At 37.9% G+C, this 63,672-nt stretch overlaps 5 protein-coding genes across 7 annotated transcripts in view; 2 read left to right on the top strand and 3 right to left on the bottom strand.

Moving 5' to 3' along the window:
• LOC121423731 (receptor-type tyrosine-protein phosphatase kappa-like) overlaps window positions 1-762 on the top strand; it is a 79,810-nt gene extending 79,048 nt beyond the window's left edge. Inside the window, exon 37 of one of the 2 annotated variants that reach the window (XM_041619189.1) lies at window positions 1-762. This exon is cut by the window's left edge and continues 2,304 nt beyond it. The gene's annotated coding sequence lies outside the window, so the exon portion shown is untranslated. The other variant, XM_041619188.1, reaches the window with a different exon arrangement.
• A 3,919-nt stretch (window positions 763-4,681) lies between these two features.
• On the top strand, window positions 4,682-19,373 carry LOC121424475 (monocarboxylate transporter 9-like). 2 transcript variants are annotated; one of them, XM_041620170.1, is made up of 6 exons: window positions 4,682-5,440; window positions 14,035-14,331; window positions 14,768-15,435; window positions 16,771-16,996; window positions 18,353-18,496; window positions 19,133-19,373. In XM_041620170.1, exons 1-6 carry the CDS (start codon window positions 5,284-5,286, stop codon window positions 19,339-19,341), a joined length of 1,701 nt encoding a protein of 566 aa, XP_041476104.1. In that variant the 5' UTR covers window positions 4,682-5,283; the 3' UTR covers window positions 19,342-19,373. The 2 variants fall into 2 exon arrangements, with proteins under 2 accessions (XP_041476104.1, XP_041476105.1); XM_041620171.1 differs by having other exon boundaries at window positions 4,682-5,434.
• A 6,504-nt stretch (window positions 19,374-25,877) lies between these two features.
• Window positions 25,878-26,801, bottom strand: LOC121423508. Its single transcript, XM_041618858.1, has one exon. The coding sequence runs from the start codon at window positions 26,799-26,801 to the stop codon at window positions 25,878-25,880; it is 924 nt and encodes a 307-aa protein (XP_041474792.1).
• Window positions 26,802-26,821: 20 nt separating this feature from the next.
• LOC121423509 lies at window positions 26,822-31,522 on the bottom strand. The gene has a single exon (XM_041618859.1). The coding sequence runs from the start codon at window positions 31,520-31,522 to the stop codon at window positions 26,822-26,824; it is 4,701 nt and encodes a 1,566-aa protein (XP_041474793.1).
• A 4,175-nt stretch (window positions 31,523-35,697) lies between these two features.
• On the bottom strand, window positions 35,698-47,214 carry LOC121423510 (angiopoietin-1 receptor-like). The gene is made up of 11 exons (XM_041618860.1): window positions 47,103-47,214; window positions 45,996-46,130; window positions 45,302-45,457; window positions 44,105-44,233; window positions 43,537-43,827; window positions 42,639-42,944; window positions 40,570-40,637; window positions 37,847-38,078; window positions 36,842-37,080; window positions 36,189-36,364; window positions 35,698-36,056 (listed from the first exon to the last, which is right to left on the bottom strand). The coding sequence occupies exons 1-11, from the start codon at window positions 47,212-47,214 to the stop codon at window positions 35,801-35,803; spliced, it is 2,100 nt and encodes a 699-aa protein (XP_041474794.1). The 3' UTR covers window positions 35,698-35,800.
• Window positions 47,215-63,672: the final 16,458 nt, after the last annotated feature.

A 63,672-nucleotide genomic window follows, 5' to 3' on the forward strand; every position in this document is an offset into this window, starting at 1 on the left:
AAATTGAAAGCCCCATATAAAGATATAAATCTACATATTTATATCTTTCAATAAAAACGAAATGATTTGGTGGAAAAACAGAAAACTAGGCATGATGAGTTTATAGAAATGCGTCCCTAATGCATCTATTGAGAAATCCATAACTTTGATAGATGAAACACCTTTATGTTGTATAACCTCCAAATCACAACTATTTCACGGACACCGGCATTCATAATGGACCTACTGCATCATAGCCAGGCAGCATATGTAATTTACTTCCACAAATGTCACTTTACAAAATGCAAAAGGGTCCCAATGGTAAGCTCAGAACAGCACATGCACCAGAAATGTGTAGTCCTTCTTGGCTCCAGAGATCGAGCATCTTATTCGCAAGATAATCCAAATGACATGTTAGGCAACTTTCTTAGGAGCTGGGAGCACTGATCAATCGATGTGTTTATTCTGCTAACATAGTATTATACTTATATCCCAATATATTACAATAATTTCTGTTAATTTGAATATTCTGTAAACTTCTAATCGCTTTTAGACGTGTATTTTGGCTTCCATTGAAAGTTTGTTGACCTTTGGACATTTCCCTGACCTTGTCTTGACCCTTTATATCTTCTGGATAAAGACCTATGACGATGGACTTATCAAAATCGAAAATAAAGGAGTACGCACATGCATAAAAACACGGAAAAAATGAGGTGTAATTTGCAATTTAACGAAAGTTCGTTGACCTTTGACATTTCCGGTCATAACTTTTAAAGATAAATTCCAGTTTTGGTAACGATCTCAAAATGACTTTTTACAGAATCTAATATAATCACCACCCAAGTGTCTGCTTGTATGAATAAAAAATATGTGCCAAAGGATTCTGGAAGAAATTGTGTAATTGCTGAGAAATAAGCAAAATATGCGTGGATTCGGTCATTTCCGTCGGGTCTTTATTCCAGCAATAAAAATACACTCCCACGTGTGCCTATCTGTGTTGGTGATCTTCAGTGTGAACATTTTTCAGCGTAGATTTCAAGATTTCACAAAGTTCAGTTTATGTAACTATACCAGATCTAGATCCTCGATGATATACTGACAATTAAGCCTGATTTTACAGTCTTTCTCATGAAATCAGTGTTTACTGATTACTGGCATTTGTCTTTAAACGAAAGGTCATAAGTATATGATTGTGCACACTTTTTTGTTCAGTATAACAAGACAAAGACAAACAATTTGATGTGTCACTTGACAGAATTGGGGCAATTTAAAAAAAATGACCCCTATTGACCTTATTTTGACCCCTAACATGGTCAAGATGACCATTAGAAATTTGTCACCAAGTTGAAATTTGGTCCTTGTGATGTCAGCAATCACAAAAAGTGAAAAAATCAGACTTAGCCAATCTGTCGAAGTAGCCGGTAAATCATATGAAATATGCTGCCTGACTAATAGGTCCATGATAATCTGTAACTGTACAGAGAAATGCACTTTTTACCGGAACAACAGATAAGCCTTACCTTATCAATAATCATTGTAATGTTGAGCAGATAATACACGTACACATAGATTCAAATTATCATTAGGCTTCAATGTCGATCTGCGCAACATAAGCAAGTTCAACGACCTAGATGGCAGTAGTCTAGTTCGAAACAATTTTGACTTTAAGTAAATAAAAATACATATCTGCATAACGCAATGGTTATTTGCATGTACAGTATATTCTCTCCGCTGCGAAATCTCCATAGATGCTGTACATTCTACCGGGATAGGTTTTTGTGTTTACAGTGTATTTTGAAATTACTTCAAGTTGTTCAATTCCTAATGTCAAGGGAAAATTTGTTCTATGGTTGTGGGGCTGAAATAAGAACTGACCTCCTATAATGTTGCTTTTGAATGCCGTGAGCGTGTCATGGGTGTCATAAGTGTGATGGTAATGAGGTATTTCAATTTCAAAAATTCTGAGATATAACTTTGGGCCAGCGGTCCGGTAACACCTTTAAAGACAACCATGAGGACCTTAGGTCAAACAGTTTTTTTTGCCCAACTGGTATATTTTGTCATTTTCTCGACAATGGGGAACATATTAAATGTTGAGGATAGGGTAATGCGTAGAGAACACAAGCTTTTAAAATAATATAATTTACTTACTATACACGCATAAACAATAAGTTTTAATGCTAAAAAAAACGTATACATCTCAACTTACAATAAGCAGATCTGCCTCCCATGAATCAAAGTGCGTATGTACTTATTCCAGGCCCCCCACCAAAACAAATATTGTTGTTGGTTTTGAGATATTGAAGAAAACACATATACTTTCGTAACATGTTCTATAGTAACATGTTCTTCATCTGTAGATGCGTTTTTGCATGGGGTAACTGAGCATAATGCTTCAAATCTACATTTACGTCAATATATCACAATTCAACATCAATATATGACTGGAGTTTTTTTTTGCCTGAAATAGGCACATATATGATCTACAATTTTGTGATAAAGGATTACTTGAGAAATAAAATAGTTTCGAGCGGCAATGAAATGATAAAATAACATGCTTTTTACCTCGACTTTATGCAAAATGTAGACACTGCGTTTCTCCCATTGGGAAACCCTAAGGTTAGTGTAAATACTGCATTTTGCAGTTACTGAAAAGTGGCTTTCCCAAAAGTATTTAAGAAAACTGTCATCTGGAAAAGAATGATTTACTGACTACTTATCTGAAAAAAAAAAAAAAATTGAAAGAAAATGTCAGATACTGTTTTTTCCCTACGGGGGCAGGGATCTACAAACATTGTTGATTGCGATACCATGCTGAAAGGAGTATCGGAGAAATGGAAGTGTGGCCGAATGGTCTAAGGCGCTGGATTGGAGATCCGACGGGTCAGGGTTCAATGCCCGACTCGGCACCTATGCCCTTGAGCAAGGCATTTTATCCACATTGCTAAAAATGCTATATTCATTATGAATACAAATGTGTGGTCTTGTTAAAAAAAAGATTATTGGAATGAGAAATGACCGAATCGCCAACAATAAACTATACCCCCCAAATTTCGAAACCTGACGTAGGGATTTCAATGACCAATATTTTATCATTAAAAATGCGTATTTTGGAGCATCCATGTTCTGATATATGCCGCACATTGTTCTAATAAGCTTTTATTTCGAAGCATACACATTTGGGGAGAATGATAAATACAATTGTGTGTCATCTGAATTGCTTATTGTCCGACGTACTGTATGTCAAACCGAATGCAAGTAATCGTTCGGGCAATCGCATTTAGAGATGAATATCTCTGATAAGCCTCAATTTCTAAAGATCTAAGACGAACATCTAAGAGTTTTTGCTACCTATTTTCACGTAATAACACAAAGGTTTCACTTCTCTAGACCAAGTAGACTGATGTTGTTAGCGGCACTTTAAGAATGGGGGGGGGGGGGGGGGAGCCTGGGATTGACGAGATCCCTTCATTTTTTATGCTTATTCTCCCCTTTTATCAATTGGTTATATGTGATTTTCCGGCAACGAACTTTTGGCTCCCTCTTTTTGGTGAAAATAATCAACCCTTCCCGTTAATAATGTTGTATAATTATATAAATGTCCCTTCTGAGGACATGTGGAGTACAAGATCTTGTATAATTATATAAATGTCCCTTCTGAGGACATGTGGAGTACAAGATCTTGTACTCCACATGTCCTCAGAAGGGACATAGAGTACCTACTTGGACATGTGGGCTACGATACATAGGCCTATAATAACATATCAGTATTTGTTATTATTTTTTACCTTTTCACTCTAATACTAGCACGGCGTTAAATAAAGGACCACATTTTCAATGGAACACCTTTATCATGTTTATGTTTGTTATAGTGATCTATATATTTGAAAATAAATATATTCGGATGTTTTGCTACTGTTTTGCTTATCATGATCCGACGACTCGTAACGCCTTCCCTGTCAAGGGGTGAAGGAGGCCTGCGGGGAGAAGATAATGGCCCCTTAGCACAAAGTTTAGCGATCAATTGCTACTTAAAAAATAATAATATCTGGGCTCCGTAACACAAAGATTAGCGATCAATCGCTAAATGAAATGACCAATCAAGATACTCGTTGCATGCGCATTTTGCTTAGTAGACTTACTATGAGCCAATCAGAATTGTTCTTTGAAATTAGCGATCAATCGCTAACCTTTGTGTTACGGAACCCTGATTGGTTCCCAGTCAGACTACTGAGCAAAATGGGCATGCAACGATGATCTTGATAGGCCATTTCATTTAGCAGTTTTGTGTTACGGGACCCTTGTTCATTTTGCAGTCAGTCAATAACAATAAGGCAGGCCGAGTCGACCTCTGATCTGGTGTTCTTCAACCCCCCCCTCCCCCAGTCGACTCTTTATTTTCATCTTATTTTTTTGTAAATGTAATATATATATATATATATGTGTGTGTGTGTGTGAAGCTATACATGTACAACAGCTTTGGCAACTCTTTTTTATTTTAAATATTGTGTAAAGAAATATATTTATATACCTAAGCAAGTACTGGCGTAAATACTCGCGTCATAACCATTATTCAGGGAGTTGGGAATGGAACAACAGATCACCCCTCTCCCCTGAACAATAAGTGTGACGCAATGATTTACGCCAGTGTCAATAAGTCCCCACCAGATAACCCCCTCCATATTCAACCCTGGACAATCATCGTTTGTTTGCCATACCGTCCAGTTTGCCAGTCGATGCCTTCTGCCTATTCCTTATCACTGTTAGTGTAAATTTGACAATCGATACCCTGAACTCATGTCCAGTACTTACAACACATTTTTAATTTTTCGCAGAGGAGAGGGGACTTGGTGCATATAAACATTTAAAAGAAACTTGAAAGCGAGGGAACGAAGCAACCGACTTTGTCGTGGAGGCTTTTCGATTTTCTTAAGTGATTTTTTCTTAATTTTATATATTTCGTGCACCCATTTGCTGAATTTGCGACAATTCGTGGGGAGGTGGGCAGCTGCCCCATCATGTCCCACCCCGATGCGTACGGCCATGGATTCATAATGGCTCTAGCTAGAATATCTTCCAAACTTTATTTGCTGGTACATTGGCTACGTATTCATTTCCCTGATGCATCCACAACGGTTCTGCACTCACGTGAAAGGCACACGCGCGCATATAGCCTACAGGTGCAATGTCCTATAGTGTACTCCGTTCCGCTATAAGTAAGTTTAGCTCTGACTGGTGGGGACTGCATGGTGCTGGCTCGAAGTGAAATTGAGGCACGGGCTTGTGGCGGCTTCCTTTAAAGCGATGGCGTCTTCAAGGTTGCACCACCACTGGGGTTGGGTGGTCACCGGGGCTACATGTATCGCCTTCTACTTCAGTTATGGCTTCATCCTCTCCTTCAGCGTTCTTTTCGTTACTTTCCAACGGGAGTTCGGCAGCAGTGCAACCTCAACGGGTAAATGTAATAACGTTTAATTTTCACTGTCCTATACCAATAATTATAAATCTAATTCATTTGAGAGAGAGGGAGAGAGAGAGAAGGAGATAGACGGGGGGGGGGGAACTGGGTGAGACTTGATAATAAAAATAATAGGCAAATCGATACACATTGAGATAATCTGTTATTGTGCAGACCTGGTATTGTTTAGGGATCGAGAAATAATGATTTCTGTGTCTAGGTGTCCCGCTACAAGACAACATTATCCCACCGATCTATGATAAAAAGTATACTTCTGTAATGTACCCTGCTTGTCACCTCTAGCTTTGTTTTGCGTATAGTATGTTTTTCATATTAAATACCCCTACAACTGAATGTACCGAAGTTTGAGCATGGACCTAAAAATGCTAAAGGTGGACCATGGTCCATGTCTTGGTCGATCCGTGGTGTTTTTCTTGTTTGTTTTTTTTTTTTTGGGGGGGGGGACGGAATTGGAGCCATGTACGTTTGCCCAAAGTTGTGCAAGTTGCACACTTATATTTTTTTAAAATCACCCTCTTTAAAGTTTGTAAATTATGCTGTTAGATAATGAAACATAATAGCAAATCTGGTTTGCGACGAAGCCATACGTGAGCTTTATAATGAAAGCCGTCGGGCTATAAACATAATACACAACGCGTAAAAACCGCGGGATGTAAACAACTGTGTTAAATTTTGTCCAAATTAACGGACATTTACCTACATGGTCTTAGATTAAGTCGTTTAAGCAACGGGAAACACGCAGCTCGTGAATCCCGCCCCGGGATCCCGCCACGACCATCATCATTATCTTATCATTACATTGATGATTGAATAGCTTTTTGAATAGCTTTTTTCGGAATTCGTAATTCATAATTTTTAAATCTTTTTTTCCTAGGCTACAAATATATGCCTAAACCATTTAAATGATTAATAAAAAAAAACATTAGAGGTTCTTGCGAGAACAGTGTAATAATTTCTTTAAATCGATACCATAGAACCAGATAACCCGCAATTCTTTTTATTGGTCAATGTATGCATACAAAGGAATTTGGTTTCCAATGGCTTTAACGATAAGGTTACAATATGAAAAATACAGACAATATTTAAAACTGCAAATTATTCAAAAAAGAACTCTCTTCATGTATGTCTTTATGTATCAATTTGAACCTCTAATATACAAGCACACCTTTTGTATTAATTTAGGATATATTTTCTGTTATTTAACGGATGTATCTGATTTATCAATACAGACCTCTTCAAAACAAACTGACAAATAAAACAGAAACGAGTACAATTTAGTAGCAGTGATAGTTCGACTACACTCCGTCGGAGTAAGAGTGTATAATAAAACAACATTTGTCTTTAATTTGTAAACAAATTTTTGGCATGACTCCATGTGTTTAAGATGGCATGCTCGATCTACAGAGCGTATCAAAAAAAGGGACAGATTTGAAGTCTATGACATTTTTGTTTCAAATTATGATGTCTATATTTTGGTGCTCATATGTGCTCTAAGTTCTTATCTTTCATATACCATTTAAATAATAGTTTCGTTCATGCTTGAGCAAACATGGAATGTTTATGCCTGAGGTTGAAAAGAAGGCTTGAGCCTCTTAACCTTTTCGTTATATTTGCCATAATTTTCAAATTATGGTCTCAAAATTCATTTTCAACCTTATTTATTTGCTGGAATTGTTCTTTTGTTTCTTTTTAATATGTTCTCTTTTATCTTTGAATATTCCTTCAAGCAAAAACATTTTTTTTTTCAATCGAAGTATGGGAGAGCGTGTATTTTTTTTCAAATCCATTCATTGTGAGCTGCAAAGGTTATGGTTCCATTTGATCAGTGCCATACAGATGGGCGGTGGCTTGGGGATGCTCCCCCCTTCAATTAAAAATAAAATCATGACCAAGAAAAAAGTGGAAAGGAAATAAAAGGAAAGATAGAAAGTAAAATATATTATTTTCTGAATATATGGAAAATCCATCACCAAATGTTATATAGTGGGATTCGAACCTGCGACCTACTTTCTGCCGGGCAGCGACCCAACCACCAGGCTATTCTGGTTCACGGCTAAGTCACGATGAACTGGAATACAAATAACCTCATCCTCTTCTTTCTGACTCATTAATATGCAAATGCAGTCCGCCGTGGACAGTAGGTATCAGATTTTGGGCATGACTCCTTTGTGTTCATTATAGATCGAGCATGCGATCTTAAACACATTGGAGTCATGCCAAAAATTGGTTTACAAATTATAATTTCTCCTATTAAAGCCTCTTTATTTATTAGCATTTGTCTTTAATATTAATACACCACAAAAACACACTGTCAACATGAGGGGCTCCGGACATCACGCATGTACTAAATATATCGTTTAATTGCACATTTAGCAAGTAAGCTTCCATTACTTTTCTTGGCGATATTTATTTTGTAAAATTTTATTGTTAAGTCTATACTATGCTCAATGGTGAATAGATTCTTAGTTTTCTTCATAAATGTTGTTTTATTTGCATATACTCTGCCAATGATACCATATTATATAATATTTCACAGTTATTGTATTGTATACAGGATAGTTTTCCCATTTCATCAATTAAAAAAAATGAATACAATACCAGTCACCATTCTTTTTAATTTTGAATTGTGACTGGTAGTGTATGTTATCTTTGAACAATTTTTTATTTGTAATAATTCTGATTTTAAATGTTATTGAACTCAATCATTACAGAACCTAATGTTACTTTTTTATCTATTATGTATATATCGTTATTTTTATGTTAACAGGACCAGGCTGAAAAACAGTTTATCTGAGCCTGCTATCCTGTATAAAGATATTTTGATAAATAAACAAATAAATAAAAAATTGCACCAGGAAGAGATGTTTTAGGAGACTACTTGATCTGTCGATAATACTATCTTCGGGAGAACAGACTAAGTATTATAACCATTAACAATAAAGATCAGTCTCCAAGTTCAAACCTGTCATATCGGGGAAGTTGTTATGTGACCCTTCAAATACCCTTTTTACACAGGCTAAAATTTCCTTAACCCCGTACTATAGTTGGGGCTAAATGGCAATTTAGCCCCACCTATAGTACGGGGTAAGCTCAGCCCACTTTCTTTTTACACAGCATTTTTGCAAAGTGGGCTAACCCCACCTATAGTACGGGATTATTTGGCCCTGCAAAAAAGCAGGGTTATCCCACCAATTGCGGTACTAAGAGCAATAGTACGGGGTTAAGATCGCATGTGTAAAACGAAAGTGGGCTAAGCTTAACCCCGTACTATAGGTGGGGCTAAATGGCAATTTGGCCCCACCTATAGTACGGGGTTAACATGGTTAAGGAAATTGAAGCGTGTGTAAAAAGTGTACGAGTGAAGTACTTGTACTACGAATGATCGACAAAAACCACTAGTCCGGGGTTAGCAAGTTTCGTGTGTGAAAAGCAAGCATTCCTTATCCGGGGTTAGCAATAACAATTTGGCATGTGTGAAAAGGAAAAAAAAAATAGTACGGGGTTAAGGATAGTACGGGGTTAGCGATAGTCCGGGGTTAAGAAAATCCTGTGTAAAAAGGGCAAAAGCAGGGTTATCCCACCAATTGCGGTGCTAAGAGCAATAGAACGGGGTTAAGATCGCATGTGTAAAACGAAAGTGGGCTAAGCTTAACCCCGTACTATAGGTGGGGCTAAATGGCAATTTGGCCCCACCTATAGTACGGGGTTAAGGAAATTGTAGCGTGTGTAAAAAGTGTACGAGTGAAGTACTTGTACTACGAATGATCGACAAAATCCACTAGTCCGGGGTTAGCGAGTTTCGTGTGTGAAAAGCAAGCATTCCTTATCCGGGGTTAGCAATAACAATTTGGCATGTGTGAAAAGGAAAAAAAATAATACGGGGTCAAGGATAGTACGGGGTTTGTAAAAAGGGCATCAGTAACTATTAACTTCCGATCGAAATTTCCTTTAATTGTCGCGATTGTTTTGCAGTTAAGTTATTTCAGTAAAAAAGTTCATTCCGTGTGATTTTGATATGGGATCGATTGCTTAAAACAAACATGGGGACAATAAAAAATAAACACGTTTTTCATAACCTTAGTTCCCCTCAAAGCTTTATAGGTAAATAAGCGATTACAGGAGCACTGAACTCAGGATAAACGGTGCCTCCTAACATTATATTTACATTATGGTAGTATTATCATAAACCCTTTTATTAAAGGCATTATGAAAAAAATCATTCAGGATCTACAATTATTTTCTCTTGCAGCTACTTCTGTCATAAGAAACTATTAAGTTCCAACTGAAGAACAATTTTATGTCTAGCATAATGTTAGAAATACCAGAAGCTGTCCAAATCGACTACTATTGGATTTTTTTTCATGTGTACCAGATCCATTTGTTAAAGGCCTGGTCACACCGCCCGAGCGTTGTTGAAGCGGTCGTGGAGCGGAGAGAAAATCATCACCACTCGCTACCGTTCACCATTTTCGATTTTTTTCCTCGATTTTTTCCCCAATTTTGTGAGCGAAATTCGACCTTCTCTCCCTACCGCTCCACGACCGCTCTAACAACGCTCGGGCGGTGTGACCGGCCTTGAGACCAATATTTCGCCTTCGATTCGGGCAGTATTTTTAATACCTAACTCGTGGAATACAATAAGTTCTGGGCTCCGTAACACACAGTTTTGCGATGAATTGCAAATACAATAGAACCGAAATGATTGGTTCCTAGTCAGTATTTTAAACAGACTTGACAGAGTGCGCGTGCAACGACGATCTTGATTGGTCATTGGTATTTAGCGATTGATTGCAAACCTTCGTGTCACGGAATCCAGGGCCCCGTCTAACAAAGAGTTACGATTGATCCAATCAATCGTAACTCTATGGAAATCCATCAGTGTCATATTTTTTCTACAGGAAATTTGCGCAATGTAATTTGTAAACAAAAAGAAGCACGGTGAATTATCAAGAAAACAATGAATGCATGAAACATCATAAATATAAAACATGCATAATATATATTGACGTCGTTGGCCATCCATAATAATTTGTGACTGATTGGATCAATCGTAACTCTTCGTAAGACAGGGCCCTGATCTGCGTCTTACAGATAGTTGCGATAGATCCGATCAAGGACTATGGACAGCCAGCAACTTCAGCATCTAAGCTTCATGGTTGTTAGAAATATATTCTAGATATGACATTTCATTTGCCCTTTTTTTGAAATTCCAAATATATGCTCCAGACCTTTACTGCTTACAAGAAGACAGCTTGTAAATTATCTGTTGTACATGTAAAACTTATGATAGTAACGGATTTTCATACAGTCGTAGAGACAGGACCATGGGGGGGGCCACTTCCATTCACGAGTGGATACCATGCGCGACCATGGGGTCTCGAAAAGCACCCTAAACACGTAATTTCCATATTCTGAAAATGCACCCCTTAACAAGTATTGGGTTGTCAAACCCTACCCTTAACAAGTATTGGAAACAAAACGATAATCTTGGAAAATATTCCCTGAAATGAACCCCTAAACAAGTACAGGAATGTTTTATTGTTACGGGTCCTTCGGTCGTCGGCTTTACCTTGTTTGGTTTAGTACGACCCCACCTTCTACACCTCTCGCAAATCGGACTCTAAACACGAAGTGTTGGGGAAAAATGGACATCCTTTATAAAACATTTTAATTTTGTTTTATCATCCCCGCAAATTCGACCCTAAACACGTAATTGTCCTAGCAAAATAGATACCTTTTTTTCATTATTTTTGTGTTTTTGACACCCTTATCACGTTACGTACGTAACGTGCCCTATCGTGAAAAAGACATCCTTTTTACGTGTTTTTTTGGTCGCGCATGGTATCCACTCGTCAATGTAAGTGCCCCCCCGGGGACAGGACCAATACTTGTAAAGGGTAGGGTTTCAGACGCCAATACTTGTTAAGGGGTGCATTTTCAGAATATGGAAAATACGTGTTTAGGGTGCTTTTCGAGACCCCATGGTCGCGCATGATATCCACTCGTCAATGGAAGTGCCCCCCCCGGGGACAGGACCCTGTATTACATTCAGAGCCATCGAATATAAAGTATTTGACTTTTCTCTCTATCCAACCTAACTTGTTTGCTTCCTACGTGTCATAGAACATTTCAGACATGTAGTTTGCTTCCATCCAACATGTTCATTATGCACCTGTAATCTCGAAATTCAAAAGATCTGATTGTACATGTATTCTCACGACCTTGCCTTTTGTGCTAAATACGATAGACCTGGGGCCCGTTGCAGAAAGAGTTGCAATCAATCGCAACTCTAAAAATCATGCGCAACTTGATTTTCAACCAATCAACAGCGCGCATTTGGGACTTGCGATTGATTTTGACTTGCGTTTAAACGCAACTCTTTCTGCAACGGACCCCAAATCTTGCGCTACATCGTTATTGCATGAAGTGAATGAATGAATATTAACAGCTGGCTAAGTGTACAGATCATCTTCCTTTTTGAGAACTTTATCACGATATTACACCTTTCATTGCCAGAAATGTAGCCAGTTGAGTCATAGGCCCTCACTAATTGGTGTGGATTGAGAAGGCGTTTTGGAGCTGCAGTGTATCTAACCAGTTGGAAGTGATATACCTCGTCATATAAGTCAATGTACACATATAAAACTATAACAAAAATATACAACCACTATTTTTTTACACTGCAAAGAATGACGAAGTCGCATTTTTCAGGTCAAGTAAAGTACCCTTGTGGGTGTTTCATAAAGCTGATCGTAAGATACGAATGATTTTACGCACGACTGGTAACTCTTTCTCATGTCGAGTGATTTATCCCTATAATTGAAATAGAACCTAAGATCATGTTCCAGTCGTGTTCAAAGTTGCGCGTAATTTTACGATCAGCTTAATTAAACACAAACCTGGTACCGGTATAATATCTGTTTGCAGAACAGAGGGTAACTCACTTCAAATGGTGTGCTCTATTAATATGTTTAATATCAAGGTGATAATGACAATCTAACCCGATAAATATAAAACCAGAATGCTTTGTTGTATGTTGACATTAAGTTCCAGATTATGAGGTCCTATATTTTCCAACATCGGCAGACTTTGTCCTGAAGGGCCATTATTTAGACAACGGCAAACTCAAAGGCATAAAAACATTGCGAAAGTAATATTTAGTAAAATGCGCTGAACTTTGATTAGGCTGTATTGAACATGTTGAATGTTCTTCATATGGATGAAAGTCACGTTTCTCCGGGTGTGATTTTTCTGGGCTTCATTTTAGATAGATAGATAGATAAATTTTATTTTCACACGGTAAAAAACCCAAACAGATACAAAGTCTGATTTACATTGGGGCCGTGCCATTAATAAAATGTACAAAATAAAAGGCACTCAAACTTACATGAATAAATACATAAAACATGATAATCCTAATTATTACCAGCTGATAATACAAAAAAGTTAATTTTATGAAAATAATAACGAATTTTCATCACATATCACAGACAGAGGTGACATATAAGATTTTATTTTGTTAAAAGTCAAATCATTGTTAGCAATGCATTTAACCCTATAGGGACTGGGTCTTTGAAAGCCACCCACAACGCTTCGCGCAATATTTCTAAAACGCTATAAGACAGAGCCAAACATTCTAGGACTTTTTTCTTTGAACTCCCGCGCAACTTTTGAGACCAAATTTGCGGCGTAGGGTATACAGTGTTGCGACGCCAAGTGACTTTTTATGAGACAATGTCAGGCTGAAAATGGCTCATTTTTATACTTTGTGTACAAAGCCTATGGGCAATGAAATTTATAATAGGATGGTTATTTTTCATCCTAATTAATCTGCTTAATTGATGCAGGGTTTAATTCAGTTGTTGAATGGTCTGTAATTATTTCCATTGAAAAAAACACAGTGGAAAACAATTTTTGCTTTTGCAATTTTTCTTTGTAGAAACCTTTTAAATAAGATTAAAAAGATGACATCGGGGGGGGGGGGGGGGGATATTTCAAGTGAAATTAGGTGTTGAATATGCGAATAATGTTTTCACGAATAAATTTCCATATTTTTTTTTAAATGAATGAAAAATATCTTTCCGGATTTTGTTTTATTCTGGCTTGTAGTTTATGCGATAAAAAATGTGCGTGCCAAATTTCGACGCAATCGCCGGAACGGCGGCCGAGATCAGAAGGTGTGGGTGGGGGGGGGGGGGGGTCATGCCCCCTACTCCTCAATACATATTAAATAGCCAAGCCCTTTTAGGGTTAAACAATACAAGCAGCAAAAACAACAGCACTAACAAAAGCAGGTGAAGATTCTGCTTTCAGCAAGGGGGGGGGAGGCTAAAAACATTTTCATCCCCATTTTCCTAATTTTAAAAATTTTCTAAAAATGAGTAGAAGCTATCGAAATTATACCACCTACGAATTAGGCTACGTGTGAATTAGAGTAAGTGGGTCTTAGACCAAGTGTAGTGTTGATCAAACGGCGATTAGGCCAAATTGATTTAGTCCATGTGGTATTAGACTGTCCGAGAAGTAGTCCAACTCAGTATAAACCAAGCTTTAACATTGTTATCTTTCCATGACAGCGTGGGTGGGATCCCTTCCATTTGGACTATCCGCTATCGTTGCCCCGTTGGTCAACCTGCTTATCGAACGGATCGGTTACCGGGCGGTGGTCGTCATCGGAATATCAATGATCTCTCTCGGATTAATTTTGACTTCCTTCATGCAAAGCCTTGCTCCGATGTACTTCACCTACAGCGCTCTCTTCGGCGTGGGAACCGGATGTATCCTGATGGGGTCTCTGAACCTGATCCTCAAGTACTTCCCCAGGGAAAATGCAACTGGTGGGGTCGTTCTCCCCATGGCCTCTTCCAATCTAGGTGAGGAACATTCAATACGATTATAGCTGGTATCGAACGGTGCACGTATGAGCACAATCAAAAGGTTGTGATAAGTCTCACCGACGCCGAAAAATTCGACTCATACAGACATGACAGAGAGTTGGGGTCCGAGCCTCATAACAAAAGCTTGCCGTAAGCTTTGTCTGCTCAGAGCTCTCCAACGCCAATATTGTTTTCTGAATTTCCGAGAACCACCACGTACCAGATAATTGATATTTATAACAAGAGCAAGTAAGACTAACGTAAGCCTCCTTCTCTCTTGAAAATTATTTTTGTTTCAGATTTATTGAGTTCATTGAAGCACTATTGTAGGAGTCTAGATGCCTTGCATCTACTCGTTTGCCAAACCGCGCCTAGGAAGTTAAATATTCCGAGCCACTGATTAATATTCGTCCCCTATCTTTTGAAATTTTAGGAATGCTGTCACTAGGGCCACTCACGTTCTATCTTGAGAATAAGTTCGGATGGAGGAACACACTTAGGATCGGTGCTGGGATGATTATGGGAATCGCTCTCCCTGCCGTGGCATGGGCCCACCGCGAACCAAGGAGACCATCAACGCCAGAGGAAACAAAAGACATGGATGAAGGTTGCACGGTGAAGCTGAAAGCCAAAGAGACAAATGACGCAAGGGCATTTGAAGATTCAATGAAGGATATCGAAGACGCGATGATTGACATCGGACAAGAGACTGACGAATGGAAGGAAACCAGAGAACATTGCCATACTGATTACACGTCGGATATGATATTATACACATATCAAAGCAACTCACAAACAGTCGGACAGAATACGGACCAAGATGAACAAAGTGGTCGGACTTTTTTAGGTCAGGAAAACTGTCATAGGCTGACTGAAAAGAGGCCTAATCAATACGACAAAACCATCAGAAATACATGTAACGTAGAAAAGGAGTGGAAACCGTCCAGGAGCTTTAAAACTCTTGAAGAGAACGTTCTCGAGCACGCTACATCGGGTATGACGAAGCGAATGTTGACTGTCTTAACCTTTCCTGACGTCTGGTTCATGTCCCTGGCAGTTTTCGGTTATGGTCTAACAAATTCCTTCTTCCTTGTGCAACTGGTGAGAAATGCTTTCAATTTTATGCATAATAGGCTTATGACTCTCTATGGTTTAGGCTATACGATGATCTTCCTGGTAAGCATTTCATGAATCCTTTTTCAAAGTGGCCCCTTCGGTTCCTTTTCAGAACACTTAGAATTTGGATAACTTTCCCAGTTTATCCGTAAAGAAAGGGGGAGGGATGCTGTTGAAGTCCATTTACCTTGTTTGAATAATTGCAATATAATGGAAAACCGTTTCAAACTTCTTCTAAATGGAAGTGTCCTGAAAGTAGGTCATCCGCAGAGAGAAAGTCTTCTGCAGTCTATACACTTGTGCTTTTTGATAGTCTTGATTCATACACATTTCTACAACATAACTTGAAAAATAAATGTCATTCAATCCGTATTGGAAAAAGCGTACCGGATATTGCCGTACAGTAGGTTAGAGAGATTACATAAGAGGGCAGCATGAATGGTATCTAACTTCTCTTGGGAAACTCCATCTAAACAAATTTTCAAAAATATTATCCTGGCTCAAAATACGCAATGTCTTTTTAAAGCATCTTGCTTAATGGTTCATAAATGTTTACACGAAGCTGCTCCCCAGGTGCTTTGTGATAAGTTTATTTATATAGAGAAAGTATCCTCCCGAACAACTAGAAACACAAATAAGATGATAATCAGGGTGCCATATGCTCGTACAACCTTTTATCAGAAATCATTTTTTGTCATAGGCCCATTACATTGGAATAAACTACCCGAACACCTCCGATTCATAGAAAACATTAAACAGTTCAAACGGGAAATGGCTAAATGGGAAAAAACCTTTAATATGTAATAGGGACTAATGGTGGAATTTATTTTATTCTTTCTCCTCATTTTGTACATATTTTATCTCTTTTCATGTGTATATAATATTTTCGTTTAGTTTTAGGTAACATCTGTACAGTATCATATTTTATTTGTTCTGTTATTTTCCATAGTTAATTATGCTCATTTCATTTCATTTTTTTTTCAATATTAGTATCGACGTTATGTTGTATTCTTTGTTTATATTTGAATATGTTACCATGTTTTATATTTGCGTTTGTTCACGAAGGGCCTCAACGAAAACCAGCTTGTTGCTGATTGAGCTACCCTTCTTTTAAATATTTGAAATAAATAAATAAATAAATCAAATACTAGTAATCAAGAATGCACCATCAAAGTATTGTATTCAGGAACAAGAACAAGGCACTGTTTAAGTAGCAAGCCTACGTCATGTATGTGTCCTAAGCTGATTTTTTTTTCTTTCCAGGTTGAATTATAGAACACATTTGCTTTAAAGAATGATATTGTCGCAAATACTCCTCAGGTAAGCTACATGATGTCTCTCGGCTTCTCGGAAGAGGACGGTGCACATACAGTCGTTGCTCTCGGGGTCTCTATGTTGGTTGGCAAGGTAACTTTGGCTCTCATATCGGACTACATCCCGTTTCATCAGCTTTACCTCTCAACCGTCGCTAGTGTTCTGGGTATCTCCGTTATGATATGTCTCCTCCAGGCGCCAGGTTTTTCCGCTGTCATGTGCATGGTTGTCAGTAAGTGACAAGATTTATCGATTCAAACCAAAATTCTCTTTCATACCAAGCAATAGCGGTTCTTGAATTTCAACAGGAAAATATATGGGGTGGGACTATTCCATTTTGTTCGGCACCATGTCTTCGACATTCTCCCTTTCCCAGAAAATATTTCTCTGTCAAGATTTTGCCCAATTAATCATCGTCTCCAGGCACCATCCCGAGTTCGCTCAATCTCGAGATTTTAGCCCGATCGGCCCTCTTCGCGATTAATCTCGAGGTTCTAGAAACCCCATCCTCACTTTTGCAAGAAGAGGCATCGATGCATTATGGTCTGACAACGTGAATACGTAATTCCGAGTGCGTCTGCACCTGAGAATAGTTCGTAGAATAGTGCGCTATTTTGCAAATAGTCCCAAGTTGATTTGGGATTGCAATCTCGAGATTAATCCTACGAACTAGCGCGATAATTGCGTCTCCATTACAAATAATCACGAGATTGTTCAGATCGGGATAATTTGCCGGATCGGAAATTGCACGCTAATTTCAAAACTAGGGATGGTGCAGACGGCCCTCTAGACATTGGCGTCAATTACGATAGAGTCCCACTCTCGATATCGGTGAATGCCATTTCAGCTTGGTCGGTCAAGTTCGCCAGGGTAATCGGTTCAAATCTACAATGATTGACACTATTCGTGTCCTTAGTCGTCATTCCTCTCTTTATGTACATCAGAGTAAAGCGACACCGACGCATTATTTATTTTCAATATGTCTATTTTCTTTAGTCTTTTTATTATTTAGACACATTTGTATTTATTTTTAATAATAATAAAAACAGCCTTGGTGGAGATGAAAAACCAGGCTCCAAGGCATAGATAAAGTACAGTTAGTCGAATCATGTAAATCAATAAGGCACCAACCACTTGCCCAATGAAACTTGGTCAGGGAAATGCCCAAATCTGTATCGAAACTAATAAATTGGTCGACTCCTGCTGCTGCACGCCACCAATATCAGCTAATTGTCCTCTTCCAGGTTAATTCATGCAAGGGGGGGGGGGGGGGGGGAGAAATGTTCAGTATTCTTGAATGAAAATGAGTCGCGGGACGAGTGCATATTAATTAGCGTGAGAAGTTGGGGGAGAAAAACAGAAACAGGGGGAGTTAAAGAAAATAGGGAATAAGGAAAGAACAGAAAAGAAGAAACCAAAAAAAAAATCAAGTAGCAGAAGAAGAGGAGGATAAGGACACCTGTCCATAGCATAGGTGAATGAACAGCAATGCGCTTGTCACGTTTATAGACCCCAAAGGCCCTGCCTTTTTCAATCATGATACTGATCTTAATTAAATTGGATACATTTTCGTTTCTTTCCCTTAAAGTACTTGGTGCAACCGTTTTCAGCATTTCAGACGCCCTTCCCTACTTCAGTCCAAATCTTGTTTTTGGAGTGACGAAAGGGCGGGAAACTGCAGCCATCTTAGCCTTCATGCATGGGGTTGGGCTACTAACAGCCTCAGTTCTCGGTAGGTCCATCCTTATTTTTGTCCAGGTAGAACAAACCCAATTTACATCCCATTTTATGTTGCTATGTTTTTGGTATGTGTGTTCGGTCGGTATTGAGGCGAGTGGTGTTTGGAAAAAAAGTTTTTATACTCACGCTGCAGAGTATGAACCAACGTAATGAAATTTGACGCTCTCCTGTTAATGGAAATGCTTCTGTTCATAATGAGACCAATCGAGTGATATAAGGCGCCTGACTATACATGGAAAGTCCGGGGTTCGATCCCTGGCCGCAGTACCTATGTCCGTGAACAAGGCGTTCACTCTGCAGTGCTCTTTTATCCTGCATTCAAATAATGAAAATGCTACACGCATTCTTGGGAATTGCCTACAGCGATTTTTTTTTACTACGTTTGCAAATAAAGTAAAATGGATTTAACTCCTTAACAAATAAAGAAAATTCTTTGAAAAAAAGGTAAAAGAAAGTAGTTGCAGCATGGAATAATTTCATGAGAAAGTCTTTTAAATTAAGCTTAATTGTCACCATATTATCATTTGCGCGCTCATTTGGCTTGGGCGTACGCACAAGATAGTAATGAAATTTAATTGACATCGTTTAGACCTTGATTATTTCTTTTTTGTATCTTTTCCACACTCAGGTGAGAGTTTGGATCAAACTGGATCTTACAACCTGGCGCTATATATGTGCATTGGGACATACGCCCTCTGCGGCCTTTTCTGCATAATGGTCCCGGTGTACCAGAAATGCATGGTCAGAGATCGCTTCGTCATGACATCATGGAAAGGCTGCCAAAGAAGGCAAGCAAGTGGCTCTGAATCGACGCAAGATGTTAAAAACAAGATATAAAATCATGTAAACAAATATATATATATATATATATATATATATATATATATATATATATATATATATATAACTGACGGTCAATTGGATCAGGGTCGGCCAGCCACTAACCCGTCTCTGTGGTCTAGTGGTTAAGGCACCGGCGTTCAAAGCTGGGGGCCCGGGTTCGATTCCCGGCGGAGACATTTTTTCGGCATCACCAATTTTTCCAAAGGGTAGATAGCTCTGGGGAACCTTAATTTAAGCTACGCCTACCATTGTTCTCTTCATCCATTTCTTTACACAATATTTAAAAATAAAAGAGTTGCCAAAGCTGTTGTACATGTATAGCTTCACACACATTTGTATACTTTCTCCCATACGTGTACTGTATCAAAGCACTAGCTTTGTATCAAAGCAATAGCTTTGATCCAGCTGAGGCATGGCGGCTTGTCATTGTTCAAAACCCAACTTCACCCGACAAAGGAAATTATAATTGGTATGGTGTCGAAAATCTGTCTATCTGACGGTCAATTGGATCAGGGTCGGCCAGCCACTAACCCGTCTCTGTGGTCTAGTGGTTAAGGCACCGGCGTTCAAAGCTGGGGGCCCGGGTTCGATTCCCGGCGGAGACATTTTTTCGGCATCACCAATTTTTCCAAAGGTAGATAGCTCTGGGGAACCTTAATTTAAGCTACGCCTACCATTGTTCTCTTCATCCATTTCTTTACACAATATTTAAAAATAAAAGAGTTGCCAAAGCTGTTGTACATGTATAGCTTCACACACACATATATACATATATACATATATGTATATACATATATCTTAAAGTTCACGTATGGGCTTCTCTAATAATAAATAAATAGGCTGAAGATAAAAGGTAATGCTTTCAATGCCAATATAGTTTTTAAAACTATATTAAAAACTATATTGGCATTGAAAGCATTACCTTTTATCTTCAGCATATTTTGTAACTATATGTTTATATATATATATATATATATATATATATTCTCCCAAACGTGTACTTTATCAAAGCACTAGCTTTGTATCAAAGCACTAGCTTTGATCCAGCTGATTTAAGCTACGCCTAACCTTGTTCTCTTCATCCATTTCTTTACACAATATTTAAAATAAAAGAGTTGACAAAGCTGTTGTATATGTATAGCTTCACACACATTTGTATACACTCTCCCATACGTGTACTGTATCAAAGCACTAGCTTTGATCCAGCCGAGGCATGGCAGCTTGTCATTGTTCAAAACCCCACTTCACCCGACAAAGGAAATTATAATTGGTATGGTTTCGAAAATCTGTCTATCTGACGGTCAATTGGATCAGGGTCGCTTAGCCACTAACCAGTCTCTGTGGTCTAGTGGTTAAGGCACCGGCGTTCAAAGCTGGGGGCCCGGGTTCGATGCCCGGCAGAGACATTTTTTCGGCATCACCAATTTTTCCAAAGGGTAGATAGCTATGGGGAACCTTGATTTAAGCTACGCCTAACATTGTTCTCTTCATCAATTTCTTTACACAATATTCAAAATAAAAGAGTTGCCAAAGCTGTTGTACATGTATTGCTTCATTCACACACACACACACACACACACATATATATATATGTGTGTGTGTGTATGTGGGTGAGGATGCGTGTGTGTGTGTTTATACATACATATGGATGATGTTTAAAAAATATTTACTGCTTTTTTTCATTTAGGTATATTGCATGGTCTTATCAGTTTTATAAAATGAATGGAAGTTTAATATACATATATATATTTGTTTTATATATTTCTGGATCCCAAGACAAATCGAACGAGAGCCACTTTTTATTTGATAGATGTTTTTAATTAATGTGCTTTGAGAAAATGAAGAGGATCCAGCGGAAACAATCAATTATGGCATTGATCCTATTAATAAATGATTCATTGTTATATGAAAGACGAGTAGACGCCATTGAATTTATAGAATTAATAAATAATGATTGAAATAATAGTAGCCCCATTTTGTTTCATGAAATTTACATGTAATTTCAGTGTAAATATACATTTTTTTATTCACCAAGACAAGACCTAAGATCTGCTTTGTACTTTCTCTTTTCAATAATGGCGTAACTCTCAACCATTGCATAATATAGAAATCACAAAGGTTAATTGCTTATTGATTGATAATACATAATTTTACTAAAGAATTATCATAGTGAATCCTTTCTGAATACTTTATATAAACAATCTAATATGTCCTTTAAGTTACCGTAACTGAAGTAATTACATGTAATGCACATTGCTTATTAGAAAAGGACACCTTGCTTGCGCGATCATGGAGCAAGGTATATGGCTATTTATTAAGCTTAAGTGAAAAAAAATCATAAATAATTGAGCTTTATTACACTTTTGAATTATTAATTAGTTACAATTAATCTCAATTATTATAAAAAAATCTCAATTATTATCATGATGAATTATCAATAAAAGTCAACAACAGTATGATGAATGGTGGGTGGGTGTAGTCCATCATTGTGCTACTAAAATTTGCTCCTCCTTTTTATCTTCCACCCCACACCTGTTACTAATTAACCTCTAATTTAAAGGAGAAACAGCATTATTTTAAAAATATCTCCGGTATGACTGTATCGCTCTCATTATAAATTTTATTTCGACATCACATACAATTATCATATCTTGTATATTAGACAGGAAAATTAGAGGGATTTACTCTATCAAATCATCGCTCAGATGTCACAAAGGTTCCGATTTACCGACCCAATTCACAACGCATGGCCATATATTAAAAAAATCATGAAGATGAAGTGAGAGCTTCTAAAATAAGGGGGGAAAAGTGTTCCAAGGGGTCTATTTAGCCAACTATATTACACTGTTCAATATAAGTGAAACTTCCACGCACCCGGGAAAAGCGGTGTTAAAGATCACAACTGCGTACAACACATCTTTTATTGAACTTCACGACATCAAAATTTGACAGAAGGATAATTCTTCCGACAAGGTGATTTTCATTTGTTTAAAGTCCTTTTTGCCGACCAAAATGCATGACTCCTTTCAGCTATTTTCAACGAACCGTACTTGGCTTCTTATTGTTTTTGTTTTAGGAGTCGTGGTTCGCATACTTTCTCCCAAATTAACTTAAAACACCCTCTGTTGAACTCTGATAAAGTGTTTTTCTGTCACCCCTTATATTTTGTCTTTTTAATGACATCTATTTCATCCTCCTTCAAACATGAATTTTATTACCAAATGAACGGCCATTTGAATCTAAATTACACAATAATTGTTTTACAAATGCTTTGAACCAAACAAATATTACAAAGTTAATGAAACCATGTTACACTGTACATCAGTTACGAAAAAGTTTAACTCAAATTTACATTTTTTTAATTAAACACATTCATTAATTTTAATTTCTAAAGATTTTCCTACTAAATCTTCACACCCATACTAACCCACATCAACCTAATATTTTCATCATACCTGTACTTACACACACTCTCGTATTCATTCCTCACATATACTATATTCTCTCTCTCATACACTCATAATGCATTCACCAGTGGTGTGTCCAAGTCCAGTCAGTCTGAGTCCGAGACCGGGTCCGGCATGTCCGAGTCCGGCACATGTGCAAACTATTACATAATCAATAAGAACATTGTCGTATACGCATAAATATTTTTTGCTGGGCAGGGGGGGGGGGGGCAGGACGCGTAGGTCTATACCTTTCCGGAAAAACTCGAAAGCAAGGGAGCCAAAGCGATCAAACTTGAATGATTTAACGACAATTTGGTCAATTTTATGAAAGTTATCAAAATTTAGGGGAGGGAGAGGGAGGTCAACTGCACCCCCTGTATGAATATATACAAACGCACAAAATATAAGACGATAGTATGGCGTTGATTTTAGTTTTAAAATTACATACTGTTTATCAAGAAAGTGTTTAGAAAGAATAGGTTTTCACTGTTTCTCAGCTCCCACCCTGCTCTATAAGTAAATTCCCCCAACCTTTAATATGTATTAATGTAATCTAAGAAAATATTTTGCCAGACGTCATTGGTGAAACGAAGGTATTCTATTACAAAAAAGTGAACTACAGATACACATATCATACGAAATATATCATGTCCTTTATAGAGATGCTTGTGTACATTACACTAGGCTTTAATTAGCTGAAGCATCTCTATAAAGGACAATTGGTCATTTCTTTGGGGTTCCAATCATTCTTTAATTGTTTCAAATGATCCGTATACTCCGTATGCTCCGTAAAAACTGTATACAAATGAAACAAATCGAACGAATAATAAATCAACCGTTCACGAATAGGCATGTACAGAAAACAATGACCTAAAGAAATATGCATCTTACATTGTCTAATTATAACCCTTTGTCTTAACCTCAACTTAACATATTTCCATTATAGTACCATGATTTCATTGTTCTGTGCTTTCATACATTATGCACACATATAATTTATCTGAAACCATAATTTCATATCTGAATTCTTCATAATGTAACCTCTCTCATATTTGTTATCCTTCATCATTCAACTAAAGTCAAGATTTCTGACCATGTGCATTCTTTGTATCGCAACTCTGTTCATAACGATAACATGTCTTAAACCTGTATAACTCTTCATTCCTAACTATACTTCTATCAGAATGAATCAACCTTTAACTGTAACAAACTTGCATTAACCTTCTCAATTTCTCCATGTCATGCACTTAATTTACTCATAATAGTACATCAACCTAACAGTGGCAAACGTTTGTTTACATTCTTTCATTCATGTGCATTTCGTTCGCGTGCCGTAATCTACATTACATAATAACAATTGGAATTTGCGAATCAACATTGGGTCGGCCGCCGGAAAGTAATGTACATCGGCCTAGTGTAATGTACACATAGTGAGTTATCTATCATGGATCTGTGCTTATTGAATGCACTTATACATAGATAATCTTATCATTGAACTTTAATTATTCTTAATAATCACTACCTTAGATCGTTACATACCTCCTTTCTGCCTTCTTATGTGTATATTTTCATAATACACGTCGATGTCTCCAAATTAGACAGATTTCATCAACATGATCAACTGGAATTCAAAAATGGTGCCATTTCCAGATAGCAAAATTAGTAGCCTGAAGATGGCGCTACATAACTAAATTTAAACCAATCCAAATAATCGTCAAAAAAGATCAATCACTGAAACATGGCTCCTTTAAATTATTAATATAATTTACCAAATAACGATTGATCGAATTATCACAGATCGTCGATAACCTAAATAGACTTTCTTTCTATCCCTTTCTAGTATAAAATTTTGCTTGTGCATTATCAACAACAATATGAAACTAATGTACATACTATGCATGTCGAACAGTCTTACGATCAATTAAACATGTTATCAAATCAACACTGTATATAACAAGGTAATCAATCCCAACTTGCTTACTCTCAATAATATGCAGCACAGTCTTATGAAAAATTTTGTTTCCTATGAAATTTTACTGACATTGACTGCCTTTAAATGATTGTAAAGGTTTGCAACCAAATTCAAACTTAGCTCCAAAAAGGTAAATTAGTTAAGCTAGGTCTTTCACCAATAATTAAACCAAATGCAACTAGCACAATCCAATTAATGTTTTGTATAACATCTTTTCTGCTTTGAATAAACAATACATCTTAACATCTCGCATGAGTTTTCGTCTGAATTCAAGTGTGAATAAATTCACTATCCTCTTGCTTATCTCAATTAACAATTTCATATTGATAAGCATAAATGTAAATTGTATGAAAAAATACAGAAACAATGTTCATACATGTATCTAATATTCATATGTAAACAAAGGTTTCATAGTGAATGAAACATATGCCCATTGATACTATATCATACATTTCAATAATTTCTGGAATTCAGCCACTTTGTAAATTTAGCCATCAAAGATGAATGTGATTTCCCTTTTACATTCACCCTTTTAAACGAATCAAATAAACACATTCTTTCCCAATTTGGAAAATTTTGGCTGCTGTATTACATAAACGTGTGAATTCCAGAGCATTGACTTGTTAAATCCAAACTTGTTGAAACATCATAAATGACCTGTAAAGAGATGAATGGTTATTACATAGAAAAATGCAATACATAAACTTTGCTGTTCAATGAAAGTTTTCACATTTTTCTTGTGCAAATTAAGAAGTTCAGTCAGTCTCAGTTCAGGCACTAATAAGGTCTGTAATAAATGAGTTTGTATAGTCTTTCATCATGCAGACCTTGAAGATATTAATAGTCTTGACTCTAGACTTCCAAATTAATTTGTTGCTCTTGATGAATGTTGTAGCCTTCTTCTCAGACTTAATCAATGGAACATGCTGATATATTATAGAAATTAATGTTTCTGGAAAAATTCATATCAATTAGTCTCATTTACAGACTTTTTCGATTAATCAAACTATAATAAGGCCCATATTTTCTAGGCTTTCTCAACATTTTAATCCTAATTGAATAGATTCCCTGCGTAAATGTTCGAAGTCAGGTTCCTTGGCCGGGAATTCCTATTGGTCTTCTTGCGGTAACAGTAATATCAGTTTGTGAATAGGACGCTCTAATTCTTGAAGTGGACCGATACGCTTACCACTATTACCTATTCCGCGGTCTCCCAAGGTGAGTTTCACTTTGCGAATGTGTCCATCTTCAGATGGTATGATTTCGGCAACACGCGCTAGGGACCACTGATTTCTTGGAGTATTGTTGTCCTTCAGAATGACGATGTCTCCAACACAAGCTTCGCGTTGTGGGCGTGTCCACTTCTGGCGGACCTGAAGGTTCTGAAGAAACTCCTTTCTCCATCTACTCCAGAATTCATTAATGAGGTGTTGTACCCTCCTCCATCGCTTTCTCGAGTAGATATCTGCATTCTGGAAGTTTCCTGGGGGAGGAAGGAACACCTTTGACTTCATTGTTATGAGGTGGTTTGGTGTCAGAGGTGCTAGATACGTTGGATCATTGAGATGAGTTACTGTCAATGGTCTGCTGTTGATGATAGCTGCAGCCTCACACATCAAGGTTCGTAGTGATTCATCATCAAGCTGCCTTCCAGATTGGTACAGGAGAGTATCTAGAACACTGCGAATAGAGCGTATCTGCCGCTCCCATACTCCTCCCATGTGGCTGGCAGAGGGAACGTTGAAGATAAAGTGAACATAATCACATCCTTCACTGAGAAGACAGTCCTTGACCTTCTGATGATCCATTTCATGCCAGGCCTTTTTTAGTTCTGCATCCGCTCCGACGAAATTTGTCCCTCTATCACATCTCAGTTGTTGAACTGGTCCTCGGAGAGCTGTGAAACGACGAAATGCTTGAATGAATGAATCAGTAGTCAAGCTGTTGAGTGTCTCGACGTGTACAGCCCGAGAGGCCATACATGTGAAGATGAGACCGTATCTCTTCAAATCCTTTCTACCTTCCTTAATCATCCAAGGTCCAAAACAGTCCATCAGCAATATGTGAATGGTGGAGCCTCTGTTACTCTGTCGGAAGGAAGATCTGACATTTTTTGGATTTGAGTTGGACTTCGTAGTTTCTGACATATGACACATTTCCGTATGAGTTTTGATACTCGATTACTGCCTCCGAGAATCCAGAATCCATTCTCTCTGACTTGATTGAGCGTCATGCCTCTACCCTGATGCGCTGTTAATGCATGGCAATGACGAAGAATTATTTCTGTGATATGGTGGCTTTGAGGAAGGACTGCGGGATGCTTCCTTATGTACGAATCATCACCTCTTCGAATCCGTCCTCCTACCCTCAGGATGTCGTCTTTATCTAGGAAGGCGTCAAGACCATGGAGACGGCTAGCTTTCTTTATCTGACGTTTCTTCTTTCTTTCAGTTAGACCCTGATCATTTTGGATAGATTTCAGAATCTGGATTTCATCTCCAAAGGCTTCTCTTTGAACATGCTTCAGAATTTCAATCTCTGCTTGATGGAGATCCAGCACTGCAACATTAGCCTTGGTTGATGGATCGTCCTTTGCTTTTTTGGCATGTCTCTCTCTACAGCGTTGTTTCAAACGTGAGATGAATATCAGGCAGTATGCAACAGCTTTCCTTGCTATAAGCCAACTAGAGAAACGTTGAAGTCTTTGCAGGTCGAACCCATCTTCTCTGGATTGAGAGACATGTACTTGAGTCCTTTTCACCTCTGGGTCATTGGGAAGAACATCGAATGTCTCTCTAACTTCATCTGTGGGAATTGACTGTTCCCATAGCATTTCTGGTCCATGTAGCCATTTTGAGTCATTTAGCTGATTAACTGTTAGACCTCTGGATGCTTCATCAGCTGGGTTATTTTTTGACTCAATGTACTTCCACTCTGAAGGTCTGGAAAAGTCCCGGATCTGTTGAATCCTGTTGGCTACAAATACGTGAAAGCGTTTGTCAGTGTTATTTATGTAGCCAAGCACGACTCTGCTGTCAGTCCAGAACACATGATCTGCATCATCAAATTCGAGCTCTGCTTCCAGAAACTTCTTAACCTTAGCGGCGACAACAGCAGCAGTCAATTCCAGGCGAGGTACTGTTACAGACTTCAGTGGTGCTACTCTGCTTTTTCCAAGTACTAGTGAGCAATGTATTTTGTTAGTGGCATCAGTCAACCTCATGTAAGTACATTGACCATATCCTGTAGTACTTGCGTCAGTAAAGTGATGATATTGTACTGACTTTATTGACTTGAAATCAGTAGGTTTGTAGCACCTAGCGATTGATATGGATTCAAGTTGCAGTATGTCCATTCTCCATTTTTGCCATTGTACCCGGAGATCATCAGGAAGAGGATCGTCCCAGTCTGTTGACATCTTGCAAAGAGCCTGGAGGATCTGCTTTCCTTTAAGCACCACAGGTGCTAATAATCCGAGGGGATCGTAGATAGACATAACTGTAGAAAGTATCCCTCGTCTGGTTAGCGGCTTGTCCTGAAGTGTGATTCTGAAGTTAAATGAGTCAGATTCAACACACCACTGGACTCCAAGAGCTCGCTCTAGTGGTAGATCATCCTGGAGCAGATTAATCTCTCTTACATTTTGTGCTCTATCTCTTTCGGGAAACGTCTGCAGTACCTCTCTTGAGTTAGATACAAGCTTATGGAGATGGAGACCGCCCTTCTCACATAGTTTCTTGGTTCTGGATATGAGATCTACAGCTTGGTGTACTGTAGGCAAGGACTTCAAGCCATCGTCCACGTAAAATTCTTGATGAATGAAGTCTCTTACATCTTCACCGAACTCAACAGCATGGTCTGAAGCAGTTTGTCGGAGACCAAAGTTGGCACATCCCGGTGAGGAGGCTGCCCCAAATAGATGTACTTTCATCCTGAATTCATTTGGTACTTCATCGTAATTACCATCCTTCCACCACAGAAATCTGAGATAATCTCTGTCTTCCATGTTGACTCTGAACTGGTGGAACATTTCTTGAATGTCACACATGAATGCGACGTGATCCAGTCTGAAGCGACAGAGTACTCCGACTAATTTGTTTGTTAAGTCTGGTCCTGTGAGTAGGTGCGAATTTAACGACTCTCCTCTGCATTTCGCACTGCAGTCAAATACTACTCTCAGTTTATTTGGTTGAACTACCCCATGGTGTGGGATATACCACACTTTACCATCTGTGTTGTGGTCTGGTGCTGGTTCCGCATAACCTTTCTCTAGAAGAGTTTCCATTACCTTGGTGTACTTCTTGCGATACTCGTCATTTTGCTTGAACTTTCTTCCAAGATGATCAAGTCGTCCCTTCGCAAGAACTCTGTTATTTGGCAACTTTGGCTTCTCATCCTTGAATGGCAAAGGCATTTCATAATGCCCATCGTCTAATTTGTGAATCTTATCTCTCATAATGTTCATAAACTTGACGTCATTTTGTGAGTATGCCACTCCTTCAGCCTTGGTGTCAAGGAAATCAGCTTCCATCAATCTTGTCACTCTTGCAGGGGTGATCTCTTCCTTGACTGATGTGTTATGAGCAAACAACACATCCTTGTTTCCTGTTTTTAGCTCAGCAGGAATCTCACAGGCTGTCAATCGATGACTTACACCAACTGGATCATCCTCATAGTTGTGTTCACTTTCTTTCACAGTACCCACAATGCTCCATCCTAAGTCTGTCTTTAGGCCATATGGACCATTAGGCCAATCACGATCAGGAGGAATGACATCTCTTGGTATGAGGGCTCTAGCACAGTCGTACCCAATCAACAAACCAATTTCACAATCTTGTAAGGGCAGTAGGTTATGTGAAATCTTGGAAAGGTGAGGGATACTGGTCGCCATCTCTGGAGTGGGTATGTGATTACGATTTGCTGGTATGAACTGTCTGGTATAGGTTGATGGTAAAGCTATCTTCTGTTCTCCATCAAATGACCTGATGGAAAGACCTTCAATGCGTTCGCTTGGTACTCTCTCATCCACAGCCGACATCGTTGAAAGAAGGAGACTTACAGGAGTTCCATGCAAATTCATCTCATTCTTGGTTTTCTCTAGCAGAAACGTGGTGTCGGATTGAGTGTCAAGTAATGCATACATCATTCGCTCATCCGATGTGGTCGAGTGAGAAAGCCAGACAGGAACTATCATTGTACTCTTTGTAATGGTCAATCCAGCGTTAGAGTGTTGGCTAAATGAAGCATGAGACCATGACGACTGAGTTTCATTGGGTCTTGGATCTACCTCTTGTTCCTTCTTTGGTTCTGGTCTCTTTCTGTTTTCATGTAGTAAAGATGGATGTCGTCCGTTACAAATGTCACAGGTACTTCTTCGCCTACAAGCCTTAGACATGTGACCATACTTTAGGCAGCCGTAACATAGACCTTTCTCTCTTATGTGACTTTTACGATCCGCCATGTTCTTTGACGCAAACTCAGTACATTCTTGTAGGGAGTGGTCTTTCTTGCAGCATGAACATGATTGTGGCTTAACTCTCTTCTCCCTTTCCCTGCTGCCTGAGTTTGGATGCGTCACATTGGTTGAGAGGGTTCTGACATCTGACATAGACATCGTCTTGTTAGATCTTCCATCGATTTTGCCATGGAGAGAGGTAACAGGGTAGCATGCTACCTTAGCTTCTGCTTCGATGAATTTTGCAAATATCTGAAAAGGAGGAAACTGTCCATTCACGTCTCTCCAATCGATAACCTTGCGTGACCATCGTGCAACGAGCCAGTCTGGCAATTTATACAAGATCTTTTGATTCTCTCTTTCGTCGTTTAGGTGGTGAAGGTTACCAATCTTGTCCATGGCACTGACACATTGATGGAGGAAATCTGACAGATTCCTCAGACTGATGGCATCCTTCGAAGATATCTTTGGCCATCGGTCCAATTTATCTCGAAAGGCATTTGCTATGATGAAGGGGTCACCATATCTACTGGTGAGGGCTGTCATGGCTTCCCCATATGCCTTATCATTTCCAACTAGAGCATATCCTCGAACAAGTTCTAGAGGTTGACTTCTTAAGTATTTCTGTAAGTAGAAAAACCGATCCATAGGCTGAATACCGCTTTGTTGGATCAAAACATCAAACGCGTGCTTCCACGCAGGAAAGGACATAGGATCTCCTGCAAATGTCACTGGTTCGGGCAATGGGAGCCTTGTCATCCGCATCTGTTCTATTAAGACGTTCACTGCGTCACCTCGAAGGTCATTTACATTCGGGTGGGTTTCTGGTTCAACTTCGCGGATGCCATTCACCCAATCTTGACAATCTTTATGCTTCTCTGATACCACGCGTACAGCATGAGATTTCTTCGACCTTTTTGTCGAAGTCCGTGATGAGGCAGTTCCTTCTCTTTGTGCGATCAAGACCTCAAGAGTTTGTTTCATCAGGTTGCTGTGCTCTTCCTCTACTTCATCTAATTTACTGACACTGTCGTCATCAATCTTGGCAGTGGCACGAAGTGCCATCAGCTCATCTTGTGTCAGTATCATTTTGTCTACATTAGTTTGTAGACAATCTCTGGTTTCTTGGATAGTCGAGGTAGCACTCTCGTCACCCAGCAGCACTCGAAGTTTATTTGCTGTGCGCCTCCAAGTCTTGATGAGACTTTCAAACTCCTTCGACTTGATGTCGATTTGCCACAAGAGTCCCTTTTCCGTTGCTTTGGCTTCACGGTGTGGTCTACCTTCAGCCTCAGCCATGACGAAACTGTTTCCGAGGAGACGTCTAGACGTAAAAGGAGTTTTTACTGTAGCTGAAGCATCTCTATAAAGGACAATTGGTCATTTCTTTGGGGTTCCAATCATTCTTTAATTATTTCAAATGATCCGTATACTCCGTATGCTCCTTATGCTCCTTAAAAACTGTATACAAATGAAACAAATCGAACGAATAATAAATCAACCGTTCATGAATAGGCATGTACAGAAAACAATGACCTAAAGAAATATGCATCTTACATTGTCTAATTATAACCCTTTGTCTTAACCTCAACTTAACATATTTCCATTATAGTACCATGATTTCATTGTTCTGTGCTTTCATACATTATGCACACATATAATCTATCTGAAACCATAATTTCATATCTGTATTCTTCATAATGTAACCTTTCTCATATTTGTTATCCTTCATCATTCAACTAAAGTCAAGATTTCTGACCATTTGCATTCTTTGTATCGCAACTCTGTTCATAACGATAACATGTCTTAAACCTGTATAACTCTTCATTCCTAACTATACTTCTATCAGAATGAATCAACCTTTCACTGTAACAAACTTGCATTAACCTTCTCAATTTCTCCATGTCATGCACTTAATTTACTCATAATAGTACATCAACCTAACAGTGGCAAACGTTTGTTTACATTCTTTCATTCATGTGCATTTCGTTCGCGTGCCGTAATCTACATTACATAACAATTGGAATTTGCGAATCAACATTGGGTCGGCCGCCGGAAAGTAATGTACATCGGCCTAGTGTAATGTACACATATTGAGTTATCTATCATGGATCTGTGCTTATTGAATGTACTTATACATAGATAATCTTATCATTGAACTTTAATTATTCTTAATAATTACTACCTTAGATCGTTACATACCTCCTTTCTGCCTTCTTATGTGTATATTTTCATAATACACGTCGATGTCTCCAAATTAGACAGATTTCATCAACATGATCAACTGGAATTCGAAAATGGTGCCATTTCCAGATAGCAAAATTAGTAGCCTGAAGATGGCGCTACATATCTAAATTTAAACCAATCCAAATAATCGTCAAAAAAGATCAATCACTGAGACTTTGTGATGTAGGTTTCAAAGTTATTTCAGCATGAGTTCCCATGATTGGAACGTGTGGGGCGTCGTGGTCTAGTGGTTAATTAAGATTTCATCTTTCAATTTGAAGGACGTTGGTTATATTCCAAGCCATAGCGTGTTTTCCTTCAGCAAGAAATTTACGCACATTTTGCTGCATCAAACCCAGGGAAGGTAAATGGACACTGGCAGGTAACAATTTCTCAAAAGCTGGGTGCACCGAAATCAGGAGACGAACTTTATAGCCGGGATGCGACATTATTTTCCCCACCGCAGTTCTGGAAGCCAATATGAATATTCATGACTACAAAATTAATTGTCAGCTAGCTAGCGGTCGTCGTTGGCGTTCACTTTGCCACGAATAAATCGGCACCCTCAAATTACCGGTACCTATATATTAGTTACATATGCCTTTTAGGCTTATATCTAGATCCAATTCGTAAACACTAACATTATCAAACTGCCAATAATGACAAGACAAAATGCTAAGCTAGGACTAGCCTAGGCTAGGGATAGCTTAGGCTAGCGCATTAACTTTATCTCAAATATGGACCTGTCTAATGCCTATAATGCCGACTAATGCCATGGTTAACTTCGAACTATTTAATTATGAACTTTACGTTTAATTAGGTTAGACCATTTAGCTTAGTACCCTTAAATAGGTCTCGTCCGTACAACAAACTAGTCTTAGATCTAAATCAATTTTTCCTAGATCTAGTCTAGTCTCTAGACCTTGATAGACCTTGATGTGGGCTGTATCAGCATGGAACGAAATCTAAAGTCAGGCGCGGCAAAGCATGCACGTAAATGTAACTGTCTATGCTTAACACTGGCTCTACATGGAGGAGCCGTGGTGTAGTGGTTCTGACTCTCGCATTGTAAGGGTCGTGTGTTCGAATCCCACAACGGTCTGGCGCACTGGCGTAAATCTCATGTGGGGATATACCCCCCACTTTTCGAGGAGGGGGGATGGCCTGTACAAACATTCCCCCACACTTTTTACGGAAGAAATGAAAAAAAAATCAAAAGAGATTATTGTTTTATTGGTGAAAATTCTTCCTAAAATACCGCTTAACAAATAAAACAATATTGTTGAATAATAAAATGCAAATAAAGAGCCAGTTCACCATTTCCAAACGAAATACTTATGTCCTTATTATAAAATTGAAGAGGAACCCCCGTTTCTTCCAGTTTTGGGGGAAGGAATTAAGATGGAATGTCAATTTTTTTAATGTAATCTCTAATAAAACCATTAAACCATCATGGGGTAAAAAAGATAATAATATCGGAGGGGTATTTGCCATATGGACATACAGTGGCGTAACTACAGGGGGGCATGGGGGGGCACATGCCCCCCCATCGGCTGACCCCCCCAAAAAAAAAAAGGGGGGAAAGGAGAAATGAGGGAGAAAGGAAGAGAGACGTAGTGGGAAAGAAGAAAATATTATTCATTATAATGTTACATTACGTAAAAAAACATTTTTATCATAACTTTATGAAACATAATTTGCCCAGGGCCTACGTCTTAATTGTTCCTGGTGCTCGCACTGTCTGTTTAACGAGATATATAATCCTGTTGTACTAAAACATCCCGTTTACAAGTCAAATTGAACCAAATATATTTTCTAGCAGTTGAGTTATCATTTTTTATGTAGTAACATATGCTTCTTTTACATGACCCAAAAAATGATTGCCCCGTGTTAAGGTCTTCGTATATAAACATTTCCTATCCGTGATTACGTTCGCAATAGTGGATTGGTGAGATATGTCTGCTCTTCATGAATTCCTAAAATCATTCCTTAAAATGTCCCTTCTTCTGATCTGAATATCAAAAGTTTTCAGATCGCATCATCTGGTTAATGAAATACGTATACGGTCCTAGTTAATTCCTACAAAGAAACCTTAAAATGCCCCACTCCAGGTCTGAATTATCTAAACTTTCAGCTCGCGCTTCGCGCTCGCTATATTTGATTAGTGAGATGCGTATGATAATCATGATTGCAATGACTACAAAAAGTGTTTCATGTGTTCAGATGTAATTCTAATAAAATCAGCAAGCGCACTCGCATTAGATAACTATGGTGAGATATGCATACTCTTAATGGATTCCTGAAATATATTCCTTAAAATCTCGCTGTTTGGGGTCAAAATATACAAAATTTTCAGCTCGCGCTTCTCGCTCGCATTGTTTAGCAAGACAGGTACCTATCATGATTACACAAATTTGATTATAATTTCCCATTTTAGGTGTGAATATAATAAAATCAGCTCGCGCTTCACGCGTTCACTCAGTAATTCCAAAATTTTAGCTGGTGCCCCCACAATGCCGTGACCCGTGACCCACGATACGCCACTGTGGACATATCAATGACAATTCCTTGCATATCTAAAACATTATTGCAAAAAAATGCCAAAATATTTCAGTCATCCCCCCACCCATCAACACGGATTTACGCCAGTGGTCTGGCGTCCTTTGGCAAGGGGTTAATCCACAGTTTGCCACTCTCGACCCAGGTGCTAAATGGATACCCGGTAGGATGTGAAAGTCATTGTAGCTTGTCCAGTACTGTGTGCGCCTCACCGGCGACTGACTGAAATAATGCCCAGGGAGTGGAGGATGTGCACACATTGTGTGCGCGAATGGCTGATTGAATCCGATGACCAGGGTAATAATATATCTGTAACGCGCTTAGACACGTCGTACCGATGTATTAAGCGCTATATAAAAAACGGATTATTATCATTACTACATACTATTGGAATCGCAGAGTAAACTCGATCTTGATCCCAGTCTTCATCAACAAAATATAATTGATCGGTCTACATTTTCTTTACCCGTGCACCAAATAGTCAATTGTGTTACTAGATCTAATTCTATATACGGACTAGACCTATTAAACATTCTTACACCTATACTCACCTACATCCTCATATACATTCTTTATATTATAATCACCAACACTCTCACTTTTTCGTACCCATATTCACCCTTTTATGAATTATTCACACTCATATTCAGCCTTTACTATACTATACCCCCCTCTCTCTTTTTCACACACACACACACACAGTCACACCGTATCAACCCCACATACGCACACCAACTCTGCTACATGCTTCATGATGTAATGCTGTAGTATAACTATACTTAGCAGTCGATTCTAAATGTATTCATAAGCGCTTTCTGGCTGTGATTGGCAGACATTCTGATGCGTGGTATCGATGTTGGTTTTCTTGAGTTCCTTCAAAATATGGGGGTCGGTAGGGTTCTGGTTGTTCCTGGTGTCGAAATCGAGTTCTTGGTAGGTGTCTTTATCTACGTTTCTGCAGGTGCGCATGGACGCGTCAAAGACAGTGGTCTCGTACTCAGGGGAGGCCTCGCGTGCAGTGTTTCTTGGCGATGAGTTCAGTTTTGCCCTGAAAATCAATTCACAATATTTTGTTTTCTCATATTTTTCAAACCAAATCATGACAAACCAACTACCTCATAATATCGTAATATCGTAACAAAAAGTATTTACTGATATAATGTCATTGTACTAAACTTACCTCCTACATTTCGGCCTAACCACATTAAGGATTATAAGGAAGATGATGATCATGATGAGAGGTACTGTAACACCTGCAATTATAGCGCCTAATTGCGCCCTTTGACCAGTAAGGATGGTCTTGGCTCGGACTGGGTATGACCACTCACTAGAACCAGCTCCATTGACAGTTTGGACCTTGGAAAATGAGAAAAAAAAATATCACCCATAATCTGATGATCCCAGAACCAAAACCAAATAAGAATACAAACCAATGTAAATTCATTACAAAGTTTGATGTGTGTAATTGTTTATTGGTCAGGAAAATGTAAGTTTATGAAATTGGCACAACCTCTAAAATTGTTTTAGAAGCAAAAAGACTTTAGTCTATCCTTTTTAAAATTGTCATGTTTTATAATTTGCTTTAAAGTTTTTAATACGCTATAATACCCAAATATGAATGAAGGATTTTTGCTACTTACTTTCATCGACAATACGGCAATTAAGAATCTTTTCAAATAATTGACTATTGTACTGGAGTACTGATACTAGTCATGCAATAATTGGAAATCAATAATTTGTCATGAGGATGTTTGGAATGTATAAACACCATTTGTTCTTTTAAAAATTAATCACAACAGCGAAAAGAAATGAGACCGAGAATTGCTGTATTACCTGAACTGTATAGTTAACACCATAGGGAAGATTCGTCACAGTATGTTCTCCATCATATGCATCTGTCAACGCATTTTCCATCATATAATCACCATCATCTCCTTGATCGCTTTGCTTGTAGCGAATGTTGTACATCTGAATACGACCATTCACGTTAGATGGAAGAGGGGTGGACCACGACACAGTGAAAGAACTCTTGGTGCTTTTTGGTATGGCCAGGTTGATAGGAGCGGGTGCAACTGATATAGAAAAAAATAACGACAGGAGATGAATCTTTAAGGTAGGGAGAGTGCATCGGTACAAAAATATATAATTGGAGAAACAATCACAATAAATCAATATGATGTATTCTGTAATATCATGGATTCTTCATGCACATGATGCATAAGGGAAGAATGAAAATCTGGAGCGACGAAGAAAAGTAAATCATCAAATTTGATTTGTTATTCTTTAATATGGCACCTCAACCAAGACATAATGGACAAGTGGCCAAAGCGTTTTGATTGAATTAATGTCCAAACTTTCCTAATAATAGAGAAATATCGCTTTCAATGGCTGCAGCATCAAACATTATAGTAACAAAATTTAATATTATGCTTGACTGATCGTCAAACGTGGCTAGCAAAAAAGGATCTTGGATACAAAGGTCATATTGAGTAATTAAAAAATACAATGCTGTGTTATTCGTAGGCATTGTTTCACTACTGGGGTACCACATTAAAGAATGAAAATTGCAATTGGAGTGATGATATTTACACTTTAGAAATTGGATAGCAGCCGGGGTTTTTCTCGGTACCCATCTTTCAAGTTTTCTTTAGTCATCCAAATAAGTTTCATTTATTTTTCCAAAATGTTGGAAGTGAAAATAATTAAGACGAAATGGCCCTCGTGAATTGTCTGCTGTACAAAATTGTATCCTGTTGTAGAAATTGGAGGGGGCACAACAATAATTGATATCAGGGAAGGTACTGCCAATCATCAGCCAACACATTCACAAAATTTTACCTTCTTCAAGTGTTCTGCCAATTGACTCACTGCTCTTATCACTTTCCTCATCTTTATTTGAAGCAGTCATTTGAATGGCATATTCCAGATAGGTCTCTAATCCTGCTATTGTGAAGTTGCTTTTATCATCAGAAACTATGAGAGAGTTTGTGGACGATGAACCAGAGAGAGCATAGTAAACCATATAATGGGTCACACCACTCCTGCAGTTTGCTGATTCCAAAGAGAGGGGCTAAGAACGTACAAAAACATAAAGAAAAGTCTCGACCATGCATTCTGCAGAATATATTCTTGTATTGTCTGTTTTTACATTTTAACTGCAATAACATTCGGTTGAAATAGTGTTGGGCCATCACAAAAATATGTTTGTCGGTGTTTCCTCACATTTAAGATTTGAAATGCAAATCATTTTTCTCCATCAGTAAACTCCCAAAAGCATACATCTAACATATGTATATTTACTTTAATTAGTCACCTATTCAATACTTCATTCTTCATTCGATATAGCGAAACTGAAATTGATTTTAAACATTAACTACGATTCGTCCAAGGCTGTTACAGGACGTACAGCGTACATGAACTGAGGTGGAAAAATGACATTTATTACCATATGTATATATATATATAATCATAAAAGGTATAGTAAATGCCGTAGAAATGAAATAATAGATTTTATAAGGAGCATAGCTCTCTCTCAATATATATATATATATATATATATATATATTATTATATATATATATATATATATATATATATATGTGTGTGTGTAGATAAATAAATATATATATATATATATATATATATATATATATATATATATATATATATATATATATATATATATATATATATATATATATATATATGTGTGTAAAGTTATACATGTACAACAGCTTCTGGCAACTCTTATTTTATACAAATATTGTAAAGAAATGAAGAGAACAATGGAAGGCGTAGCTTAAATCAAGGTTCCCCAGAGCTATCTACCGTTTGGTAAAATTGGTGATGCCGAAAAAATGTCTCTGCCGGGAATCGAACCCGGGCATGTACTGTTATCGAAGCAATAGCTTTGATCCAGCTGAGGCATGGTGGCTTGTCATTGTTCTAAACCCACCTTCACCCGCAAAGGAAATTATAATTGGTAAAGTGTCGAAAATCTGTCTGACGGTAAATCGGATTCGGTTCGGCCTAGCCACTAAAACGTCTCTGTGGTCTAATGGTTAAGGCACCGGCGCGCGGCGCACAGTGGGCCAGAATGGGTTGAAAGTGCGCCAAAATTATATTCCGTGTTAGATTTTTACTTTAACATGTTGATTATAGATAATTTTGGGCGTAGAATCGACTGAACATAATTTAAAGCCGATATGACGTCACCTTGATACCAAATTTTGATTGGCTACTTGACATATCTGTGAAAACACAAATTACATAGTGTAGTATATAAACTTTGTGTTATGTGCTACTTTAAAGTTGGCCAGAGTGAATTTTAGTTTGTGCCTAAAAAGTGTTTTAAGAGATGCCGAAAATTAGTATAGTTTCACTGCATCAAATTGATTATCAATTACATTCATAAACAAAAAAAACTTTAAAATATTACCCTTGCTTTATCAAGCTGTGTTGACTTGTGTAAAACGCAGAGTAACACCACGAATGTATCACTATTACGAGAGTTTTGGGATGAAATTATTCTACAGGTAAGTTTTTTTCCCTGGAAGAGTTGTGGGTATAGCAACAATTTAGCAACATTTATTTTGTTTAAATTAAGCCCGGAATTCATGTCACTTTCATGGAATGGGAGGGGAATCTTCCTCGCCGTGCAAAAGCAAACGGCAATGTATCCCCATGCGGTGCGCGAAAGATGACTGCGCGGTATAAAAATGATCGTTTATGAACAGGTTTTGGGGGTGTGTGTCAAGTTAAATCGGCTCTAATATAATAACGGGCAAATACGGGCAGCTAAATTTGGTATCGACTTAAAGCTTAGACATCGGGAGAAATGATGTTTACAGAATTTAGACGGAAATCCACGGAAATCTAAACTATTCTATTGTAAATGCAAAAAACATGGATTTTTCAGTCTTTTTCGAGGAAAAATCATCCTATAAACCTGTTAAAATGTGTCTTTTATCTGCTTTGAACCATTTCACACGAAAAAAAATATATCAGGATTATGTGGGAGCCATTTCAGATTCCTACATGAAAAACCTCAAAACCTCATGAAATGGCCTGTTTTTCAACTAGGATGTCATATACGCGACATTTCGCAAAATGTCACATTTTACGATTTGAGGTAGGAAATTAACAACCTTTATGCAAATTCCGGAATGAAATATTTTGCTGAAATATTCTCCAAAGTATTGTCTTTCAGCTGGGCGTGACAAAAAATAAACATCTGAAATTGCCCAAAATGACTTTTGGCGCACTTTTGTTTCGCCCCGGCCCACTGTGCAGCGTTTAAAGCTGGGGGCCCGGGTTCGATTCCCGGCAGAGACATTTTTTCGGCATCACCAATTTTTCCAAACGGTAGATAGTTCTAGGGAACCTTGCTTTAAGCTACGCCTACCATTGTTATCTTCATCCATTTCTTTACAATATATATATATATATATCAATATGTATATGGTAATAAAACTGTCATTTTTCACCTTAGTGGAACATACAAATATATATTTATGTACATATGTGCAATGTATATATTTTTTGTTACTCTCTAGGCCTACCTCCCATGCCACCTGTAGTTCTTTAGGCCTTATAGCTTCCACTTGTATTCCAGTAGGTACATTTGGATCTGGAAATTCAAATTTTAAAAATAATTCATCAGCATGATATAGCCAAGATATTGTTGAATGGAAAAGCTGAACCACGTCGTCAAACTTTGTCAAACAGGAAGAAACGCACGTTCCTAAAAAATAACAAGTTATTATTATTATACAACTCGTGTATTGTGCAAAATGTCATAACAGTTGAAGTTATTTTGATGTAGTACATCGTATAATATGGAGGCTTTTTTTTTTACTTCTGATATAAGTCAAGATAAAGAAGGGCTAAGAATGATTGTAAACACGTCTGTTCTTTTTTGGCATTATGGAGAATTTCTGGTAAATTGTGCTATTCAATTGGAATCTGTCAGGCAGTGGCGTAGCTAGGATTTTTTTCCTGGGGGTCACTGGGGGTCCTTCCTTTTTCAAGGGGGGGGGGCACCATTTTTCCGGTGTGTACGTATGTGTCGCAAGGGCGGATCCGACTTTCGCCAATAGGGGACGGGGCCCGAAATTTTCCCAGATCAATCTTTATTCTGATAAAACAACATAAACATAAAATAATCTCATGACCCTTACAAAAAGTGCGAGCGCGAAGCGCGAGCGATTTTTTTTTTTTACTTTCGTGTATTTTGTCCTGAAAATTTAATATTCTGGGCAATGTTATGTGTGATCCTGAACAAGATGGTATGTAACTAGATGGTTACTGCGAACGCCAAGTGCAAGCAGAAATTTTTATTAATAGTTCTAGCATTATCGAAAAGGGACCTGGTAACGATTGCTTAGAGTTACTCACGAAGACGGTATATATTTCAATAATGCGAGCGCGAAGCGCGAGCAAATTTTTTTGACATTCCAACCTAAAAAAAAAATGGTCATTCTAAACACTTTTTGTATTGATAAATGGGATAGGTATGTAACAAAACAACTGATGCGAGCGCGAAGCGCGAGAGGAAGAAAATTGAGATTTTAGACCTAAAAGCGGGACACTCTATTCATATTTTGTAAATCATAAATAGTTGAGTATCATTAAAATGCGATCGTGAAGCGTGAGCAGACAATTGATATTCTGATGTGAAACTGGATGATTGAAGTATATTTTCAATAAAGAACATGCAGGCTATCGCGCGTGTTTTAGATTTAGACTTAGAATCTGGGCATTCTGAATACATTTGTTTAATGGAACATTATGGAATACACGTAGACAATAGTAACTTGGGTTATCAAACAATGTGACCACGCAGCGTAAGTTTAAAATGCTGATTTGTAGACCATAAAAAGGACATTTACAGAGCACTTAAATTTGTAAATGATAATAATGAGAGCTCGATGTCTGGGCTAAAATATGTTTTGTATATTGATTTCAAAACTTGTTCCATATCAGCCTATTGAGCAAGGTATGAATCTCATCGAACAGGCAATTCTGGCGCGAAGCGCAAGCAAAATTTTATATAGTAACATGAAAGATTTTTTTGCAAGTCTTCCCCTCCACTATTTCATTCACTCGTCTTTCTCCTCTCATTTTTTTCCTTTTTTTTTTCTCTTTCTCCTTTTTTTTCTTTTTTTTGCTCTGCCAATTTTTTCAGGGGGGACCTGGGGGTGCAAATCAAATCTGGGGGGGGGGGGCACGTGCCACCACCCCCAGCCCCCCGTAGCTACGCCACTGCTGTCAGGCCATGAAGAAGTTTGGGGAAAAGAGGTCACACTGAACTATTTATACTACATCAATTATGCAAAGCGCAAGATGTTTCACTTCTGGCCATTATAATCGAAACCTCCGCTCCCATACCCACGATATGAAAATTAACTCGTGTTTTGTGTAATTACATTCTGCAGACACGCGTAATGAAATACTATGGTGTCATTTATTCTGACAAAATCGAAATTGTGGCAAATAATAAAAGGCAGTTATTCGTCACCGACAACAGAGAACTAGTGATTTGACAGAGCCCCCGGCACATTCAATTCTTTATAGCAGAACACAATACCTCGAAACATTAATAAAAATCTTCTAGAAAGAATAAAATTACTTGTACAAAGAGTGATAGTATCATTTCTTGGCGACCAAGGTCCTGTTCCACCCTCTCCTTCCCTCACGGCTGCAACACAGAACATGTAGTCTGTGTCAGGAGTCAGGTCACTAACAGTAGCTGAAGTGTTAGAGTCATCTACTCTCTGATCCAGTTCCCAGTCACCATCTCTCTTTACAAATATATCGTATCCTACAAGTGGAGGATCCCCTATGTCTTCTCCTGCAGACCAGGCATTCCACCGGAGATTGACTGTCGATAAAGCGGTGGTGACAATCTCCGGAGCTTCACTAATTTCTGGAAGAGCTAGACAATAGAAACATTTCGCATTTACTACGGGGAAAGTCTCTACAAGGCATCGATTCCTTTGAAGATGCAATTTAAATCACAATGAAGAGCTGAGAGGCATTTGTTAAAAGTTGGTGGACTGGGACAGCAGATCATCCGAAGATTTGCACCGGACAAACAATTGCAATTATGTCGTCCAGAGTCAAGAGATTCCGATGCTGTCCTGGTCCACCAATTTCGACAAAAGCCTTTCATCTCTCCAATGTAATTTGAATTGTATTTTCAAAGGAATTGGGGGCGTTGTAGAGAGTTTACCATTAGTAAATGCGAAAAGTTCGGTATTATTCAAGTAGGCATAACCAACTATACAATTGAAAGTTGTCTGTCTCAATCACATACAAAATTATGTTTTTTGTTCTTGCATCAAGTCATAAAAATAAAACTCAATTTAATGTATCTCATTGAAAGTACATGCACTTCATATTAAGCTTCTGGTATTTTTGCCTATATGACATCATCCATGGCCATTTCTCATATGGTTTACTATATAGCAATGGGATAACTTAATTGAAACACATGCATAAAAGAATGATGTGTAGAAGTAACTCACCATACGTTGGCCCAGAGACATATGATAGGTAGGGCGTATTTTCAACAATGAGAACACAAACATAATTTCCATCTTCTGGTGGGTAAACACTTTCAATATCAAAGACAACAGCCCGTTCTGACTCGGATACAAAGCTTGAGTGCTTAGTGATTCCTGTTTTGTTGTAGCCGCTTTGAGTAATTCGACGAAGGTCAACAGAAGATGCTTCAGGAAGTGGAATCCCCTCAGCATAACATGTGATAGTTGAAGGTTGGTATGGATTCACTCTTACTGCTTCATATCTTGGTATTCCTGTCAATAACCAAAGTAGACACGATGGCATGAAATTAATAATCAATTTTAGCCATTAATAAATTCATAAATCAATATACATAATAACAGTACATACAGCAAAATCATAAGATAAGTAGGCCTATACATTTTATCCTGTTTAAATCCAGTCGCAGCATAAACACGACAATATTGCTGCTGCTGCTCGTTTTCTTCCTTGTCCTCGCCCCTATAGTCCCTTGACTACTACTAACACAACCACTAAAAGTTCTACTACATCTTCTTCTTCTATATTTACTTTGGCAGTAGGGTCCAAACCAACCATCAAGGCATTGACCATCGCACAGTCCTCTCTGTATCTCACAGGCTTCTTGAGCACAGTGGCATCGTTGAAGACAATCCAGACCAAAGGTTCCTCCGTCACACTCTGCGGGTTAAGAGTTAGAAAATATCAATGAAAACCAGATTGCACTGTTCATAAAGTGGAATCGAATAATCATGTTGCAGCGTTTAGCAGGTGTATGTGTCCAAAACCAACAATATGTCAACCAACATTATATTTTCTTTCCTTTTTTAAGGGTGGCCGGTCTTCATATGCAACCCCAAAATCAACAGCAAATTACAACTGAAGGAAAGGTTATATGTTGATAGCCAAAATATTAAATTGGTCTTCAAAAAGTAGAGATATGAAAATGGGTTTATCTGAAAGCATGATTCCACTTCTGCATATTGTTTTACGAAGTTCTAAAATTGAATGAAGACAATATACACACACGGTTTCCTGGATTTTTTTCTTACTTGATTGCTTGAAAGTTACATAGATATTGCACAGTCTGCACATCTTTATGCAAAGTGAATCTTGAACTTCAAGTCAACTTCTGACAGCGAACTGTCTACTTGAGGAAAAGTAACTTAATCACAATATAATTGAATTTGCAGACATTTTCCCCGACATGCCAATTTCCATTGAATGTGATATCATCAGATGGTAAAAAAAATCATCTTGATTTGGAACAGAAATTGTGTATTGCTTGATCTTCAAGCAGTAATTCCATATAAGTCTACCACTTTTAGCAATATTTTGAAAGATTTAATGCAAATACGTTATTAAATCATTTATTTTAGTGATAAAATATAATTTCGAGGGGAAAAGAAAGTCCTCATGTTTTGAATCTTCTGTATTCCCAATATTATCTGTAAATTTTACGTAAATAAGAATTCAAGAAATCATCTTCAAAAGAAAAATACAATTGTTTTTTCCCCGGAGTTTTCGTTTTTAACACGAGACAGCATGTTGCGAGGTCATGCCTGATATAAAACAAATAAGCCACTCCCACCACCCCCCCATTTTGGCTAGGATAAAGTAAAATGATGTGAGATTGATATATGTCTACGACATCGATTCAAAACTATAAACTAATTGTAAGCATATCGTCTGTTTTTTTTTTTGGGGGGGGGGAATGGAATAGGAGTCAATGGAATAAGATCATTTTACCTTTACAATTTTCCCGACCATCACGTACGCTGTATCCTAAGGCACACTTTTTCTGAGGACATGCTCCTGTTGTTTTATCACATGATACATCATCCATGCAATGACATTTATCAGTACATTGAGATCCATAGTAACCAGCCTCACATATATCAGGAACTGAGAAATGACAAGGAAAGTAGAACACAAATAGGACATTAATTATGTCATATTTTGTCTGCAGAAGTGATGGGCATGTTGTAAATAAAGAAGATTACTTGTATCGATCGGGATTAGGTGTGCAGTGTGCCCTGCATGTATGATAATAATAATAATAAATAATAACGGTATATTTACCAAGGGTAGCCACTTAAGTTCCGAAAAATGTTCCCCCAGTGGGCCTTGCTATTATTATTATTATTATTAAGCGAGGCTGCCGATTCAGGAGCACACATAACAGCTTTTTGAGGAATTACTTCCTGCCGATACCCATTTACTTCACCTGGGTCGAGTGCAGCACTCTGTGGATGAATTCCTTGCTTAAGGAAACTACGCCATGGCGGGATTTGAACCCACCACCCACTGTTTCAAAGTCCGGAAACTAATCCACGGGGCCACGACGCTCCATATAATACATGTTATGTATAATACGCACATCTTACTTACATTTCCTTTCAGAATTAATTTTTTGTTAAAATGGTTAAAACTAAAAACTCACTTTGACAATTGTTCCCTGACCAGCCAGACTGACATCCACCTGTAGTACATATTCCACTGAAAGGGTCACATGATGATACAACAGCGCAGTGACATGTTTCTGAGCATCCGGCACCATATGTGCCAACATCACAATCTGAGAGACAGTAGGGGAAGGCGGGGTAAGTTGTGACACTTTTTGCATTTTGCATGTTAGAATTGATATGACTAGTACTATTGTAGAAATAAGTACCTTGCCTTTAATTTTTATCATTGGGAAATGTTTTTCACCTACATATAACTTTCTACCCCCACACTGAAAGTCATCGTGACCGTTGAAAAAACCGATGTCAAATGGCTCATCTTGCCCCATATATGGGGTAAGTTGTGCCACCGTCTGGGGTAAGTTGAGCCACAAAAACTACGTACAAAATGTATGGGGGAGAACCAGCATGTCAATTTTTTGTTTAAAGTCTTTTCACTTGCTAATTCTCTATACATACTAACATCCTTTAAAAGGAAAAGAGCAGTCATGTAAATTTGCTCCTTTCAGCCTGCATTTCAATCGATTTTTATGGTTTGTTTGTTTTTTAAGATACATTACCATAAGAATTACCATGGCTCAACTTGCCCCATGCTGTTTGGCTCAACTTGCCCCAGTCCGAACTTAGTGCGATAATTTTGTATCCACACATTTATTATGCATCCATCATATAAAAGACTATGACAAGAATGAAGATCCATACCTGGACTAACAATGTTGTTATCATGTCTTTACTATATTTAAAGACGTGTGTGTGAATAAAGTACTTATTTATTTCACACTCTTTTTTACTTTTTTGGCTGAAATTCATACTTTTCCCTCTAAAAAACTACTTTTTGTTTCAAAGTGGAAAACAATGTAGTGGGTTTAGGGGTTATTCTATGGGTCATCAATACATGACACCACCACAATGTCTGACTCATTCATTATTGGCCTGGGGGTGGTGGCTCAACTTGCCCCTATGCTCAACTTACCCCGCCTTCCCCTATATAGAAGGACACAATTAACATAAATAATCATAGTGCAATCTGACAGGATGAAAACAAAAATAAACGGGAATGATAATTCCTACTCCAAAAGAAATACCCCCTACTTTATCCTCCTCCTGTCCTTCTAATGCCCCGCCCCCTCTCCCTTCTCCTAATCCTTCTCCTTCTTCTGGTAATTTCAAGTAATTGTGTGGGGAATGCAAAGACATGGTTCAGACAGAACATTTTGAATTACACCATATGAACCTTCTAGTAGGTCATTGATTATACCGATGCATTACGGTAATGACTTAAATAAGACCTTTCTAAATCTTATTACCATACTAGTAGTTCAAACTCACTGAATTTATAATACGTTTTATAAAAAGGCAACCAGTATAAACAGTTAAAATGGAATTAATAATTCCAGTTCTAAAGTGATCTAATTTAAAAAGCAATACCTTTCCCACTCATCCTCTTTGGCAAGGCTCAAAATCCACACTTTGCCACTCTCGACCCAGGTGCTAAATGGGTACCCGGTAGGATGCGAAAGATATTGTATGTTTGATTTTGCCAGCGCCATAATGTGGCTGCGATGAATGCAAGGAATGCTCCCCGGGGAGTGGAAATTGTGCACGTTCCGTGCTTGATTGAAATGAATCCTATGACCGGGGTAATAATATGCTGTAACGCGCTTTGGGCCATTCTGGGAAAAGCGCTTTATAAAAATTGGCTATTATTATTATTCTTATTCTATACCCCACAATATAGCGTCACTTTATTGGCGTTTTAGAATATAGTCTGATTTATATGTGAGTTTTTGTCCCATCTCCTTTATTGCTGATTTCTTCATATTTCTAATGAAACTGCAGACTTTAGAAGCTCTGCTTTTTATGCAGGATCGTCATGTTCCATAATCATTTATTGCCATTGTTATAATCTACTGTCATTCTTTGCTATACCTAAAGGTATTATTTAACTTTGTGAGCAGCCGATTTAAAAAAAATATCAAACCAAGATGAAACATGTGTACAAGTGCATGTATTAGAACTAATAAACCCTGAACACAACCATTAGTGAGAATAAAAAGCTAAAACTACAAGGCAAACCCCGATTTTTGTAAACAGGCGTCTTATAGACGCCTAAATAGTACACATAAGTGTATGGGATGAAATTAAGATGGTGTTTCCGGTCACTTTATATTTCAATTTTTGAAACACTAAATAATAATTTTCGAACGCAATTTTTTCTGGGCTTCTTTTTTTGTAACATCACGGACACAGGTGACAAATGTGACCTTCTATAGCTCATTTTTTTTAAATTCAAACCAATGTTAACCATTCACTTTAAATAATTTGCCACACTGTATTCTGTATTGTCATAATCAAATTCTTTATTTTGTGGAATATGAGAATAAAGAACAATAAAATCAAATGTATATATTTCGTGTGATGCGGTGACCATGATTTGCACGCATTTAAGCAAAATCATCATGGAGTTGATATTCAATGAAATAAATTCCACAATTCATACGAAACCAACTTGAATCTCAAATACCCAGCCAAAGGAAATAACCTAGAAAGAACTCCTTTTATAAACGGAATCGTTCAAGGTCAAGTACACCCCAGAAAAACGTTGACTTTGGTAAAAAGAACAAAAAATTAAACTAGCACATTGCTGAAAATTCCGTCTAAATCGGATCTAAAATGACAAAGTTATGACAATTCGCTTATTTTTCACAAATGGCTATATGAACACCTCAGTGACATGCAAATTAGACAATCGATGGTGTCCCTCACTCACTATTTCTTTTGGGTTTTTTATTGTTTGAATTAAACAATATTTCACTTTTTAACAGATTTGACAATCATGATTAACTTGACTGAACCATAAAGTATCAAACAATGCTTATGCCACATGTTCAGGGAGGAATTAATCTTTGCTTCACTTGACAATGAAGAGAAAATGTTAAGAAAATATCATATTTAACACAATGACATGAATGAAGAACAAAAGAAAAAGGTGAGTGGGTGACGTCATCAGTCTCCCATTTGCATACCGACCAGGACGTTCAACTGTTTTGTGAAACTAAGCGAAAATGTCATAACTTACTTATCTTACATCCGATTTTGATGATATTTTCAGTGTTATGCTTTTCGAATTTTTTCTCTTTTTATTCAAGGCAACTTATTGTTGGGGTGGATTTGTCCGTTATTAAGTAGGTCGAAGGTTTCACTGGTATCGAAGTTCTATGAAGATGGACTAGTTTCCGCTCGACTAAAAAAGTGATAAAAAATTTGGTCTTAGTTTACACATGCTGGTTTTGCAAAGCTTGAGAAAAGAAATCAACCAGATAATTGTATAAGAAAATGAGGTTAAAGTGTTATGAAATCGGTTGGCATCATATTTTATTTACTTGTTTTAAGACCTCTGCTAGTAAAATGACGATTTTTTAAATGAAAAAATAGTTCCGGGACCCCAATTGTTTCAAAGGTCAGGTCCATAGCATTGCATTTTTTTGCAATTGCTGTTCCTAGAGTAGTTCCAGAACCCCTTTTCTTTGACCTTTGTGTGGGATATAGGTATCATGTAATTCAAGTGTATAGGTATCATGCTATAACCCCGGGGCTGGGGGTAACACAATTTCATTACATATTTTTTTGCTTCTGTTGCTGGTATCAGATCATTTTTCGAGATATGCAACCATGCGCAAAAAATGACAATACGCAAATTATGATCACAACACCGTACAGCATAAATGTATGGTTTCAGTCTATTAAACTGGGCAGGGTTTCATGAACTCTTGAACTGTCCGACAAGTCGTCAGATCTGAAAACTTTTCTTGATTTTTTATTGGTTGAGAAGCACTGATACTATGGTAACTGTCTGATAAAATGGGACTTGACATTAAAACGTCCGACAACTTTCATGAAACGCTCTATTGGAATAAAAACATGACTTACCGCTGTCGCACGCAAGACCACGAGACCCAACATCACATGAACATCCATAAGGATCAGGTAGGCAGAAAAGACTTCCTCGACATTGATCAGAACCGTCAAAATCATAGGAGCATCTATATTCGCACCCGTACCCAATCTATTCCCACCGTTATTCCTGCAAACTGAGGATCCTTTCACACGTGAATCTTGAATCATCGTAGTAATGATGATTGCAGTTCGTCTTTAGAATCATCGGACCTTACGCACGCTCACTCGAAATCTGTGATTTGAATTGGAATTTCCGAGCGAAGACGGTATGTTTCCTTGGTGACTTGCCAATCGAATCACTGCATCGCAAATACAAAGTACGATGAGTGCATGGGAGCTGTATTTTCTGCAGAAGTGATTAAAAGGTCGCTTAAGCTCCGCCCCAAAGATGTTTTGGAGGTCAAGCCTTTAACACGCAAAATTCGTACCGCAATTTATTTATTTACTTACTAAGCAATATTTCAATAGGGTGCCCTTTCAGCAATACTGGTATCAAAAGGGGCACTAAAAGCATAAAAACAAAACATGTATATACAAGTGAGTGAAACTTAACTGGAATTCACCTCCGGAGTACAATAGCATTCGTGATTGTGATTGGCGTTCGTGATTCTAATGATGTTCTAGTTCGGTTTCAAACGTGCTGTAAATTCGTCATTGGCCTTATTTTTCATTGGAATCATCATTCAAATCACGATTTTCTGGTATTTGTGATGCAGTGATTTGATTGACAAGTCACCAAGGACACAAATCGCCTTCGCTCTGGAATTCGAATTGAAATAACAGTTTTCGAGTGAGCCAAAGGTCCGGTGATTCTTAAAATGAATGGCAATGTCATTACAATGATGATTCAGGATTTACGTGTGAAAGACCCTAAATCAAACTAAAAAGCCTGTATTCTAAACTTGGGTTTGATTTAACCCTTACCTCTGCGCAATTTGTGAGCTTGAATTCCTGGTAGGGGGGGGGGGGGCTTTAAGATCTCGACTGCAGATAACGCAATCGCCACGAAAATTTTCACGAAGGAAACAAATGAAATTTTCTACGCGGCTGCGTAGGTAGATTGCTACATCCATACATGTTATTTCATAATTTATTAAAAAATCATTGTTTACGATTATACGTTATATAAAGTTCCTATAAGGCTATTTTTTGGTTGAAAATATTTACAAATTGAAATAAAGAATATTCCGGAATATACCAAAATCTATGTATGTCTTCGGTTTCTTTTTTCATTGTTTCTTTTCGAAACAAATTGTCTGTGACATTGTTTCGACCATGAATGGCATCAACTAAACTGTCTGATGTTAATGAAAGTAAAAAAAATAATCACTCATTAAAAAAATATACATCTGAAAACACTTTTTGTAATGGCCCGGGGGGGCCACTTACATTGGCGAGTGGATACCATGCGCGACCAAAAAAACACGTAAAAAGGATGTCTTTTTCACGATAGGGCACGTTACGTACGTAACGTGATAAGGGTGTCAAAAACACAAAAATAATGAAAAAAGGGTATCTATTTCGCTAGGAAAATTACGTGTTTAGGGTCGAATATGCGGGATGATAAAACAAAATTAAAATGTTTTATAAAGGATGTCCTTTTTGCCCCAAAACTTCGTGTTTAGAGTCCGATTTGCGCGAGGTGTAGAAGGTGGGGTCGTACTAAACCAAATAAGGTAAAGCCGCGACGACCGAAGGACCCGTAACAATAAAACATTCCTGTACTTGTTTAGGGGTTCATTTCAGGGAATATTTGCCAAGCATCCTTTTGTTACCACTTGTTAAGGGTAGGGTTTCACACGCCAATACTTGTTAAGGGGTGCATTTTCAGAAAATGGAAATTACGTGTTTAGGGTGCTTTTCGAGACCCCATGGTCGCGCATGGTATCCACTCGTGAATGGAAGTGGCCCCCCCCCCGGGGTAATGGCTATGCACATCAAACATTTTTTTCGAGCTATCGAATCTTTAGCTATGAGCTTTCTGACATGTACTAAGAGATGCGACGTCATTTCTGAACTGGTACCAGGGCGTCACGAATTTGGTCTCTAAAGTTCCGCCAGTGAACGGCGCGGTTAAGCAATTTGCGCGGCGGATTATTCTTCAATATGTCGCCGGCCCGGTAAGTTAGGATTAAAGAGAAATCAAACCCAGATAAAAACCTAATTTCAGAGGAAAAAGAAAATCATAAAAGGACATGGGTGAGAGCATGAACAATACCATACAAATAATAAGACAGTTATGAAATTTTAAATTTGGTAATATTTGGTAATTACTATATCCATGGAACCATCAAATTAGCCGATGTCATTGTGATACAGGGGTAATTCATCCCCATTTACTTCAGTACATAAATGGCTGAAATATGATTTTCCCGAAGTATGAGTATATTTTTTATCATGTTGACACAAAACGATATGCCACTTTTGTTAAAATTTGATTACTATAAGGGGAGGGGTGGGGTGGGGGTAGGTTGTTAGCCCCCCCCCCCGCACAAATCATTCATTGGAAAGTTGTTCCTACCACTTGTCATCATATACTTACTTAGCTTTTACAATTTCTTTCAAATCTTCACTATTCTGCTTTTACCTATTTTGCGTCTTCACACAGCATGGTCAAAGTTGGATTCCCCATTAAACTTTGGTAGAAAGCGTGATGAGACGCTGGTATTTAACAATGCAGCCTCAATTCATCAGCTCATTTTAGGTAGCTTGTCAAAAGTCCATGCACCGTTCTTCATCGTTCTTCCCGCATCCGGGTTTTCGCTTCGGCTTTCCCGCCCAACGTTCCCTTCTCTTCAAAGGAACGGTCGCCATCAAAGGCCCTTTGATGCCACCGTTCTTTTGTTCGTCTTTCCTGCAAGTCTTAATTTCTGTCGAAAGGCCGAAGAATCTATTCTAAATAGCTCCCTCTACGACCAAAACAAATGTGTGCCTTCATCATGTTCATATTGACTGTTGGATCGAGATTTCGCGTCACTGTTCTGAACTGTGGTTCGCATCTATAATGGAAGTTCTGGTGCATTCATAAAGCCACGGTAGCTTAATCAAAAATCACGCACATGTCATAAATCGTTACTGATCTTACGAATTTGCTGCAATAAACATGAAAACCTCTTTTTTGCAATTGGAAGAGAGTCAATTCATGATGTTTTAGGTGGGAAAATAAGATTCCACATATTTTCGTTTCGTAGGCCCAAGCCATTCGTAGAATTCACGTCGACTTAGAATATTAATTATTACTCGCATCTCAAACAAGTGTCGAGAGCCCCCCCCCCCCTCCAAAAAAAACCGAAGGAAATAGAATGATAAAATAAATATGACCGGAACAGCTTGAAACTATTAGGCATAGATAGATCAAAGATTTATTAGAAACTGTTTTAAATAGTTTCTTAAAATTTTTGACGGGCAACAATTTCCCCAGGATAACATAATGTCTCTTAATTTTCTTTATCTCCATGTTGTAAAGAAGCGGGACCAAAAGAGATTGTGAAAAGAGGAAAAAGAAAACTAAGAAGTCAAAGGGAGAGGAAAGGAAGGGGAAATAGAGAGAAATAAGAAAATAATATTGGGATGGAAAAGAGGAAGGGTGAGAAAAAAAATGGTGGAAATACAGTTGAAAGAGTGGGAAAAAACTCGGAAATTTGAGAGGGGTTCTCCAGATAAGCGATTCCATGTCCCTCGACATCAATGTCCGATTGTGTTAAAAACGACTGTCATCGATTAATATTAATCTTTTTTTTTTCGTGGTTTGACCAAATGCGTGCGCATCCTGATTGCTGCTTCTGCATCGAAATCAATATTCATGAGAAAGCAGAGTTGTGTTCTCGCAGAATTCGTGATCAGGTGGGGGGGGGGGTTAAAAACATTTTCCCCAAAATTCATGACTTGCGTCTTCGGAATGAGAGTACGCATGCGCGTGGACTGGATATTTACAAAATAGTGGTCGTCTATTTGAATATTGTATGCCATGAATGAATCAGCATCCTCAAATTTCCGGTACCTTTCTACCCCCCCCCATTATGAGAGGCACAATTAAAATTTGTAATGCAAAATGCAGCCAAAACAGAAGAGTGCCCCCCCCCCCTTGAAAGCGAACGTAATTTTTCCCCCTGTCATGGATCCGCCCCCGACCTTTAGACATTATGTTGTATAGACCCAATTCTTGGTTGGATTTACATTTACATAGGGCCGCCCCCCCCCCTATTGGCGGAGCAAAAAAAGGGGAAAGAAAGAAAAAGAGAGGAGAAAAAGAAGGGGAAACATAAGAGGGGGAAGGCGAGTGAATAAGATGAGGCGAAGACTTAGAAAATAACTTTAATAATCATTACGCTACTGGGACAACCAATTCAAAGAAATAAACAAATATCAACCTTGGGCGGCCGATCGGGGAAAATATGGGTGAAAAATGAAATCACCCCCCATCCCTATTGGCGGAGGCTGGATCCACCCCTGATTTAGATTTACATTTTATTCACACTATCGATCCCCTCTCGGGGCATGAGTGTACAACATAAAAACATATAACAGACTAAAGTATAACTTCATTTAATTGGTTTAACGTATTAAACGTAATGTTCGGAATTAAAGATAAATACCAATTGTGGTAACGATCAGAAAATTAGTTCGATCAGAATGCAATGAATTTTACCAACGAAGTGTTTGTTTGTATAAATGAAAAATATTTGCCAAATAGCCTGTGAAAGAAAATCGTAAAAGTGCTGAGAAATGAGCGATATAAGCACAGAATTCCATCAAATGTCAGGTATTTTTGAGGCAATATTATAACACACTGTACCACGTATGCTTTAAAAAAAAACAAAAAAAAAACAAGTACACACCTAGTTACAAATAATGCGTGAATCATTTCCATTTATTTGAATGCAGGATAAAAGAGCACAGGTGTCGTAGCCGGGGATCGAACCCCGGACTTTCCATGTATAGCCAGGCGCCTTAGACCACTCGGCCACGGCACCCTCACATGTTTTAGCGATCATCAGAATTATCGATATTGAGCGGCGATTTCATTATTCTACAAAGATAAGTGCAGGCGCGGATCCAGGAGGGGGCCGAGCTGGCCCCGGCCCCCCTATTTTTTGACAACCTGCAGAAAAAAAGCGTTTCTTGATAGAAACTACGAAAAGCAGGAAGAAAAGTAAGAAAGAGCTATTATACCCATGATGTGTAATTTACAGCCTCGTAACGGCCGGCCCGACCCCGAAAGGAAACAAGAAAAAGATGAGGGGAAGAATTGGAAAACAGACTTTATATAAAAAATTTCGCTCGCGCTTCGCGCTCGCATTAACTGTGTAATGAATCCCATTCAAGAGGATTAAATGGCACTTTATATATCCAGTTCTGAAATCAATTTGCACACAATATTTTAGCTCACGCATCAAGCTTTCATTTTTTTGTTTGATTTACACAAATTGTTATATCAAAATTTTCATCTCGCGCTGCGCGCTCGCATTGTTTTATTTGTGAGTAACCTATCCTCTTTGGAAATTCTTTCCAAAATTTGTCAAAATGCTCCTGTATCATGTCAGTTTATCAAAAAATTAAGCTCGTGCTTCGCGCTTGCATTTAATTGTTTGAGACATGCAAACAAGCTTGTTCTTTAATTTTGAATAAAAACGCACTTAGACCGTCCAGTTTTCAGGTCGGAATATCACTCATTATTTAATTGGTGATACTTGTATCCTCTTCACTAATCACTAAAAACAGTCCTAATTGAGTCCCTTAATTTTCACGTTTCGGCTCGCGCTTCGCGCTCGCATTGTTTAGTTGGATACTTATCTTTGTTCATTATTATAAAAACTGCTCAGAATCTTCGAATTTTTTGCACGCGCTCGCATTTTATATTATGACCACATGAGATACCTTATCTTGTTTATAACAATAAAAACTAACATTTACTTAAAACTTCAGTCTTCAGTTAGGACTACCCCCTGAAAAACCAACAAAAAATAGAATTATGGCGGCCAATCGAGAAAAATTTTGCTGAAAATATTTATCGGCCCCCCTATTGGCGAAAGCTGGATCCGCCCCTGAAGTGCACATTAATGTACTAGATCTAGATTTATGATAAATATTTCGTATCGAAATCGTCATGTAATCATATTTAAAATTGCTCCTGATATCTTGTGCTGTTCATGGTCTATAACCTCCCATAGTTATCGATATCGTCATCACCGCTGTTACTATCGCAATCATCTTCATTTCTCTATTATAAGTATTATCTTCGTTAACATTTCTATTATTTCATTATAATTTCATCTTCATGAATCGATGGGGTGGGAGGAGGAGGAGAAGACTGAGAATTACCAAGGAGAAGCAGACGTACATGTAGAATGGGGGAGCAGTAAAAAGGGATGATAATAATAATGAGAGATGAGGAAGGATACGGAGAGGAAAAACAAAGATAGAGAAAAAAAAGGATGCAAGAAGAAAAAGAAGAAGAACGAAGAAAAAGCAGTAGGAGACGTATAAGGAGAGCAGGTGGGCAGAAGAACAAGAAGAGAGAGGAGACGTACAAAAGGGGGAGGAAGGAAAGGAAAGAAGCAGCAGAAAAGAATGAGGTGGAGAAAAAAGAATAATGAAAGACGACTAAGGATATGAAGAAGAAATAAAGATAAAGAAAAGGAGAAGGAGTAAGAAGAGTAGATGAAGAAGGGGGCGAAGGATGAGAACAGGAAGAATAAAAAGGTGGAAAAGAAGAATAACGACTGAGAAACAGAAGAAATAGAAGAGGGGGGGGGGGTGAGTTTGTTCTAAAGTAAAATCAATGTGAGTAGAATTAAATTAATGTTTTTATCTATATTGCAGTGATTACATCATTACAATACTAGGATGCCATTATGTTCAATAATTTAAGCTTCAAAATTCTGTACTTCACGGGTGAAGATATGGGGCCGTAAGCTGCAGGGAGATATGTAGAGTGATATATTCGCATTAGATCATTACTCTAAAATAGATGGAACGTGATTATTTATTTATAACTAATATTAGTTAGTACACTTACTGGCCTAAAAGCCAAAGCAAATAGGGCCATGATATAAACTTCTCCATCAAGAGAATTGAACATTATTGACCTTTCAGGATTGCTTGGCATTGATACTCATCGAACTGTTCTTAGTCATTGCCCAGGCCTATGATCATGAAAGAGCAAGATCACTCACCCGTATAGTAGAGAATCATTGACAATAGCATGCTCAGCGGGTTCGCCACAGAAAACAATGAGAGAGTTAGACGCTCACAGTCTTTAATTCCCCATATCCGCTGTCGTGATTATTGTCGTAATTTCAATAGATAAACCTACTTCAAAAGACCGTTGGCCCGCCCGATGGGGAATCTTTTGTAATAATGTAGTGTATTAAAGTACGTGTATGCAGTAACTACCATCCCGACTTCTGTTGTGCTATTTAAAAGATTTCTTTCACCATCATCGAGGAGCGATTAGCGTGTAAAATCGCATAAATTATCTCACAGAACGGATATAATGTTCATGATTACCAACATCACCATAATCATTACTATTATCTTTCATATTTTTTAATGATATAAACTATAAAATTGATACTGGAGAACGATTGGAAATAGATAATGAATGAATGATGATGATGATAACAGTGATGATGATGGTGATAATTAGAACTTTGAAGTGATATTAATGGACATGATAATACGAATAACATGAATAATAATATCAGTGATAATGTAAACATTAACAAGCGAAGATGATTGGTATATTTGAGGCAATTAACCATGTATAACTTGAGACGCGTTTTTCCTTTATCATGTTTGTTATAAAATGGTTTTCATATCATGATCCTGAAAGACATAGATTATATTTAGATTTTAAAAAAGGGTCGAATTTGCGGGGATGATAAAACAAAGATAGAATGTTTTATAAAGGATGTCTTTTTTGCCCCAACACTTCGTGTTTAGGGTCCGATTTGCGCGAGGTGTAGAAGGTGGGGTCGTACTAAACCAAATAAGGTAAAGCCGACGACCGAAGGACCCGTAACAATAAAGCATTCCTTTACTTGTTATTTAGGGGTTCATTTCAGGGAACATTTGCCAAGAGGATCGTTTTGTTTCCAATACTTGTTAAGGGTAGGGTTTCACACGCCAGTACTTGTTAAGGGGTACATTTTCAGAATATGGAAATTACGTGTTTAGGGTGCTTTTCGAGACCCCATGGTCGCGCATGGTATCCACTCGTGAATGGAAGCCCCCCCCCCCCCGGGTGTCAAGTCCGATGCAGTATAAAAATTGATTGCATATCGCGGTCGATGCGATTCTTATATCAACGATATCATCCCCAAGAGTCTATCAAGTTATGAGTTTATGTGCATTTTTAGCAAAATTGACATTTGTAATACGAGATTATTCTAATTTTAGAGTGCTGTAACATCCGAATTGCATGGCATTCCTGCTACGTACGTTTTGAATTCATCGGACATTTCGATTTCTGGATGCATGTTATATCAGTTAAAGCGGTGTACGTCTGAATCATATTGATTGTCATTTGTATTAACTTTATGATAACGTTGATACACAAAAAAAATTCATCAGGTTCTTTATCATTACACCAATGGTATGAACTTATGCACATACAGGCCTACGTCTTTTGCTTGATAGAACACTGACCCCCCCCCCCTCCATTAGAGCGAGAACAATATTGTGCTCTTTCATTAATATTGATTTCGATAAGGAGATCGGGAAGCGCACGCCATTAATAGGAATTTACATTATTTGTATACCACTTACAAGTGAAGCACAAAACATGTATCTAAACGCTACGGAACAAATAGAAAGAGAGAATGAATTTCACCAAAAATTAAAGTAGTTGCACAGTTCACAGTAGGCTGTAAACGATAGGGGGCTTCACATGCGGCGGGAAAGGCTATTTACCCCCCCCCAAAAAAAAAAAATTGAATTTCTCTCTTGAATCTGCTTGTTTAGTACTTTCTGTTAGATTGTTCCTGAGTTGGATCTAGTGGGGGGGGGGCAAGGGGCCCGCCCCTCCCTCTATTGGCGGAGCAAAAAAAACGGTGAAAGAAAGAAAAAAAGGAAAAGAGAGGAGAAAAAACATAGGAGGAGGACAACGATTGAATAAATAAGATGAGGGAAAAACAATTAAAAAGAATTCTTTCATGTCATTAAATAAAATTTTCGCTCATGCTTCGCGCTCGCATTGCCTTTTAGGTGATTTACACATATGGAACTTAAAATATCAAATTTTTAAGTCAATATACATAACATATTTTAACTCGGAAATCGAACTTTCATTTTTAAAAAGTGTTCTGAAAAAAAAATTATTGTCTGAATATTAACATTTTCTGCTCCCGCTGCGCGCTCACAAAATTTGATTTGTCAGGTACCTATTATTTTCCTGTATTCCATTTTAGTTATCAAAATATCCCTATTCATGTCAGATTGTGAAAACATATTAGCTAGCGCTGCACGCTCGCATTTTGATTGGTGAGTTATGAAAATTTCAATATTAATTATATTACAAACTAATTAAAATCTCCATTTTATGACAGTTTATCAACAATTTTCGGCTGGCGATTTGCGCGCACATTGATTTTTGAAAATATATCAACTCATGCATCTTATTCATAATTATAGAAGTGCTATAATATTGACAGATTTCGCGCTCTGATTAGGCTTATTAGATTAATAAATTAATTTAATGATAAATTGTCCCTTTTTCAGAATGGAATATCAAAAAGTTTCATCTCGCGATTTGATAAGAAGAGAAATAGGAAGACAGTCATAATTTTCATATGATGGAATATTGTTCTTAGAATTTTCCGGCCCTATGTCAAAACTCAAAGTAATAATAATGAATCATATATGTTCCTTTTTAAATGTGATCCATATCCACTCACAATTCTCCTACAAATCTCAAATTTTCCGCTTGCGCTTCGCGCTCGCATCGATTACTTAGTTATGTATGTACCTTTTCATGATTACAAAAATTGCTTAGAACTTCCATTCTTCAGGTAGAAAAGTAAATATTTTCAGCTCACGCTTCGCGCTCGCATTATCTAATTGTTGAAATATGTAACGTTTTAATTTACGGATAATTACGAGCAGCCGTTAACAGATTCCTTTTTTTATCAGAACGATCAATGCGTACTAAATTCATTCATCTCGTTTAGGATCAGAAGCATTGCCAGAATGCTATTTTAGGACAAAATACATGAAATAAAAAAATTAAAAAAGCGGGCGCTTCGCGCTCGCACTATTTAGATTAGGCTTGTGAGATTATTTTACATTTATTTTTACATTTGATTTAAAGAATAAAGCTTAAAAGTGACAATATTTGGTTTACATATTATAAAGCGCCTTCTTATATTCCAATTTTACCTTAAACGTATTTTATTTTCAAACGAAGTCTATGAAAAAGGTGCAGTTAGGCTTTCATTTTGATGCCAAATATTCTCATAATTGGGATTAGTTGCAAACACGGTTTTCGAATAGAAGGCACATCGGGGAACATCAAAGTAACAAGACAGTCACCAGCGCTGACAAAGTGATATAATCTCCCCGTGACATACCCCTCTATACCAATCAAGAGGTCATCTTTCTATTGAAATCCGCCACCACTCAGACCACCTCTATATGTTCAAGAATATAGGGTAATCTCCGCAATCAAGAATGGAGTAATTTAAATCTACCTTGACAATGGGGTAAGCCGTTAAATACAGCTTGCAATGCACTGGCCCATGTCATTTTCAACGTCCGGCTTTCGGGGAATTACAATTAGCATCAAATGGGTAGTTCTCTTGTTCTCGTTTTGTCCCCATACTAGAACCTTGATTTTGTTTCTTTTCGTAATGTGCATTTTGATATGGTTTCTAATATATTTGTCAACATTTCGACATTTAATGTAGTTTAATGCTTGCCTTTATAAAGAGCAATATTACATAAAACCTGCTTGGCGAAGCAGATTATAACACAACGTTCGAATGATATTTTATCAACACATTTTTAATTAAGCATGTAAATTCCCTCTTTATAGGCATGATAGGTCTACTCTTAATGTAAACATTCGAGTTATATTTATTGCCTACCATCTCTCTGTGCATTTTAATCCCGGTGGGGGGGGGGCACTTACATTGACGAGTGGATACCATGCGCGACCAAAAAACACGTAAAAAGGATGTCTTTTTCACGATAGGGCACTTTACGTACGTAACGTGATAAGGGTGTCAAAAACACAAAAATAAAGTAAAAAGGGTATCTTTTTCGCAAGGAAAATTACGTGTTTAGGGTCGAATTTGCGGGGATGATAAAACAAAGATAGAATGTTTTATAAAGGATGTCTTTTTTGCCCCAACACTTCGTGTTTAGGGTCCGATTTGCGCGAGGTGTAGATCGAAGGTGGGGTCGTTCTAAACCGAATAAGGTCAAGCCGACGACCGAAGGACCCGTAACAATAAAACATTCCTTTACTTGTTTAGGGGTTCATTTCAGGGAACATTTGCCAAGAGTATCGTTTTGTTTCCAATACTTGTAAAGGGTAGGGTTTCAAACGCCAATACTTGTTAAGGGGTGCATTTTCAGAAAATGGAAATTACGTGTTTAGGGTGCTTTTCGAGACCCCATGGTCGCGCATGGTATCCACTCGTGAATGGAAGTGGCCCCCCCCCCCGGGATTTTAATAACCAAATATATTTTGAAAAGGGTGTTTACCAGGCTAAAGTGAAGGTCCTCATTTGGGTATGAACGACATATTCTCATTAAAATACATGTTGTGAGTTTCAAAGGGGGCACACTTGTGTAAAATGGCATATTTACATTAACAAAATTGATAATGGCTCTCAAAGGGGGCCGGCACACGGGCCGGATCCCCCCCCGGATTCACTACATAACTGTACCCTCCATGTGCAGAATATAGACCCCCGTATAGACCCACTACTTCTTTTAGTAGAGGTCACAAAATAGACCACAATACTTTTGAGAGCCCAACTATTGTTCAAAATAAATACGGCGCTTATTGGATTGTATTGTGTTACTCCGGCAGGATCCGCACCAGCATGCACTCCATCCTTGTTGATCTAGTATGCTAAATACCTCGGTCACATTTGTTCTAAGGCAAGTCGAAAACAGTCATTTTAACAGTTTTTGTACCAGCTAAATATAGGAAATGTGAACAAAATGAATAAAGCGGCTGTTTTCGACTCGCTGTATGGCCGCCGTAAAGCAAATATGACCGAGGTATTACCATTTCCTGTACGTTAATTTATTTTGGTGCGCATTTGAATATGCAAGCTATACAGAATGCAGCTATACAATTAAGAGGTGAGGTACAAAGTTGGAAGGGAAACTAGGCCAAAGAGGCTTTCGTGTTACGTCGGTAAATTATGTTTACCTTAGACACTGGGAATCTAATTTGCAATAATTTGACAGACACACATTGCAGATTAATTCAGATATTTGATAGGAAGAAGAAATCAACGGCAATATACACGTATTGTTCAAGTCAAACGTGAAGGTTAAAAGAAAATAGGTATAGAAAAGTTTTAGAAAAATTCAAAGGAAGAAATGAAGTTGGATAAAAAAAAGAACCATCAGTATTAAGTTGACAAAATTGAATATTGTATGTAGAACAGGAAAATTGAAAGAAATAATTAAGTCCCCTCCCCCCGAGCGGACTGGTTTGAAGGGGTGGGGTCACCATGCATAAAATTATGGTACTTGTGGAGGCCTCAGCCCCAGATCCCCTTCGGTTCTGTGGCTCCTGGATGGTAATCAAGAACACTAGGTCACAGAGCACTCTAGATCACAGGGGAAATTTATATAAGAGAATAAAGACGGATCACAGGTAAAAAGATAGAGTATAGTGCACTTTTCGTGCGGGATTGAATGAATCCAATGACCGGGGTAATAATATGCTGTAACGCGCTTTGGGCCATTCTGGGAAAAGCGCTTTATAAAAATTGGCTATTATTATTATTATTATTATTATAGAATTTCTTGTCCAGTGTCATGTCGGAGTCACTTCAATGTGTTAAGTTTCATTTTAATTCACGCGATATTTTTCATTGGTCATTCAAAGTTTAGAATGGGATTAATAGAAGACGCTTAATTCCTTTATAAACACTCAACTCTATTCATGGTCAAGACTACCTCAACTTTGATAATTTCAATATTTATTTTTAAGTGCTTTCGATTTCGTTCGAAGGTAAAGATTTTTGTAATGGTCTTAAAAAGTAACGAAAGTACTTTTTGTTCTGAATTTCGGGTAATGAAATTCAAGAATTGTGCATTTAAGCTACAATTACCGATATGACAGCTTGAGCATCCAATTTATTTTTAAATTTTAAATTAATTAATTTATTCGATATTTGCATATTCGTTTGTTTTGCAATATGCATCTGATTCTAGAATTATAAGTTTCTAGAATTCCAATGTTTAAACAAATGCAGTGGCGTACCTCGGATTTTCCACAATGGGGGGGGGGGCAAAATCGCCTTAAAAGAGTCCTCAACAGGATATAAAGGACATTTCACAGCTAAAACAAATTGACAAGCAAAAAAAAAGGTCTTCAACTTCTCGTCGGGGGGGGGGGGGGGCAGGGATAGGTCCGTTGCATGGGTTGTGACTCGTCAGGGGGAGGGGGGGGGGGGGGAGTCTGCCCCCTGTAGGTACGCTAGTGAACATATATATAAGAGGGCTAAATTA

This window comes from Lytechinus variegatus, chromosome 11 (genome assembly GCF_018143015.1).
Source record: "Lytechinus variegatus isolate NC3 chromosome 11, Lvar_3.0, whole genome shotgun sequence".
Classification (NCBI taxonomy): Eukaryota; Metazoa; Echinodermata; class Echinoidea; order Temnopleuroida; family Toxopneustidae; genus Lytechinus; species Lytechinus variegatus.

Coding starts and splice junctions, on each gene's coding strand:
- LOC121424475 (XM_041620170.1), top strand. CDS start 5,284: ATGGCGTCTTCAAGGTTGCACCACCACTGGGGTTGGGTGGTCACCGGG. Junction 14,332..14,767: donor CATGGCCTCTTCCAATCTAG/GTGAGGAACATT, acceptor TTGAAATTTTAG/GAATGCTGTCACTAGGGCCA. Junction 18,497..19,132: donor ACTAACAGCCTCAGTTCTCG/GTAGGTCCATCC, acceptor TTCCACACTCAG/GTGAGAGTTTGGATCAAACT.
- LOC121423508 (XM_041618858.1), bottom strand. CDS start 26,801: ATGATTAAGGAAGGTAGAAAGGATTTGAAGAGATACGGTCTCATCTTC.
- LOC121423509 (XM_041618859.1), bottom strand. CDS start 31,522: ATGGCTGAGGCTGAAGGTAGACCACACCGTGAAGCCAAAGCAACGGAA.
- LOC121423510 (XM_041618860.1), bottom strand. CDS start 47,214: ATGTCTTTGCATTCCCCACACAATTACTTGAAATTACCAGAAGAAGGA. Junction 42,945..43,536: donor TGTCTCTGGGCCAACGTATG/GTGAGTTACTTC, acceptor TCTATTGTCTAG/CTCTTCCAGAAATTAGTGAA. Junction 38,079..40,569: donor AACTACAGGTGGCATGGGAG/GTAGGCCTAGAG, acceptor GTACGTTCTTAG/CCCCTCTCTTTGGAATCAGC.